General features: G+C 49.8%; 2 protein-coding genes and 1 pseudogene across 2 annotated transcripts; 2 read left to right on the top strand and 1 right to left on the bottom strand.

The window, feature by feature from the left end:
* Nucleotides 1-15607: 15607 nt before the first annotated feature.
* On the bottom strand, nt 15608-15912 carry LOC148774755 (guanine nucleotide-binding protein G(I)/G(S)/G(O) subunit gamma-5 pseudogene; annotated as a pseudogene).
* Nucleotides 15913-22152: 6240 nt separating this feature from the next.
* On the top strand, nt 22153-22861 carry PYY (peptide YY). The gene is made up of 3 exons (XM_055397587.2): nt 22153-22340; nt 22426-22506; nt 22646-22861. Exons 1-3 carry the CDS (start codon nt 22153-22155, stop codon nt 22668-22670), a joined length of 294 nt encoding a protein of 97 aa, XP_055253562.1. The 3' UTR covers nt 22671-22861.
* A 7742-nt stretch (nt 22862-30603) lies between these two features.
* Nucleotides 30604-31213, top strand: PPY (pancreatic polypeptide). The gene is made up of 3 exons (XM_055397573.2): nt 30604-30794; nt 30972-31043; nt 31189-31213. Exons 1-3 carry the CDS (start codon nt 30604-30606, stop codon nt 31211-31213), a joined length of 288 nt encoding a protein of 95 aa, XP_055253548.1.
* Nucleotides 31214-50815: the final 19602 nt, after the last annotated feature.

Below are 50815 nucleotides of genomic sequence, written 5' to 3'. Positions count from 1 at the left end.
CTTAACATATGCACCCTATAATCCAGCAGTTCTACTCCTAAGGATATACACTCAACAGAAATGTGTACACACAGGACTTCCCTGGTGGTCCAGCGGTTAAGAATCTGCCTGTCAATGCAGAGGACACAGGTTTGATCCCTGTTCTGGGAAGATTCCACATGCCACAGAACAACTAAGCCCATGTACCACAACCACTGAGCCTGTGCTCTAGAGCCTGTGTGCCACAACGGTTGGATCCTGCCCACCCTAGTTCACTTGTTTCTCAGCTAGAGAGTAGCCCCACTCACTGCAACTACAGAAAGCCTGTGTGCAATAATGAAGACCCAGCACAGCCAAAAATAAATTAAAAAAAAAGAAATGTGTGTACACAGTCACCCAAAGACACTTCCAAGGATGTGTTCATAACCTGTTTTCATAATGTCCTCAAACTCAAAACTACTCAAATACCCATCAGCAGTAGAATGAAGAAATAAATTATGACATATTCACACAATATTCACAGAATATTATATAAAGATGAGAAAGAACAAACTAATTACACACAAGAATGAATGTCACAAGCATAACGTTTAGTGAAAGAAGCTGGACATGAAAGAATACCTATGTATTCCATTGCTATGTAAGAAGTAAAGTGACTAGGCAGGGACGTGATGGGAGGGGGCGCTAGTAGGACTTCTGGGGGAGGGCAATGGTAATGTGCTCTGTTTCTTGTGCTGGGTGCAAGTTACCCTGGTGCGTTTCATTTTTGAAAACCCACTGAGGAACTTCCCTAGTGGTCCAGTGGCTGAGACTCTGAGGTCCCAGTGCAGGGGCCCCAGCTTCAATCTCTGTTCAGGGAACTAGATTCCACATGAGATCCCACATGCTGAAATTAAGACCTGGCACAGGCAAATAAATTAAAAAAAAAAAAAAACACACATTGAAGCGAACATTTACAATTTGTGCATGTTAATGTGTGGGTACTATTCTCAAATAAAAAGTGGATTTTTTTTCAACATTTTTGGAGCTCCTGTTTGGATGAATTTCAGCTCTATACCACTGATTCAACTCTCTCTGCTCTGTCCCCACCCCCATCCTCTGCCCTCTTCTACTCTTGGACCTCATCTAGATGCCCACATTCTCATTTCCTCCAGGGCCAGCCTGCTTCTGGTTGCTCAGGTCATATAATTATATCCAAATATATTAATTGTTTTTGTTAGAGAAAGGAAGGTTTTAAATTTGTTTTTCACAATGATGCTGTATAGGCAAGTGCAGTCCTTGCCTGGAAGTCTTGTTTCCCATTTGATGTTTTATCAGATGGAATTAGGTTCACTCTGAGTGACAATAAACTCAAATCAACAATGCCTTAAACCAGTGGTCCTTAAACTAGAGCATGCATCAGCATCACATGGAGGATTTGTTAAAACACAGATTACCTATTGTAAATCAACTATATCTCTTTTTTTTTAAGTCAAAACAATAAAATAAACAGTGTGAGATTTAAAAAAAAAATAATATTTCTGGACCCCATCCCAAGAGTCTGATTCAGTAGGTCTAGGATGGGCCCTGAAACTGTAGTTTTAACAAGTTGCCAGGTGATAATGTTGCTATTATCTGGAAACCGCACTTTGAAAATGACTGCCATAAATATACAAGGTTTTATTCTCTCATATAAAAAGCCCAGAGGTTGGCAACCCAAGTGGTGTGGCAGTGAGTTGTCAGGGACCCAGGGTACTTTAAACTTTTCTTTCTGGCTGCCTCATGTGTCACTTGCCTCATGGTTCATCATGGCTGCTTGAGCTCCAACCATTAGTTCTTCCTCCAGCAGACAGGAAAGAGGAAGAAGCAGGAAAAAAACAAAAATCAAAAAAACCCTAAAACCCATGTCATTACAGTGCCTTAAAATGTCTTTAAAGAAACTTCCTGGAAATTATAATTATAATGAGTACTTCCATTTGCAATTGATTGCCCAGAACTAGGTTACATATGCAAAACTAACTGCAAATGAGGCTGAGACTGTTCTTTTCTGGATGACCAGGTGACAGCTAAGTCAGGAGTTCTCTGACTCATGAGGAAGAGAACTGGGGGTCACCAAGAAGAGTCAAAGAGCACACCCCACCCTATCTGTAAAGGAAGAGGGAGCCCAGGGTCAGTAGTTAAGATTAGGTGACCTCAGGTGACGCAAGTCAGCTAACTTCCATGTGTCTCATATCCTTGTGAAATGGGGACTCATTCATGTCTTCATCTGACACACATTTACTGAGGCTTTTCCCTGACCTGGCTCTGGGCTGTGGCCAGGATGGAGAGGAATAAGTCAAAGGCACCTCCATGTAAGGTGCCCACAGTCAAGGGTCCAGATGGACAGATACCTCTGTCCTCCTGATGCGGGGTGTGGAGGGCTATGCTGTGAGGATCACAGCGGGGGGGCCCTGAGCAGCTAATGAATGGGTGTATACACATTTACATGTGTGGTTTCGTGGAAACTGTGCTGCCACTGAAAGTAAGGATGCGAATTCATTCATTCAAGTATTGCTAGACCCCCACTATGTGGCAGACCCTACTCTAGATACACCTGTGTCTCTGAAGAAAACAGACAAACCTCTTGCCTCACGGAACCAACATTCTAGTAGCATCTTAGTTTGTTTAGCCTACTGTAACAAATTACTGCAAACTTAGTGGCTTGAAAAGCAAAATGTAGGGACTTCTCTGGTGGTCCAGTGGTTCAGACTCTGTGCTTCTACTGCAGGGGGTACAGGTTTGATCCCTGGTGGGGGAACAAGACTTCACATGCTATACGTTCCGTTCCATTCCATCGCTCAGTCGTGTCTGACTCTATGAGACCCCGTGGACTGTAGCCTACCAGGCTTCTCCGTCCATGGGATTCTCCAGGCAAGAATACTGGAATGGGTTGCCATTTTCTTCAGATCTTCCCGACCCAGGGATCGAACCCAGGTCTCCTGCACCGCAGGCAGACTCTTTCCGTTCCGTTCCGTAGCTCAGTCGTGTCCGACTCTATGCGACCCCGTGGACTGTAGCCTACCAGGCTTGTCCGTCCATGGGATTCTCCAGGCAAGAATACTGGAGTGGGTTACCGTTTCCTTCTCCAGGGGATCTTCCCGACCCAGGGATCAAACCCGGGTCTCCCGCATTGGAGGCAGACGCTTTAACCTCTGAGCCACCAGGGAAGCCCCCACATGCTATACAATACAGCCAAAAAATAAATTTTTAAAAACAATTTCTCATGGTTCTAGAGACTGAAAAGTCCAAGATCAAGGCACTTACAAATTCAGTCTTTGATGAGGGCCCCCTTCCTAGTTCAAAGAAGGCTATCTTCTCATTGAGTCCTCACATGGCAGAGAGGGGAAGGAGCTCTTTGGAGTTGCTTTTATAAGGGTACTGATCCCATTTATAAGAGCTCCACCGTCATGACTCATGACCTCATCGCCCACCAAAGGCCCCCAACTCCTAATGTGGTCACAAAACTCCCTAAATGATGGGGTTTGGAGAGGTTCCGAGTTGATGACAGCATCCATGAGCCAGGAGGGTGGCACACCCCAACTCCATAGAACAAAATCTCTTTCACTTGGGACATGCCAGACCTCACCCTGTGTACCTCTTTATCTGTATTCTTTATAACGTCCTTTATAATAAATCAGTATGTAGAAGTAAAGTGTGTTCCCGAGCTCTTTGAGCTCTTTTACCAAATTATCAAACCTGAGGAGGGGATGAGGGAATTCTCAATTTACAACCAGTTGGCCAGAAGTACAGGAGGCCCAAGACTCGTGATGCTTCTCGAGGGGTATGGGGAGGACAGTCTTGTGGGATGGAGCTCGTAAGTTCTGGGTCTGTGTTAACTTCAGGTAGTTACTGTCAGGATTGAATCGAACTGTTGAACGTCCAGTGAGTGTCAGGAGAATCAGAGAATTGGTTGTTGGTACTGAAAACATCCCAGAGGTGGTTAAAACCATAGGAGTAGATGATATCCTCATGGTGGGAACTATACACCCTAGTCTCCCTCCCAACTTAGGGTGGATGCAACCAAGTTCTGACCACTGGGGTAGGGGCAGAAGGAAGGTGTGCAGCTTTCCCATCAAATTTTTAAATGCTTGCCTCCTACTTCCTCTTTTCCCATTTCCATGAGCTAGAATGGGGATGTGGGGGGATGAATGTTCTTCAACCATGCAGATGGGTGCAACAGTCTTGGGGTATCAAGACAGAAGGAGTCTGGGCTCCTTGTGGATCAGAGGCATCCACCCTTTGGACTGTCTACCAGCGTGGACCCTTATGTGAGAGAAAATTAAACTTCAGTGGTATTTAAGCTACTGCTGTTTGATCTCTATTAAGGCAGCTATATCTTAATTAATGTGTTCACTGTTGATTGATTCAATGACCATTTCCTAGTGCCAACGATATACCAGCCCATGTGAAACATCGCTAATCACAGATACAAGGCCTGAAAATGCTGGGCGATCAGGCAGCTGACTGTCCTTCAGTTCAGACCGTTTCCAGGACGTGAGTTTCTGCACCAGCAGCACAAGTTTCCTGTGACTGTTGGCCCCTGAGGAGTTTCAGACTCAGATGGGAGGCTCATTCCTAAGAACGGGAGTGCTTACCTGGTAGGGATGCGCACAGGGACCTGGGGGCGGGGCGGGGCTGGAGCCCGGGGCTCCTTACAGTATCTGTTCCAGGATTCATGTCACAGGCCAGCATTTGAAAAGTTTTTTAGTTAAAAAAAAAAACTGTGATTTAAATTATTAAAGTAATATATATACACCCTATAAGAACATTAAAAGCTATAGATCAGTCAGTTCAGTCACTCAGTCGTGTCCGACCCTTTGTGACCCCATGGACTGCAGCACAACAGTCTTCCCTGTCCATCACCAACTCCCAGAGCTTGCTCAAACTCATGTCCATTGAGTCGGTAATGCCATCCAACCATCTCACCCTCTGTTGTCCCTTTCTCTTCCTGTCTTCAATCCTTCCCAGCATCAGAATCTTTTCCAGTGAGTCAGTTCTTTGCATCAGGTGGCCAAAGTGTTGGGAATTTCAGCTTTAGCGTAAGTCCTTCCAACGAATATTCAGGACTGATTTCCTTTAGGATGGGCTGGTTGGATCTCCTTGCAGTCCAAGGAACTCTTAAGAGTCTTCACCAACACCACAGTTCAAAAGCATCAATCCTTTGGTGCTCAGCTTTCTTTATAGTCCAATTCTCACATCCACACATGACTACTGGAAAAACCGTCGCTTTGACTAGATGGACCTTTGTTGGCAAACTATAGATAGAAAGTGGATAACATACTGGAGAAGTTCTTGTTTGAAGATAAGCAAGACTGGGGCATTGGGTTTGAAAAACTGAGTTAAAGTTGGGCAATCAGAAAAAGATGCAAACATGCCTTATTCATTTCCTTTGGACTTCAAACATATCACACACATTCAGGTACCCTCTGGATCTCCTGACTCGAGCTCCCCTTGTCTTTCCTGCATAGATCACACTGACAGTCCCACAATCCATTGCTTACTAATTCCTGTTTCACTAAATGGGCTGAGAATTTAAAGACACACGTGAAATTCTCCCACACAGAATTGCCTTGATTTGTTAGGATTTTCCCTGACTATCTTACAGTCATCTTTCACACCTAATCTCACACTTCAGTCATTCCCTTTGTTGAGTCTTTCCAAAGCATTCAACTTAGTTTTCTAGGAACTGATTATTTATGCACTCGCATTTCATCGGTGTGTGTAGTAATAGATTATACTGTTATATGATATCAGTGAAAGGATACCTGGTACAAACAGCAAGAGAACACACCCAGCCTGCTTTTGGTAAACAGACAACTCAATACAGAGAGAGTCCTGTTTTTCAACTGAGGGTCAGCAAACTATAGTCTGTGGGCATGTTTTGGTATATCCTGTAGGTCAGGAAAGACTTTAAATTTTTTTTTTTTTAAATTCAGGTAGAGTTGATTTACAATGATGTGTTAGTTTTGGGTGTACAGCTTGGATTCTTATGAAAGAGAAAAATAAACCTTGGTGGTATTTAAGCTACTGTTATTTGGTCTCTATTAAGGCAAGGCTTCCCTGGTAGCTCAGCTGGTAAAGAATCCACCTGTAACCCTGGTTCAATTCCTGGGTTGGGAAGATCCTCTGGGGAAGGGATAGGCTACCCACTCCAGTATTCTGGCCTGGAGAACTCCATGGACTGTATGGTCCATGGGGTCACAAAGGGTTGGACACGACTGAGCGACTTTCACTTTGGTTCATTTCATAGTTGATTTGCAATGATATGTTAGTGTCAGGTGTACAGCTTGGATTCTTATGTCAGAGAAAAATAAACCTTGGTGGTATTTAAGCTACAGTTATTTGGTCTCTATAAGGCAACTCTATCTTAACTAATGGGCTTCCCTGGGGGTTCAGCAGTAAAGAATCTGCCGGCAATGCAGAAGCCGCAGGAGACGTTGGTTCAATCCCTGGGTCAGGAAGATCCCCTGGAGGAGGGCATGGCAACCCACTCCAGTATTCTTGCCTGGGGAATCCTATTGACAGAGGAGACTGGCAGGCTACAGTCCATAGGTCGCAAAGAATCAGACATGAGTGAAGCGACTGAGCACACATGCATCTTAACTAATTGAATCATTGATTGATTTAATGACCATTTCCTAGATGCCCATGATGTGCCAGTTCCACGTGAAACTTCAGGAATCACAGATACAAGGTCTGAAATGGCCTCCCTAGCTCAGCTCCTTCTGACTCTTCTCACTGCTCATTCTACTCCAGCCCTACAGGTCTCCTCACCATTCCTCAAACTGTCGACCTGACTTCAACCTCAGGGCCTTTGCACTTGCTCTTTCCCCGACCTGGGAACATTCCTCCTAAGGTGGACTCATGGTTTGCTTCCTTACATCCTTCAAATGCCATCTTATGGTGAGGTCTTCCCTGACCATCCAACATAAAACAAGTCCCCTGCACCCAGCACTCTATCCTTCTTACCTGGTTTTTTTGTTTTTTTTCCTATAGCACTTATTTTCTCTTTCTCTTTCTAAAATTTATTTTAATTGGAGGCTAATTACTTTACAGCACTTATTGAAATCAGACATACTATTAATACATGATTTCTTGTTTATTCATTTCCTGGGCTAACTTTTAAAAAAAATGCACAACATGAGATTTGCAAGTTACCTTACACTGGGGCAAAATGAAGACTATAGCTTCAGAGGCAACATTTCAGGTAGCTCTTAGAAACTGCTCCAAAGAAGTAGGAGGGGAAGTTCAGTAAGTATGTGATTTTGGTAAAAGGGGAGTACATATGATCAAGCACATATTTTTCTGCAGAAGGTTTCTGTTAGTCACAAGACACAGTTGTCACCATGAAGGATTTTTCATACTTTTCTAGATATAAGGAGATTATGAGAACTGGGCTCATAAAATCAGCTCCTGAAAATATCTAACTATCTGAAGATCTGTTCTGCCAGATTTTCCCAGAGTACAGAGTGCCTCATTTCTGCTCAACCTGAATTCCTTTCCGGGGGGTGTTGAAGGTCAGCAGCTGCAACAGTACATGATTTAAATCCTTGTAAAGGTAAATGTCAAGTGCAGATGGCAAGTGCCATATAGGTGATACCTGCCACTAGAATGTAAACTCCAAGAGGGTATGGATTTGCCTGTTCATTCACTGTTCAGTCCTGGGTGCTTAGAAGAGTGTCTGGCACAGAGTAGGGGCCCAATATGTGCTCATTGGAGTGAGGACTGGTCACTCTTGCTGCATGGCCATTTGCTGTGTTTAGATCTTTGGGCATGAGGCCCTGCCTGAGGGTGGAAGCTGGTGGACTAGTGCTGCTCAATGGGTGGGATATCAGAGAGTGGGGGAGATAGGGGAGGGTGGGCAGGTGGTGGGATATACAAAATTAAGACCTAGGGCAGGGATGGCATGGACTATTCTCTCCTGATGAGTAGCCCTTGAGTCCACTGGGCAAGAGCAATGGTCAACTGGGGTCTAAGACCATGGCCTCCTTGACCCCTAAGGTGGCCTTGCTAGGGATTCTAAAAATGGGGATCAAGAGAACCCTGGTGATTCTGTTCCTACTTCCCTTTGAGGACAAGTTGGAGGCGGGTGCTGGATACAAGTCTATAATAACAACCATTTAGAAGTTTCTCCACTCACAGATGTCAGTCCCCCATCCTCCAGACATATCTCATAGTGACTGAATCATGGGTCAATGATGCCGTTGAGTGTGTGTGTGGGGTAGCTGAGCCCATTGATCAAAGGCTAGGACATCCTCTCCTCTAATCGGCAAGTTAATACTCTTCAATGAGGCAGTGGTGATTAATGAATCAATAGATTGATCCTGTAATTGTGGAGTGGCAGTCTGGCTCTTTTGCTCTCTTTTAGTGGTATGGGCAGGTGGGTCGGCTGGGGTTGGTAGACCCCATACTTACTTAGCTTCCTTAATTCTGCTCCCATACCTGATTCCTAAGCCCCATGATTATACAAGATAGTAAGCCTTTCTGTCCATCGTGATTGAGTGGGCCTTTCCCTGGGGTCAGCCTCAGCCCTTTTTTCTGGTTTGTATCCTTGGTGACCTTGGCTGTTGCTTCCTTACCTCTCAGAGCATTAGTTTCCTCATCTGTAAAATGGGGAGAAACTCAGCTCATTGTGTTGTTGTGCCCAAAATCATGTACTACCCAGTACACAGTAGGTGCTTAACAAACAGGAGTCTTTCCCTTGGTGGGGATCTTTGACCCTGAGCCCCGTGGAGATTGTAATGGGCTAAGGGTGGTAGCATGTTGTTGGGCACTCCTGGCACCACTCAGTCCTGTAAGACACCAGTGCCCAAGTGACCCCTGGATGGAAATGGGGGCACATTGCCTTGCAAGGAGTCTGTATACCAGGCCTGCTGGACCTGAATGTGTATGTGTCAGGCTGGGTGTACAGGTGGCTGACTCAGCTGCTTCTGGGGAGGGGACTGACCTTTGTCTCCTCCTACCCCTCTCCCAACTCTTGAACAGAGGGAGACATAGTGGAGTGTCCAGAGGGGTACCTCCTCCAAGACTTCACAGACAGCAGGTCAAGAGCCAAGGTTATAGCTCCCATCCTGCCTCCAGTAGCAAGAGGTTTTTCCCCTACAGGTCTTGTCACTCCTCAGTTCTCTTCCCACATATTATGCAGCAGGGGCTGAAAAGACTGGCTTTTGGAAGATGCAGCTACAGGTCCCACAGACTGGAAAAAATATTCTGGCCTCCTGCTTGCATCTCCTCTCCCTCACCATGGACAGGCTAGAAAAGACAGAATGTCAACCCTGGTCCTAGGGGTTTTCCCAGGAATCTAGACCAAATAGTTCACTTTCTTAGGAAGCTACACCTGCTGTGTGTGTGGGGGGGGCTGTAGGGTGAAGATGGGGTTCTGACTAGGCATCCTGTCCAGAGGTACTCTGAATCCAAGTGTGGGCGCTCCCTCCTCGGCTCCTTGGAGGTGGAGATATCATGTATTGTCTGAGTGTAATCTCAGCGATCTGCTGTGGGGTGGGGTAGGAAGGAGGAAGAGCCCCCTCCCTTCAACTCCCTTCCCCTTTCAGACCAGGATATAAGCCCCACACGGAAAGCACTGAGCTGAGGAGGCCACAGCCCCACCTGCAGAAGTCCAGCCCTTCGGACTCCTCTGGCCTTCCATCTCCTGACCACTCTGCCTCTGGAGCTGTTGCTGTGAGTGGCCTGGGATCCAGGAATGGTCTGGTCGGGGGATCCCAGGCTATTCTGTAGGGAAACTGAGGTTAGCATGGTGGAAACTAGCCCTGAGTGGTGAGAAGCTGGTTTGGAAGGGGATCAGCGGAAGTGGGAAGCAGAGAAGCCGGGGAGTCCCTGCTGCCAGCAGAGTCTGGTTCCACCATCTGCCCTTCTGGGTAAACATGGTGGAGGCAGGCAGGGCTTATGCCCTTTTAACAGATGAGGAAACTAAGGCCAGAGATGGTGCAGTGCCTGAGAACACACAGCCAGCAGGTGGCTAAGCCTTGGTCGGGAACCAGCCCGACCAGACAGGTCGTTGAAGCTTGGACCAGATGGCAGCCTCAGACTCCCGCCTCTGGAGTAGTTGCTCTAGTTGAATCTAGTGCCCCTCTCCAGATGGTGGTGGGTCGCAGATCGTGGCCCGCCATGGCCACAGTGCTGCTGGCCCTGCTTGTCTGCCTCGGGGAGCTGGTCGACGCCGACTCCAAATCCCAGCCTTCAGCTGAAAAAGCCTCACGGGATAAGCAGAACCACCACCACGCCTCGTTGCGCCACTATTTCAAGCTGGCCAATCGGTAGCGGTGAGCGAGTGCGCGGGGTGGGCGGGGCGGGGTCTATGATAGGGGCGTGATCAATCATGACCCCGCCCGTCTCTGGCCCCGCCCCACAGAGTTGTGCCTCCTAATCTCCTAGAATCTCTCCTCTCCAAATGGTTCAAAGATCGCGAGAGTCGCCCAGTCAAGTAGCGGTAAAAGTGCCCCGCCTCATGGCTGTCCCCTGGAGCGCGGCCTGATCCTTCTGCCACCCTAGCCCCGCCACCTACTAAGTATTTTACCCCAGTCTCATCTACCCAGATCCGACGCCGAGCTTAGTTCCTTTCCTTTCCCTGCTGCAGGCCAGGTGAGCCTAACTGGTGAAGACCGCCACGGCTTCCAGAAAGAGATATGCTAAGGCACCGACCCCATTTCCATGTTTGCTCCTGAACTTGGAACTTGGATTCCTTTCCAGGCTTGCTGTGTCTGAGGAGTGTTCGGGGTGGGGTCCTCAATCCTTTTCTCAGTGTCCCTTCCCTTGGGCTGGAGGGCTGTGAATGGTCCTTCCTTGTTCCCTAAATAAAGTGCAACTTTCTTTGAAATGAAAAGTGTGCTTATCTATTTCCTTTACCTAATCCTTCGTGGAGGTGGCATCCAGGTGGGAGTTGTAGGGTGGAGGGGAGGATAGAGCTGAGAGGGTAGAAGATGACTCCTAAGACAAAAGGAGCTGGAGGTCAGGGCTGGGGCAGAGTTCAGGCCGGGTCTCTCTCTGCTCTGAGCTAAGAGAAAACGCTACCGCCCTGCAAGGAGAGTGGATGGCACCCAGACAAGGGTCCTCTGGCACTCTAGTCGGGTGGGGTGGGGGCAGGTTGAAAGTTTTTCCAAAGGCTTAGGGAGGAGCAGGAAGAATTGCTGCTGGAGGGTGAAGGGTGTGGAAAGGAGCAGGCTAGGCAGCCCAGGAGAGTAGCTGGGGACAGAGATGCGCCATCCCCCAAAGAAGGAAGTGTCTGGAGAATGGGCTTGGCACCAACACCCCAGGTTACCCCGAGGAGGTGTATCACTAACCCCGGGGGCTGTAGTGGCTGGGAGTGGAGATGGGACCCCAGCTGGGGCTGTGGAGGGAGAGTCATTTGTGGAGTGAGATGGGTGTGTGTGCTGGGGGAAGGGGGTCACTTCCAACACCCCCATTGCCTGGGCAGGAGCAGTGGGAGTGTGGAGGCTGCCCTTTCTCTCAGCTGCCGCCCTCCCCTTTCTGAATTCACACTCAGGAGATAAGTCACCAAGCACGGTGTCCTGGGGACAAGGTCATGAGAGGGATGCCCTCCTGAGGTGGCTCTGGGAGAGGAGCCTCAAGCTGGCTCTGCCATCGCTGGAGGAGAGGCCCCTGCTCAGACACCACCTGCCCTGGGGTCCCTGGGGCTCTACTACCTTCCCTTCCCTGCACTGCCCTTTAGTCTCCCAGAAGATAGGGTGGAAGGGGAAGACAGAAGCAGGTCGAGGGCCTGGTCATGTCACAGGCCGTATAGACTCCATGGCTCTAAGCCTTTGGCCTGGCCACTCCCCCTGCTGTAGATCCCTTTGTCATTTCATTCTGGAGATCAGCTTCAGGGTAGTGGCTACCTCCTCCTAGAAGCCTGCCCTGATTGCTTTGAAAAGTAGAGTTAGTTCTTTTCTCTGGTTTCCTCTTCCTAAAGCATTCCACTATCTGAGACCCATTTCCTGCCACTATTCCTCTTTCCTCTAACCAACCCCTAAAACTACTCCATGCCATGGCTGCCTCAAGTTTTGGCTCATTTTGTGGTTGGAGGTGTGGGACGATGTGAATCTATGTTGGTGTCCGTGGTTTTCTGTCTGTTGGTCTGCATGGAAGAGCTGTGGTCAGTTTGAGGCTTGTAGATGAGAACCCTGGTATAAATTATATAACCACGGACAATTTCTGCCCAGCTTGACATGGGTTTGCTTGCCTCAAGTCCACTTTGGGGAGTGTTGAGAGGTGGTTAATCCATTGCTGATCAGATTCAACCAATATTAAGGGTCAGAGGGAAGCTTAGATGTAATATTGATGATGATAATATCAATAGCTACCTTTTTTTTTTTTTTTAAAGCACTTGCTGGGAATTCACTGGTGGTCCAGTTGTTAGCACTTGGCATTTTCACTGCAGGGGTCTAGGTTTGATCACTGGTCAGGAAACTAACATCCTACAAGCTGTGCAGCTCATCCAAAAAAAGAAACAAAAAGCACTTACTTATGTGCTAGACACTAGCTATTTGTTTTACATACATTATATTGCTAGGGTATTGATCTCATTTTAATAATTGAGACAGAATTAAGAATGACTTAAACAAGAAAGTATTTTATTTCTCTTACATAAAATGCGAGTCGTATCCAGGGAGTTGGCAGCTCTTCTCCACTGGGAATGTCCAACAGTCCAGTTTCCTATTCTGTGGCTTCCAGACGCCCTCATCTACATGAATGAAGATGGCTCACCTGGTCCACAATCACTGTATCTGTATTTTAGCCACCAGAGAGGGAGGAAAGGAGAAAGGGTAGGTATGCTGCTTACTATGCTATGTAACAAGTAAACCTAAAACATAGTGACTTAACCATTGTAATTCACTCATGATTTTGTGGGTCAGGATTGAGAAGGACCTGACTAGACCATTGTGACTGGGAGTGTCTCATGCAGTAACTGTCAGAAGCTGTCTGGGTCTGATACCCAAGAAGGCTCATTCACATGTCTGGTGGGTTCTGCTGGGTGTTGGCTGGGTGCTCAGACTGACACTTACATGTGTCATCTCCAGCCTGATGTCTTGGGGTGGTTGGACTTACACAACAGTGGCTCCTAGAGCTAGTGGTCCAAGAGAACCAGGAGGTTGACTGCCTTGCTCTATTAGTTTGCTGGGGCTGCCATTACAAAGTCCCACAAACTGGGTGGTTTCACAACAGTTCTGGAGGCTGGAAGTCTGAAATCAAGGTGTTGGCAGGGTTTGTTCCTTCGGAGGTCTGTGAGGGAAGGTTGTGTGCCAGGCTTCTCTCTGTGGCTTCTAGATGGGGGTCTTTACCCTATGTCTCTTCACATCGTCTTCCCTGTATGCCTGTCTGCTTCTGTGTCCAAATTTCTCTTTTTGAAATGACAATAGCCATGTTGGATTAGGAGCTCACTGTACTCCAGTATAACCTCACCTTAATGAATGACATCTGCAGTGACGTTATTTCCAAGTAATGGCACATTTCTGAAGTACTGAGGGTTAGGATTCCAACACATGAATTGGAAAGCGAGGAGAGCAGAACACACTTTAATTCATAATAATTACCTTTTGTGACCTGGCCTCAGAAGTCACATAGCATATATTTTTCTTTAATTATTTAATTTATTTATTTATTTGGCTGGGCTGGGTCTTAGTTGCGGCAAGCAGGATCTTTGATGTTCACTGCAGCATGCTGGGGGCTTCCCAGGTGGTACAGTCGTTAAGAATCCGACTGTCAATGCAAGAGCTATAGGAGATGTGATTTCTATCCTAGGGTTGGGAAATCCCCTAGAGAAGGAAATGGCAACCCACTCCAGTATTCTTGCCAGGATAATTCCATGGACAGAGAAGACTGGAGGGCTACAGTTCATAACGTTGCAAACTGATCATGCATGCAGCAGGCAGAACTTTTTTCTAGTTGTGGCATGTGGGATCTTTAGTTGGAATGTTTTAGTTGGGGCACGTGTGTTCTTTAGTTGGGGCATGTGAAGACTTAGTTGGAGCATGTGGGATCTAGTTCCCTGACCAGAAATCCAACTGCAATCCCTTGCATTGAGAGTGCTGAGTCTTAGCCACTGGACCACAAGGAAGTCTCTGGCCAGTTGTCTTCTGTATATTTCAGAATTTATACAAGTTCTTAATTTTCTTAAATCCAACTAGGTAGAGCTCACTGACAAATTAACCTCAGCAATGTTCTCCAAAGACACATAATGATCCAGGCAGACACAAGGAGAGATCTCACAGATCCATTTTCTAAACTTAGTCGTGAAGCAGTTATCACAATATGACTCACTAGTTGTAAATAATAATTGGAAGAAGTTAAATTTAAAATAATTTTTTCTCCCCTCTTTTAATTTTTTTCCTCAGTCTCAGAAATCAGAGAGTATCTAGACAAGATACTTTATCCTGAGAGCTCTGGTCTCAATGTACAGGGAGAGAAAATCAGGGTCTTTTTAGTAGGACTTACTCCCTCAGGGTCAGAATTCTAGAGAGATATATTTTCCCCCTTCAATCTGGCTTTCTCTGATGGTTGGGAATTAAGCAGGGGTAGGTTAAAGTTCAGCTAGCATTATGTACTTGATTGGCATCATTGAAGGTTCATAATTTTCATAGATAGCCCCTTTACTTTCTTTTTAATGGTTTTGTAAAGTTGGTCAGCCTGTGTAACAAGAGTGTGTGTAACTCAGACTAACCTAAGTTGTGCCTTTTGCCTAGAGTAGCCATATCCTCATCTAAGTCATCTAAAAATGTGAAGTCAAGCAAAGGCTCATTATGGTGGTTAGAGAATGATTCAGGTGTCAAATCAGAATGCTAGTTAAAGGTTTTTTCACATCTTTCATAACGGTCCAAAGTGGATTCGTATGATCTTTGCTTGAACTGCTGAATCTCTGTACAGTCTACAATTTTGGGGAAAAGCTCTGGGGTAAGTTTGAGCAATTTCTGGCTAATTCCTTGCATTCAGTGTGAGTTTGTGGTTCAAAATTCATTAAGGGGTGTTTCCATCCTGCTTTCTTTCTTTATTTCCTCGCTTTCTGATGGCTTCTCTGATGGCTAAGCGGGTAAAGGATCTGCTTGGAGCATAGGAGACACAGGAGATATGGATTCAATCTCTGGGTTGGGAAGATCCCCTGGAGGAGGCAATGGCAACCCACTCCAGTATTCTTGCCTGGAAAATCCCATGGACAGAGGAACCAAAGGCGGTCCATGGGGTCACAAAGAGTCAGACATGACTGAGCAACTAACACTTTGCTTTCAGAAAATAACAGATGTATTAACTGATACAGATCTGAAAACCTAGGCTCGTAGGTCAGGATGGTTAACTGAATTCCTTATTATATATATTAAATATAAATTCCTTAGCAAATCTCAGTGGATCCTGACTTGGATTGGGAAATTCCTTAACTAAGGTTCTAAGTTCTGCTTGGTCCAGAGTGTGTACATAAGCACTGAGGATGGTTTATCTCTTGCTATAATAGGTTTCTTCTTCTTTTTTTAATATTGAGTATTTTATTGTATGCTGCCATCAGTATACATAAAATAATTACCCTTGTGAAACAGAAAATTATGAATATTCAGAAAGGTAGACATTAAGGACTGACAAAAGTGGAAGTTTGATAGTATGGCATGTTACAGAGAGGCTTTTGTACAGGCTTCAAATTTAGCTTTCCTTTGAATATTCACTGGTGTATGAAAAGTGGTTTGGAAAACCTTGTCAAGATTTGTCTTACTACAAAAAGGAACAGACTTTCCAGGGCCTGAAGGGATTTGTACTTGAAGATACTCCAGTCAGCAGAGGGTCATGTTGAGCGTTCTGCAGACAGAATTGTTTCAAATCTTCAGCTGCCTGGGAAACCTTCACCCGATTGAGCCCAGCCTCCAGCCGGAGCTGATGAACCACTTTTTTCATAGCCGTGATGCTGGATGAACCAGACATGGCACACTAGAAAAGGATGGCAGATCCGCGGGCCTTCGGCAGATCTGCGGTGGGTCAGCTGGGCCAGTCGGCGGGGCTGGGGGTGAGACTCGGAACTTTTCAATAGGTTTCTTCTTAAAGGGAGCTACAATCAGTTCTGATTTTTTTTAAAATCCTCCTTTACTAGAAAAGGGAACAGCAAGAGGCGAAAGAATTGGAAGAGAAAAAGAGATAGTGTCTGGGTCAGGCAATTCAGATAGAAGAGCATATGTGGGAGGAGCAGAGGGAGAGGCAGAGTCCGAGTGCTAGCAACCTTTTCAAGTTCTGATATAGTTTCAAGCAGTTAATTGTTGATTTCCTGCAAAGAAGTTACTCTATCATTTCTCTTTTAGAATCTTCTAGGTACCAATCAAAGTAAGCATTCCATTCCATCTGTTTGATCCTAGGCCTTTTCTAACTGTGTGCACAAAAAACAGAAATGTTAGAATATCTGAAAACTCCAATTTGGCCATTTTAGGTTGAGATATCCTTTAGTATAATTTTCCAGTTAATTACATACTTGTGACTGTGAGTTTTGCACATACATAACTCTGGCTGGTGTGTTAGAGGCTGGCTTTCTGATGCCCCTTGTTTCTGTGTCTGAGAGGCTCTACTTCCCATTTGAAAAATTGAATTTGTCAGGGACAATTTTTGCCAGTGAAATTGTGTGATGGGCCAGTGTGCTGCTTGTGAGCATAACTCCTGCATGTGTCACCCTAGTGTTGTCTGAGTCCCCTTGCATGTCTTAGTTTCTCCTTTTGGTGGTCTAAAACCAACATGGGTGCTCGGATCACTGAATGTCCAATTCTTGTTTGTGACCCCCAATGAGCAAATATTTTAATTAATGAATGAAGTTTCCCTATGGGACTACTGCATGGTATGAGGACTGCCTCCACCACTCCTGTAAATTTCTTAGTCTCTTGAGAAAGCCATAACTGGCTGGAAGGAGTCTTATCCCTTTTCTTTGGAGCTTTCATGTAATATCTTCACTTTTATTCCAACAAATTCTATTAAGACAGTCGAATGGAGGAAAAGCATCAGATCAGGCTCTTACCTCACCACTCAGCACAGACCACTTAGTTTCTTACAACTGAGCAAACCCTGGCATCCCTTCCACCCCACCTCACCAGTATCCTTCACTGGAGTGGGACAGGTACCTGTCACTCAGTCGTGTCTGATTCTTTGCAACCCCATGGACTGTATAGTCCATGGAATTCTCTAGGCCAGAATACTAGATTGAGTAGTCTTTTCCTTCTCTAAGGAAAGGCTGGGATCAAACCCAGGTCTCCCGAATTGCAGGCAGATTCTTTACCAGCTGAGCCACAAGGGAAGCCCAGGAATACTGGAGAGGGTAGCCTATCCCTTTTCCAGCGGATCTTCCTGACCCGGAAATTGAACCAGGGTCTCCTGCATTGCAGAAGCATTCTTTACTAACTGAGTTATCAGGGAAGTCCTAGGTACCTGCTATGCACTGCTAAATAAAACTCAGGATCATCAACCAATATGGCAGATCTGAGAACCAGGAGCTGCTGCTGCAGCTGCTAAGTCGCTTCAGTCGTGTACAACTCTGTGCGACCCCATAGACGGAAGCCCACCAGGCTCCCCCATCCCTGGGATTCTCCAGGCAAGAACACTGGAGTGGGTTGCCATTTCCTTCTCCAATGTGTGAAAGTGAAAAGTGAAAGTGAAGTCCTCAGTCCGACTCTTCGTGACCCCATGGACTGCAGCCTACCAGGCTCCTTCTTCCATGGGATTTTCCAGGCAAGAGTAGTGGAGTGAGGTGCCAGGAGAGACTTACCCAAATTAGTCTGAACTCTCCAAGGAGGCAGATGGGCACAAGGGACCTCTGCTGGTATGAGAGCTCTGGCTCCTCACAGAGTTCAAGCAACAGACAGAAATCCACTCTGGGTCCCTTCCTCATGGTCCCCATAACAGCTGACTTATTGGAAAATGCAAATGTGAGTTTCGTGAGTTAAGTTTTATTTGAGGCAGCATTTCAGACAGCTCTGAAAAACTGCTCCAAAGAAGTGTGTGTGTGTGTGTGTGTGTGTGTGTGTGTGTGTGTGTGTGAAGGTCCGTATACATGTGAATTTGGTGAAGGGGGGTACAGACAGTCAAGCATGTATTTTTTGACAGAAAGTCTCTGCTAGTCACAAAGGGCAGATGTTACCACAAAGGACTTTAGTGCTTTTCTATATATGAGGAATTGGTCTCATAAAATCGGCTCCTGAAAATATCTATCTGAAGAACTGTTCTGTCAGTTTTTCCCTGAGCACAGAGTGCCTCACTTCTGCTCTCCACCCTGAGCTCCTTTCAGGGGGTGTTGAAGATCAGCAGCTGCAGCAGCACATGATAACCCTTGTAGTGGTAGACAGCAAGTGCCAATTTGTAATTGACATCTGCTACTAGAATGTAAACTCCACGAGGGTATGGATTTTGCCTGTTTGTTCACTGCTCGGTCCCTGGTGCTTAGAAGAGTGTCTGGTTCATAGCAGGGACCTAAGAAGTGATTGTTGAGTGAGGACCGATCACTCTCACTACATGGCCATGTGCTGTGTGTAGACCCTTGGATATGAGGCCCCACCTGAGGGTGGAAGGTAATGGACTAGTGCTGCCCAGTGGATGGGATATCAGAGAGAGGCCTTGTGTGGGGGAGGGTGGGCAGGTGGTGGGATATATGAAATTAAGACTCTAGGGATGAATGGCATGGGCTACCCTCTCCTGATGAGTAGCCCTTGAGCCCACTGGGCAAGAGCAGTGGTCAACAGGGGTCCAAGTCCATAAGCCTTCTTGATCCCTAGGGTGGCCTTGCTAGGTATTCCGAGAATGGGGATCAAGTGAACCTCAGTGTTTCTGTCCCCATTTCCCTTTGAGGACAAGTTAGAGGCAGGTGCTGCTCCTAAGTCTACAATAACAGCTATTTGGAAGTTTCTCCTCTCTCAGATGTCAGTTCGCCACCATCTGGACAGGTCTCATAACAACTGAATCAAGTGTCAATGATGGTGGGTGTGTGAGTTGGGGGATAGCTGAGCCCACTGATTGGTGGCTGAGACATCCTCTATACCAATCAACAAGTTAATATACTCTTCAATGAGGGAGTGGTGATTAATGAATCAGTTGGCTGGCCCTGTAATTGTACAGTGGGAGTTTGGCTTCTGGCCCACCCTGAGGGACCTCTTCTGGTCTCTTTTGCTTTTGCTCTAATAGTAGAAGGGAAAGTGATTTATTGAGAGGTTGAACCTGAATCTGGGCCTTTGCCCATGCCTTCTTAACCTCTGCCATCTACCCTCAGACTCCACCCTCCCCAAGATATCAGGGGGTTCCAGGGATGCCACAAATTCCCTGTGGGCATCTCACAGCTCATGTCATCACTCTCTGCCTTGGTCAGAATGCTAGAAACACCCTGTCACCACCCTAGCTGGTGCTGCGGTATTAGCAGAGCACACAGCCCCTGGCTCAGATATCCCTGACCCCTTCAGCCTTCAGGCTCCTTGTCTAGACCTTGACCCCTGGGACGGTAGCTGTCCTCACCAGCTCTGTGGCCACCCTCTCCATCACTACGGTGAGCACCTGTCTTTGTCTAACCAAGGCCTCTGGAAGAGTGGAGTTCTTTTATTTCTGCTGTTTCCCCTCCAAACTGGACACAGGCTTGTTCCCATGTTTTTGTCTGTCCCTGTGTTGTGTGTTGTCGGAGAAGGCAATGGCAAGCCACTCCAGTACTCTTGCCTAGAAAATCCCATGGATGGAGGAGCCTGGTAGGCTGCAGTCCGTGGGGTCGCTAAAGGTCGGACACGACTGAGCGACTTCACTTTCACACGTTGGAGAAGGAAATGGCAACCCACTCCAGTGTTCTTGCCTGGAGAATCCCAGGGACGGGGGAGCCTGGTGGGCTTCCGTCTATGGGGTCACACAGAGTCGGACACGACTGAAGTGACTTAGCAGTAGCAGCAGCAGTGTTGTGGGAACTACTCCAGCTGGGGCTGCACAAGGATGACGGAGTATCTCTGCCCTCAGATGGGGGCTCCCCAGTGAAACTGCTGCTCCTCTCACCATAGACAGGGAATCCCCAAGCATGTGACCTGGGATTTCTGGAGAACAGGGTTGGGCCTCACCCTTTAGACACGACCTCCTAAGAAAAAAGATTTTTCTTCCCACACTGAGGATGGGGTTCATGTCCCCTCATCCTTAGGGCATCTTCCACATCCATGTTCAGTGTGCCCACCTGGCCTTTCTTGGGACGTGTGGGGCCCAGAGGGCCCAACTAACTGATAAGCAGCCATTTCCGGAGAGTACAGGTGACTGAACCCATAAAAAGGTGATTCAGAGAGTCGTGGGCTCCACTTCCAGAGAGAGCTCTAAAAATAACACCCATGGCCATCTGTCCTGAGGGTGGAAGGGCTGGCCCAGAACTAGGGGCCTGAACAAGAGGGTCCCTCCTGCTCTCATGGGCTGATGGGAAGTCTGGAAGCACTGGAGGATCCAGCCAGGGCAGAGAAAGGGAGCTGGAAATGTTCACTGAAGACTTCCTTGTAGTGCTCTTTTTTTCTGTTGGAGGCAGATGGGTCTGATGGGGTTGGTAGACCCCATACTTAGCTTCCCTTCCCCTCCTTTCATGCCCGACTCCTAAGCCTCACGGTTATCTGAGATAGTAAGCCTTGCTTTCCATCATGATTGAGTGGGCCTCTCCCTGGGATCAGCCTCAGCCCTTTTCTCTGGTTTGAATCCCGGGTGACCTTGGCTATTGTTTCCTTACCTCTCAGAGCATTAGTTTCCTCATCTGTAAAATGGGGAGAAACTCAGCTCATTGTGTTGTTGTGCCTGAAATCATGTACTGCCCAGTACACAGCAGGTGCTTAGCAAACAAGAGACCTTTCCTTGGTGAGGATCTTTGACCCTGAGCCCCGTGGAGATTGTAATGGGCTAGGGATGGTGGCATGTTGTTGGGCATTCCTGGCATCACTCAATCCTGCAAGACACCTGTGCCCAAGTGACCCCTGGATGGAAATGGGGGCACATTGCCTTGCAAGGGGTCTGTATGCCAGGCCTGCTGGACCTGAATGTGTATGTGTCAGGCTGGGTGTACAGGTGGCTGACTCAGCTGCTTCTGGGGAGGGGACTGACTCCTGCCTCCTCCTACCCCTCTCCCAACTCTTGAACAGAGGGAGACATAGTGGAGTGTCCAGAGGGGTCCCTCCTCCAAGACTTCACAGACAGCAGGTCAAGAGCCAAGGTTATAGCTCCCATCCTGCCTCCAGAAGCAAAAGGTTTTCCCCACAGGTCCTGTCAACGTATTATGGAGAAGAGGCTAAAAATGTTGGCTTTTGGAAGGCGTGGTCATAGGTCCCACAGGCTGGAAAATATGGATCTGGACTCCTGCCTGCACCTCCCTCCCCGACCATGGACTGGCTAGGAAAGAAGGAATGTCAACCCTCATCCTAGGGATCTTCCCAGGAATCTAGACCAAATGGTTCACTTCCTCAGGAGGCTACACCTGCTGTTGGGGTGCTGAAGGGTGATGATGGGGTTCTGACTAGGCATCCTGTCCAGAGGTACTCTGAATCCAAGTGTTGGGGGCTCTACCTTGGCTCCTTGGAGGTGTAGACATCACTTACTGTCTGAATGTAAGCTCAGGGATCTGCCCCTGGGTGGAGTGAGGAAGGAGAGCCCTCCCCCCTCCAGTTCCCCTCCCCTTTCAGACCAGGATATAAGCCCCACACGGAAAGCACTGAGCTGAGGAGGCCACAGCCCCACCTGCAGAAGTCCAGCCCTTCGGACTCCTCTGGCCTTCCATCTCCTGACCACTCTGCCTCTGGAGCTGTTGCTGTGAGTGGCCTGGGACCCAGGAATGGTCTGGTCGGGGGATCCCAGGCTAGTTTGTGGGGAAACTGAGGCTAGCAAAGTGGAAACGGACTGAGTGGTGAGAAGCTGGTTTAGGAGGGGGTCAGCAGAAGTGGGAAGGAGAAAAGCCAGGAAGTCCCTGCTGCCAGCATAGTCTGGTTCCTCCATCTGCCCTTCTGGTGGAGGCAGGCAGGGCTTATGCCCTTTTAACAGATGAGGAAACTGAGGCCAGAGATGGTGCAGTGCCTGAGAACACGCAGCCAGCAGGTGGCTAAGCCTTGGTCGGGAACCAGCCCCAGACCGGTCGCTGAGGCTTCGGCTAGATGGCAGCCTCAGCTTCCCGCTTCCGAGTAGATGCTCGGACTGACTAGTGCCCCTCTCCAGATGATGTCGGGGCGCAGATCGTGGCCCGCCATGGCCACAGTGCTGCTGGCCCTGCTCGTCTGCCTGGGGGAGCTGGTCGACGCCTACCCCGCCAAACCCCAGGCTCCGGGAGAACACGCCTCGCCAGAGGAGCTGAACCGCTACTACACCTCGCTGCGCCGCTACCTCAACCTGGTCACTCGGCAGCGGTGAGAGCGCGCGCGGGTGGGCGGGGCCGGGCGCCCCAGGGGCGTGGCCAGACACGACCCCACCCACTCCGGCTCCGCCCCGCAGGTTTGGGAAACGCGACTTCTCAGAAGCTCTTCTCTCCGTACTGCTCTTTCCAGATCGCGAGGACCGGCCGGTCATGTCGCGGTAAAAGCGCCCCGCCAGACGCCTGTCCCCTGGGAGGCGGCCTGGTCCTCCTGCCACCGAGTACTTTCCCCCAATCTCGCCTACCCGGATCCGATGCGGAGCTTGGCTCCGTATGACTCCTTTCCTTTCCCTCCTACAGGCCAGAAGGAGCCTACCTGTGGTGAAGACCCCGACGGCCTCCAGAGAGAGATGTGCTAAGACACCAACCCCATTTCCGCGTTTGCTCCTGACCCCGGAGCCTGGATTCCTCTCAGTCTTGCTGGGTCTGAAGTCCTTATTTGGGGTCCTTTTTTCCTTTTCTCCGTGTCCCCACCCCTGGACTGGAGGGCCGGATGTGGTCCTTCCTTGACCTCTAAATAAAGTGCAAATTTCACTGAACTGGGAATGGTGCGTTTCTACATCTTGTCTCCTGTCCTTTGTGGAGGTGGCATCCAGGTGGGCGTGGAGGGTGGAGGGGAGAGAGCTGAGAGGGTAGGAGATGATGCCTGAGACGAACGGAACCCGAGGCCAGGGCTGGGGTGGAGTGAGGGGCCTTCTCTGCTCTGAACTATGAGAAAACGCCACCCCCCAGCGTGAGGAGTGGATGGCACCCAGACAAGTGTCCTCTGGCACTCTAGTCGGGTGGGGTGGGGGCAGGCTGAAAGTTTTTCCAAAGGGTTAGGGAGGAGCAGGAAGAATTGCTGCTGGAGGGTGAAAGGTGTGGAAAGGAGCAGGCTAGGCAGCCCAGGAGAGTAGCTGGGAACAGAGCTGCGCCATCCCCCAAAGAGGGAAGTGTCTGGAGAATGGGCTTGGCACCAACACCCCAGGTTACCCCGAGGAGGTGTATCACTAACCCCGGGGGCTGTAGTGGCTGGGAGTGGAGATGGGACCCCAGCTGGGGCTGTGGAGGGAGAGTCATTTGTGGAGTGAGATGGGTGTGTGTGCTGGGGGAAGGGGGTCACTTCCAACACCCCCATTGCCTGGGCAGGAGCAGTGGGAGTGTGGAGGCTGCCCTTTCTCTCAGCTGCCGCCCTCCCCTTTCTGAATTCACACGCAGGAGATAAGTCACCAAGAACGGTGTCCTGGGGACAAGGTCATGAGAGGGATGCCCTCCTGAGGTGGCTCTGGGAGAGGAGCCTCAAGCTGGCTCTGCCATCGCTGGAGGAGAGGCCCATGCTCAGACACTACCTGCCCTGGGGTCCCTGGGGCTCTACCACCTTCCTTCCCTGCACTGCCCTCTAGTCTCCCAGAAGGTAGGGTGGAAGTGGGAGAGGGAAGCAGGTCGAGGGCCTGGTCAGGTCACAGGCCATGTAGACTCCAATGCTCTAAGCCTTTGGCCTGGCCACCCCCCTGCTGTAGATCCCTTTCCCTCTCTTCAGTCTGGAGATCAGCTTCAGGGTAGTGGCTACCTCCTTCCAGAAGTCTGCCCTGACTGCTTGGGGGTATAGTTAGTTCTCTCTGGTTTCCTCTTCCTACAACAGTCTACCTTCTGAGACCCACTTTCTATCACAGTTCTTCCTGTCTTCCCTCCTCTACTCTAACCATTCTAACCAGTTGATCAAGTCCCCAGCCCAACCCCAGGAGAGGTAGGATGGGACCATGCAATGGCTGCTACAAACTTTGGTTCGTTTTGTGGTTGGAGGTGTGGGAGGATGTGAATCTGTGTTTGTGCCCATGGTCTCCTATCTGTTGGTCTGCTGGGAGAGCTGTGTGTCAGTTTGAAGCTAATAGAAGAGACCCCTGGTATAAATTATATGGCCACAGACAATTTCTGCCCAGCTTGACATGTCTGGTTCACCATAGATGACATGGGTTTGCTTCAAGTCCAGTGGGGGAAGTGTTGAGAGATGATTAATCCACTGCTGATCAGACTCAACCAATGTTGGAGCTGGAGGGAACCTTAGATGTAACATTAATGATACCAATATCAATAGTTACTTTAAAAAAAAAAGGCACTTACTGAGAATTCACTTGTGGTGCAGTGGTTAGGACTCAGCACCTTCACTGCAGGGACTTGGGTTTGATCCCTAGTCAGGAAACTAAGATCCTGCAAGCTGCACAACATGGCCAAAAAAAGCACTTACTTATGTGTTAGACAATAAGCTAATTGTTTTACATACATTATATGGCCACGGTATTGATCTGGCTTTTAAACTTGAGATGTAATTAAAAGTTACTTAAGAAAGAAATTTATTTCTCTCTTACATAAAATGAGAGTTTCATCTGGGGCAATGGCAGCTCTGCCCCATGGGGGTGTTAACAGCCCAGTTGCCTATTCTGTGGTCTCCCCAAGCCCTCATCTAAATGACTGAAGATAACCCATCTGGCTCATAGTTGCATCCCTGTTCTAGCCACTGTCAAGGGAGGGAAGGAGAAAGGGTAGTTGTGCTGGTTATTGCGCTGTATAGCAAGTTGTCCTAAAAGCAGCTCTATCTTACACCATGAGTCTTTCAAGGGCAGGAACCCCACAGTTGCTGCAGAAGCCTCAGAGACAAAAGATCTGGATTTGAGTCCCATGTCTGTCATTCACTGGCTGTGTGACTGGCCTAGTCATTTCACGTCACTGCATTTATTTCTTCACTGATGAAATAGGGATCCCCAGACCTTATATTGGATTGGCCAAAAAATTCATTTGGGTTTTCCCATAAGTTTAGGGAAAAATTCTAACAAACTTTTTGGCCAATTCAATAATAATAGTTCACCATTTTAAGGATCAGAGAGATGTAAGCTGCCAAAAGTCGCGCGGCTAATGAATATCAGAACTAGTGAGTAGGAGGGCTGAGTCTACAGGTCAGCTTGACACAGCCTGGCACATGCTTATGAATAGCCCCCTTCTTTTCCTTTCTTCTCCTACTCACTCCGAAAAGTGAAAGTGTTAATCACTCGGTCATGTCCGACTCTTTGTGACCCCATGGATTGTAGCCTGCCAGACTCCTCTGTCCATGGGATTCTCCAGGCAAGAATACTGGAGTGGGTTACCATTTCCTTCTCCAAGAATACTGGAGTGGGTTACCATGCCCTCCTCCGGGAGATCTCCCCAACCCAGGGATGGAACCCAGGTCTCCCGCACTGCAGGTGGATTCTTTACCATCTGAGCTACCAGGGAAACCCAAGAACACTGGAATGGGTAGTCTGTCCCTTCTCAAGGGGAACTTCCCGACCCAGGAATTGAACTGGCGTCCCCTGCATTGCAGGCAGATTCTTCTTTTTTTTTTTTTCCTTTTAAATTAATTTCTTTATTTTAATTGGAGACAAATTACTTTATAATATTGTGGTGGTTTCTGCCATACATTGACACGAATCAGCCACAGGTGTACATGTGTCCCCCTATCCTGAACCCCCTGCCACCTCCCTCCTCACCCCATCCCTCTGGGTTGTCCCAGAGCACTAGCTTTGAGTGCCCTGTTTCATGCATGGAACTAGCCCTGGTCATCTATTCTACATATGGTAATATACATGTTTCAATGCTGTTCTCTCAAATCATCCCACCCTTGCCTTCTCCTACAGAGTTCAAAAGTCTATTCCTTACATCTGTGTCTCTTTTGCTGTCTTGCTTATAGGGTCGCCATTAACATCTTCCTGAATTTCATATATATGCTTTAATATACTGTATTAGTGTTTCTCTTTCTGACTTACTTCACTTTGTATAACAGGCTTCAGTTTCATCCACCTCATTAGAACTGACTCAAATGCATTCTTTTTTATTGCTTAGTAATATTCCATTGTGTATAAGTACCACAACTTCTTTATCCATTCTTCTGCCAGTGTACATCTAGGTTGCTTCCATGTCCTAGCTTTTGTAGCCAGTGCTGCAATGAACACTGGGGCCAATGTGTCTCTCAATTCTGGTTTCCTCTGTGTGTATGTCCAGCAGTGGGGTTGCTGGGTTGTATGACAGTTCTGTTTCCAGTTTTTTAAAGAGTCTCCACACTGTTCTCCATAGTGGCTGTACTAGTTTGCATTCCCATCAAGAGTGTAAGAGGGTTCCCTTTTCTCCACACCCTCTTCAGCATTTATTGTTTGTCGACTTTTTGACGGCAGCCATTCTAACCAGCATGAGATGGTACCTCATTGTGGTTTTGGTTTTCATTTCTCTGTAATGAGTGACGCTGAGCATTTTTTCATGTGTTTGTTAGTACAGGTGGATACTTTACCAGCTGAACCACCAAGGAAGAACTCACTTCTAACCCATCTCAAAATGACTCTGACACTGTTTCCTTCCAGCCACCCCAAGGGAAAAACTCCCCTCCTTCCACATCCAGCCCGTATGTGATCCAGAGCCCCTACCTGACCCACACCCAGTTTTTCTTTCCTCCCCATTCAACCATTCCTCTCCTGCAGTAATTTATTATATGGATTGGTTTAGCCTGTCTCTTAGAAAGAGAAAAGACTTCCTCTTCAGGAACAAATTGAGCTGACAATGACAGGATTTGCTTTTGCAGGCACTGTGGGCAGGGAGGACTTCTGAGCACTCCTAAGCCTTCAGGGGACCCTGGAGGCAGATGGAATCCACATGGTAGACAGAAGTGGGGACAGAACCCAGGTTTCAGATTAATGACCTGAGCCCTTAGTTGGGCCTGAGTTGGTCTGGAGTGGGTGGGACAAGGACCCCAGGTGTGTGTGTGTGTGTGTGTGTGTGTGAGAGAGAGAGAGAGAGATAAACCTCAACCCAAGGGTTTCCCTAGGGAATGGGGGACCCCCTGAGTTCCTGGTCTCTGGGGCTGGCCATCATTTCCTTTTCCTTCTCCCTCATTACTGCCAACCCAGTGTGAGAATAAGACAGTGGCCTAAGAGTTGGCCCAGGCTGTTTTGGAGGAATTCTTGGAGGGTGTATGTAACACTAATCGCATTCCTGCCTTTGCAGTCTCGTATGTGGGGACCACCTTCGCCCTGTGATCTCAGGTGTTTCTGGGGTCTTCCTTTCCTGGTCTTACTGCAGCCTTCACTCCATCCTAACATGCCCAGTGGCCACTGTCCCTGTCCCAGAGAGCGTGGGGTTGGGCAAGGGAGGGGGACCATTTTCACTTAGTCTGTCTGCAGGTACGTCCTTGGTGCTTCTCGAAGCAGAGCTCCGTGGCAAGCCCTGGGAACAGATGAAGGTGAGTGGGAAGCATCGCCCCTTCTGGACGTGACCATACAGTTGAGAAAGCGCGTCCACTGCCCTCTCCTCCTCAGTTGTCACAGCGTCCCTGAGAGGATCCAGAAGAAGAATCTCTTGATCGCAAAAGAGAAAAATGCAAGTTGTAGGTTCTGCTGACCTTGTAGAGTAACTGTGATTTTTGTAGGCACTGACAAAGCTGTTTACCTCTGTGACAGGACACAACTATAGATGGCCTCAGCTTTGAGCCAATCCCCAGATCTACCATCTGTCCGCAGGGGCTGGGACCTGACCTGGGTAATGGCCATAACCGGTCCCACAGCAGCTGGAGTCCTGCGGGAGCCCAGGCCCTTTGAACCATGGTTGGAGCCTGGCGCCCCCTGGTGGCAGCCTGCAGCCCCTGCCGGCCTCACTGGAGGCCCGCCTATTGATTGGGGTGTGTGTGTGCTCAGTCGCTTGAGTTGTGTCCAACTCTTCGCGACCCTATGGACTGTAACCCGCCAGGCTCCTCTGTCCGTGGGATTCTCCAGGCAAGAATACTGAAGTGGGTAGCTATGCTCTCCTCCAGGGAATCTCCATGACCCAGTGACCGAAGCCATATCTCTTATGTTTGCTGCATTGGCAGGTGCGTTCTTTACCACTAGTGCCACCTGGGCAGCCCCAGCCCGCCTAGGAGACCAGCCACTAATTCACCAGCCTCATTTTATCAAGTTGGACCCGGAGGCCCAGAGGAGGGCCAGCAGGGCTTTTGGAGATAGAACGATCTCCATTCTGCTTTGTGGAATTGGTTGGAGCGTTATTGTACTTGTTGTCAGAAATCATAATTGAGAGGAGGAAGGTAGAACTCTGGCAACTCCTGAGCCTTCCTTTATCCTCATTGCCGAGGAAAATCAAAGCTTAGATCTGGGCAGCATCACCTCCAGTCCTCATCCCCACCCCACCCTTGCCCCTGGTCCTCTCCCAACACACTCTTTCGGTGTTGTGGTCTGAGATGGCAGAACCTCAGGGGTGGGAAGTCCCTTGCCCACTGCTAGGGCTTCATTGAGTCCTTCAGACACAGTTAGCTGTGCTCCTACCCCTGAGCTGGGGAGGGAGCCAGGGGTGGGGGAAAGGACGCTGAGCAGGGAAGACTCAGAGGCTCCTGGGACCAGGGCCGGGAGGCGGGGGTGGTTTGCTGGCACTAGTGGGGTTGGAAATCTAAGTCAGAACTTGAGTCTTAGACAGCTGTGTGACCTTGGGCTAGTATACTCGCCTCTCTGAGCCTCACATTTCTTAGTCAAAAAGTGGGAAATTATAGCAATACTTTAACAGCCTTACTTCGAAAAAAAAAAAGAGCACAGATTTTGGAGTTAGACTTTGTTTCAAACTCTGGATCTCCACTGAGTAGTTATGTGGCTTGAGGCTAATTACTGAGACTCAGTTTCTGAATCTGTAAAACGGGTTGTTGTAGGAATTCACTGAGGTGATTGAGCTGAGAGCACTTTAGAAAATTCAAGGCTGTACAAGTGATTCTGGTTTTTATCTTTATCTTGGAATGGAGGTACTGGGAAATGGCTATCAGATACTGGCCTTCCTTTGCTCCTGAACCCAGGAATGAGAACAGGCACACCAGTTCTCATTCCGCATCTATCTGCTACCCAGGGAGAGGCTTCTCCCTACCTGGGTCCCCACTCCTTTCCACATTTCCCAGTTCACTGCGGCATCTCCCCCCTTCCATCTTGTTCTAATCACAGATGCACAGGAAGTCCTGAGTCTCGAGCCTTCATCCCTGGAGTCTCAGAGCCATAGCCTCAATCTTCTGCCCAGAGGGAATCTGCTTGACTATTTGGGTTAATCCTGGGGAGACAGGCAGGGCTGTTCCGAGCTCAGCAATCAGAACCTTTCAGTTATCCTGCATTCCCAGGACCCCGTCCTTCTTGAACTAAGCCTGCTCTGGCTCCCGAAGGCAGACGGGGGCCTGCAGGAAACTGATTGTGGCCCACTTTTACCCATTATGCTGCCTGTGTGACACCCACAACACTGCCCTGTCCCCCTCCTGTCCCTGGTCCTGGTGGTGGCGTAGAAGCCACCAGGGAGATGGTGGGAGGAGAGGATGAGGGCTGGGGAGGGAGAGAGGCTGACAGGAGGCGGGGCCTCGGGGGGCTGAGGACTATAAAAAGGCCATGGTCAAGGACAGGGTGGGGTCCATCTATCCTGACGCAGGCACTGATTTGGTCCAGTGCCCACTCGCTCAGGACTCAGGGTAAGTGGGCTCAGCCTGCTCCTAGCTCTGGGGCCAGGGGGCTCAGAGGGGCCAGGGGTGGGTTGTGTGGAAGGATGGTGGTGCTTTGTAGGGCTGGGGGCCTCCAGAGGCCTGAGGTCCTGCTTGGGTCTGGCTCTACACCGACAAATCCATCACCTTGGGAGAGCAGCCTGCTGTCTAGAAGCCTGCAAGTGTGCGCCAGGCAGGAGGTGGTGGCTGTGAACACAAGTCCGTGTGTGTGGCCATACCTCCTGGTGACACGGGCTGCGGTGTCCTCTCCAGGACCTGCGTCTGCATGTCTACCCCTGGCAGAGTGGCTGGGGGAAAGTGGGGAGGAAGGACAGCACACCCGCAGGCTGTGGCTTTCGGCCCCTTGGTTCACAAGTTCCTTCTGTGTGCCCCCACCCCATAGGGGAGCTGGGGCACCCCTACTTCCCACAGCCCCTCCCCTCCAACTCTCACCCGTGGCTGCCTCTTCAGAGCCATCAGGCCCTGGGTGTCTGGAGTCCTGGGTCTCCTACCCAAGTCCCAACCCCCCGCTTCTCTGCTATACTTTTCTGCTTTGCCTAGGCCCTAGCTGAGCTCCAGCTGCTGTGCTGCTCTGAAGAGGGGGCTGGTGAGCTCTCCAGGGCAGGGTCTAGGAGGTGGGTGATCAGCTCCCAGTAGCCCTTTGCTCTGCCCCTTGGTCTCCAGGCTTGGAGAAATGGGTGATGGGCTAGGGGTAGGGGGGCGGGGTGGGCTCTCTTCTCCCTCTATCTCCCTGATCCTGGCTCCTCAGATGGCCGCCGCGCACCGCTGCCTCTTCCTGCTCCTCCTGTCCACGTGCGTGGCTCTGTTGCTGCAGCCACCCCTGGGTGCCCTGGGGGCCCTGCTGGAGCCAGAGTATCCGGGGGACAATGCCACGCCAGAGCAGATGGCCCAGTATGCGGCTGAGCTCCGCAGATACATCAACATGCTGACCAGGCCCAGGTGAGTGTGAGACCGGGAGAGAGGCCCCAGCCAAGACCCCAGGCCCAGCCCCTTCCATGTTCTTCGGGAGCAGAGCATCTCTACAGTCTGGCCCGGGCCCCTGTGCCCTGGGCAGGATGGTGCCCAGGGGTAGGCACCTGGGCATAGTGCTGGTCCCAGCTGTCTCTCCCTTCCCAGGTATGGGAAAAGAGACAAAGAAGGCACGCTGGACTTCTTGGAGTGTGGGTCTCCCCACTCAGCGGTCCCCAGGTGGGTTTTGTTCTTTGTCCTGTGTGCCCAGATGCCTGGGGCAGGAAATGGGGGTGTGTAGGATGAGGGAGAAAAGGCGCCTGAGATTTCCAGAGAGCACAAGGACTACTCACTCACACTGTCATGTTTTGCCCTCTTCTTGCAGGGAGATCAGTACAATGGACTCATAGTGCCACCTCCTGCTCCTCTGACTCCAGGGCGAGATTGGCCCAGCTCTCCCATCTGCACCCTTGGCTCTGGCTGTAGCTTGCTCCCTGGTCCCATACTGGCTAAATAAAGCAAATCAAAGTTCTTAGCCTCACTCTTTCTGTGTCTCTGTGGACCCCTGGTTGGGACAGGAGCAGGCCAAATGCACAGGAAGAAAGGGGCAGGCAGAGAGGAGAAGGGAACCGAGGGTGTTATGACTGATCCAGAATGTCTGGAGGGTCATCAGAGCCATTTAATTCATCCCGTCCACTTCACAGAGGGGCAAGCTGTGGCCCAGGGGGAGATGGGGACTCCCCTAAGGTCATTCAGAAAGTCAGTGAAACTTCAATCGTCGCATTTCACACCTCTAGACCCTCCCGATCATTGGCTTGATGGCAGCCCTGCCCCCAAATGGATCCCCACCAATGCTTTCTTATAGCCTAGGCAGTAGGTGATGGAGAAGGCAATGGCAAGCCACTCCAGTACTATCGCCTAGAAAATCCCATGGTCGGAGGAGCCTGGTAGGCTGCAGTCCATAGGGTCGCTATGAGTCAGACATGACTGAGCGACTTCACTTTCCCTTTTCACTTTCACACATTGGAGAAGGAAATGGCAACCCACTCCAGTGTTCTTGCCTGGAGAATCCCAGGGATGGGGGAGCCTGGTGGGCTGCCGTCTATGGGGTCACACAGAGTCGGACACGACTGAAGTGACTTAGCAGCAGCAGGCAGTAGGTGAAGTGCTAGTTTGTACTAGAGGCGAGAGCCCAGCCCAGAGGAACAACTGGGGTGAAGACAATCACGGTTATAATCGGTGGTATTGGAGTTGCCCTCCTTGGGGCGGTGAGAGGTGGGTCACTGTGCATGGTGGGCTGAAGTGTGGCCCCTCATAGGCACAGCACACAGCAGAAGCATGGCCAGAGAGGGGGACAGAGATGGAGAGGGGTCTGGAGATAGTGTAACGTGAAATTGTTGGGAAAATGAGCTTCTGTGTGCCAGGGGCATTTAACCCTCTCAACAACTCTGTGAGGAGATACTGTTATTCTCACTCTACAGAGGAGGAAACCGAGGCTCAGAGAGGTCCAGCATTTTGTCCAAGGCCCGGCAGCAGATGGTAATCCAATACAGGGACACAGCTTCGACTTTAGAGTCAGATGAACCTGGGTTTGAATCCCGGATTGGCCATATTCCCTTGTATGATTTTGGGCAGATCCATAACCTCTCTGAGCCTCAGGTTCCTCATCTGTAAAATGGAAAGAATGATAGGGTTGTAGTGAGCAGGACATGAAATGATGCATGTGAAGTTTTTAGCATGGCCCTTAACCCAGGAAAGCGCTCAGCAGTCCAGAGCTTCTGAGGTGCAGACTTGCAGCCAAGCAGCTATTTCCATGAAGCACGGCGGAAAGACATGAGCAGAGGGATGACTGGTCTTCAAAACACAGCTTCAGCTTACGGAAGAGGGTTAGGGTTAACTCCATGTGCCTCCAGAAAAGGGCTCCAGAAGGTAGACTTTCCTTGACTGTAAGGAAGCATCACTGAAGAACCAGTAAGCTGGGAAGAACTTGCTCTGAGAGGCAGTGAACACCGGGGCGTTTAAGGGTTACTCAAGCCAAGTCACAGAAGGGGAGGATGCAGGAGGAAGCTGACCTTACAGGGAGGAGGTTGGATTAGCTGAGCGATGGCCACCTCCAGGAGACCAATCTGTGGTCTGCACGCTCCAGCTCAGGAAGGGAGAGAAGCTGGACCCTGCCTGGGGAGGCCTGGGCTGGGGAGGGGTCTTAGTGCTAGCCCTCCCTCTTCTCAGGCGTCTTGAAAAAGGGAGGGGGTGGGATGTGTGTCTGTGTGTGGCTGAGAGGGAGTGACCTCATCTCGCTCCTCTTTTCCTGGCCCGGGAGCACCTGTGGATAAGGGACAGTCACGGTGGGGCTGGCAGGGAGAAGTGAGAGAATGCAAACCTTTTTGGTTCCTGGAATGCCTCCCTCACATGCTGTGCCAGAAGGGATGAGGCCAGTGGGTTTGGGGAATGAGGGGATCCACTTTCCTGGGCTTAGCACCTCATACTGAACACATGGCAATGACACCAGAGCTATGGTTCCCCTCAAGTTCTGGCTGTGCAAACGACTCAAAAGTGGACCTAGGCCCTAAAAGTCAAAGGGCTGGCAAGGATGCCACAGTGGGCAAGCGCACGGCTCAGGCAAGGGGGTTCTGGCAGGGAGGCTGGTTTCAGCAGAAGAACAGTTTGGATGATGGAGCCGGAAGTCCCAGAATTTTCTCTGGCAGCTAAGGGGATGGGTTCTGAGTGGAGAGAGGTGAGATACTCCCCAGAGGCAGGAATCCGGACTCTACTCAGAACATCCCCGTGTGAGAGTTGGATGAGAATGGGGCCTCTGCCCCCAGCCCAGGCCTCTATGATGGCCCCCAGCCCCCAGAGGAGACAGCTTCTTAGGGACGGGCCTAGGTAAGCTCCTGCCCTCCCCTTGCTCTGCTCACAGCCAGAGGGGCCAAGATGATCCCCGGAGCCAAGGCAGGACTTCTGCTCTGCACACTGTGGGGGGTGGGTGGACAGGTGCTGTTGTTTGCAGGCTGGCATCGCAGCTACACCGCTCGGTGTAGAAACCTGGGGGGGCGGGTGTTAAATCTGGCTGGAGCCCCTCCTCCGAGGTTGCTGGGATCCCCTTCTCTCACCTATGTTCTCCCTCACCGTTGCTCTCAGTCGTCTCCAGTTCTTTGCGACCCCATGGACTGCAGCACTGCCAGGCTCCCGTGTCCTTCACTGTCTCCTGGAGTTTGCTCAAACTCATGTCCATTGAATTGGTGATGCCATCCACACGTCTCATCCTCTGTTGTCTCCTACTCCTCCTGCCCGCGATCTTTCCCAGCATCAGATACCCCATGTCCAAAAGCAAAGAAGAAGCCGCGGCAAGACGGTAGGAGCAGCGCAATCGCGTTTCAAATCAAACCCTCTAGGCCAGGGCCTCCACAGCCGCCTCCCCCACCCCCAAGTAGTGTAAGTGCCTGGGGTGGGGGAAGGTGGATGGGTGGCAGGAAGGAGGCAGGGAAGATCCCTAAACCCAGGTCTTTCCTTCCTATGGTAGGAGCTCCAGGAACGCCTCTTTCCCCTCCAAGGACAGGTCCCTTCCCGCCCAGGGCTCACAGAAGTCAAGGAAGCAACAGAGATTCCGTTTCTCTTTATTGTTCTCACTGAGGGCGGGCTGGGTAGGAGTTAGGGCCCGTCTCATAATGTAAAGAGGGTCGGTGGGCGGGGAGACTCGAGTTGGGCTTCGGAAGTCAAAGCCCAGCCTGGAGAAGGAAGTCCCCGGGAATCCCCTGGGTGCCCCCAGCCTCCAGGGCTTCCTTTCGCTCCTGCCCAACCTGCCCCCACTTCCGAGGACCCCGACTGGGGCCAGCCGGGCCCAGGTTCTCCTACCTGGGGCCCTGGGAGGAGACTGGTGGTTGGGGTTTCGCGGCGTTCCGCGGCTGGGGGTTTGTGGTTTTCCGTCCGGGGAGTTCCGTCGCGTTCGCTGGTAGAGGTTTCGTCGCGTTCGCTGATAGGGGTTTCGTACTATTCCCGGGGTTGTTCGCATCACTAGAGTTCTTGGAGTTCTTGGACTTCATGCTGAGGAACACGTCTTCTCAGAGGCCATGGGGCTGCTCTGCGAGCCCAGTTCCCGGCTGCGATGAGCAGGGAGCTGGGTGGGGTGGGGTGAGGCAGGGGGCAGGTGGCGTCTGTTTCCTCCCATCTCCTTCCCTTCCCCCTTGCCCACCTGCTATTGAAGAGCTTCTCCAGGTACTTGTTGAACTGGCCTAAGTTGGACAGCCAACGGGCGGCCCGGGGCAGCAGATGCTGCTGTCCTTGCAGCTCCTCCCCCACGGCGCCGTCGGGTCGCAGAAGCGCCGCTAGGCACACCAGGGCGAGTGCGCACGCGCAGCGCAGAGCCGTGGGCTAGAGGGGGCGGGGCAGACAGAGGAGGGGCGGTCACGTGACGTCCAGACCCGAGATCGTAGACAGGTACAGGAGCGCCCTAAGGGACTTCCAGGTACCCAGGCCGAATGGTGCACACCTGGCCACGCATAGTGATGGACACAAAGCACCAGGTACCCGGGGACCCTGGCTATGGACTGGGAGGTACACCCTGAGATGGACACACCGGGATGGTATAGAACCATGGACCAGCTCCGTGACCTCACTGACTTCTTCTGCAACTCCTTTTCGCCTTACTCTTGGCTCTCCGGCCTTCTTGCTGTTCCTCCAAAGTGTCCGACATGCCATTCACTCTGCCTGGAGCCTTCCTCCAGGTATCCATATGACCAACTTCCTCCCCTCCTTCATCTCAAAATTCAAAAATCATCTCAAAATTCGCCTTCTAAATGGACCCTCCTGGGATGCCCCTATTTAACACTGCAACTCATCTCTTCATCCTGTTCTATTCTCCCTCTCTTGCAACTTCTAACTTACTGTATTCTATGCTTTTTTTTTTTTTTTAATGAGTAAATCCCCAGTGGTAACCCCTCCACCAGTGTAAGCACCTGGCAGCTAAGGGGATGGGCAGCTGGGCCCTTTGCCTGTTTTGTTTACTGATGTATCACAAGCACCTAGAACAGTGCCTGACGCTTAGTAGGTGTCCCATGGGATTCTCCAGGCAAGAGTACTGTTGTGGGTTGCCTTTTCCTACCCCAGGGGATCTTCCCCACCCAAGGATTGAACCTGGGTCTCCTGCATTGCCAGCGTATTCTTTACCATCTGAGCCACCAGGGAATCCCGGATGCTCAATAGTACATGTTAAATGAAAGACTTAACACAGTTGCATACAGGAATCATAGTCCAAGAGCCCCCATGCACACCTGTCACACACACAGAATTTTTTGCTGGAAACACTCAGGCACATCCAATGATTGACACACTGTGATGCCATATACATGCTGCTTATGGCTGGAGCCTGTGAGACCGCTAACCCTCTCTTGACCAGGAACTCCCCTTCTCCCCACCACCCAAAGCAGAGACAGGCAACCCTGGCAGCTGTCCTGGCAGAGGGAGCTGCCCTGGCCTCACTCCTTCATGCACTCAATGGCTTGAGGAGGGCCCCTGGGTGCCAGTCTCCATCCCAAGCTCCAGGAGAGCACAGCTGACAGGGACCACCAGACATTACCATGATGCTTGGCAGGTGCAGAGCGGCACGGCAAAAGGATTTCTGCCCAGGACCTCCCTGACTCTTTATATTCCTCGGCATCCATGCCCTCTTTCCCTCTAAGGCTCCACCCCTCCTCCTGCCCTGTGTCATAACCTTTGAGTTGGGAACAAGGAAAGGGTGGGGGTGGAAGCACATGGACTGCCAGCTGTCCTGAGCAGGGCACAGTCCCTGCCAGAGGCCCAGAGGTGTGGGTGGCAGAGGCAGAGGCACTGGGGTGTAAGGTAATTTTGCTCCAAGCCTATAGATCCCAGGAAAGAACTGTCTCTGGGGTTGAAATGGGGCAGTACTTTTCCCAGAGGCTATTTCCAGGGATAGGAGGGCTTCCCTGGTGGCTCAGATGGTAAAGAATCAGCCTGCAATGCGGGAGACCTCGGTTCGATCCCTGGGTTGGGAAGATCCCATGGAGGAGGGCATGGCAACCCACTCCAGTATTCTTGCCTGGAGAATCCCCAAGGACAGAGGAGCCTGGTGGGCTACAGTCCATAGGGTCGCAAACAGTCGAACACGACTGAGTGCCTAAGCACAGGAGGGAAGCTATGTTGAGAGGCCAGGTGCCCCTTACCTTCTAGCAGCCTCCAGGGTGCCTACCTTCCCCGCAGGGCTACTGTGAGGCCTTAGCGGCCCTGTTCCTGGCTTCTGGGCCTCTGGCCTGGGGAGGGTGGGTGGCAGTGATGCCAAGGTTTCTGCCTTCAGGATCGCAGACCACTCTTCTCATCCTGGAGGATTATCTGCCCTGCTCAGCCACATTGGAGCCCCTGCTGTATGATCCACAGAGCCTTCTGAAAGGTGGTGGGTCTTGGCTGTCTGCCTAAAGGAGGAACTCAGGCCTTGGGTTGCCTCGGGTCACAGAGTTTTGGCTGTCTGGACCTGTCAGGGCCTCTCCAACTGCTCAGCATTGCCGCTTTTCTGGGGTAAGGTTGTGAAATATAGGCTGATGCTTTTTCATGCCCACCCTATCCCCAGAAGGGGCACAGTAGGAAGAACAGGGGCTTCTGGGTAGGAATCCTGACTTTACTACTTCCTGGCCATGTGACTGTGATCGAAGGACATTATTTCCCCTGAACTTCCGCAGCCTTGTCTGTGCGATGGAGCTTGCTACACCTACGGCACAGAGCTGTTGTGAGAACTGAGTCCGATGATGCAGCTGAAGCCCTTGGACATCTCCTGGCACAAATAAGCGACTAGCCAGTATGAGGCCCCCCACTCCGAGATATGCTTCCCTCCTCCCCCCACCTCCATCTGCCTTTCTCCTTCAGGGGAAGTGGTGAGAAACAGTGTCAACATAATAGAAATTTATGGGGTGGCTCAGTAGCCAAGTGAGACCAGGACTACATTTCCATGGAGCTAAGGATCTCCAGGAGAAGAAATGAGATTCCTGTGATAAAATTCCACAGTACAGGTGAGAGGAGAGATCTAGGGACCAGTGTACCTCAAATCCCAACAAATAGGCTATTATTTATTCCATTTAGACACAAGCCCAGGGTTTCCCAGGTGGCCCTAGTGGTAAAGATGCAGGAGACATAAGAGGTACAGTTTCAATCCCTGGGTTGGGAAGATGCCCTGGAGGAGGGCATTATCACCCACTCCAATATTCTTGCCTGAAGAATCCCATGGACAGAGGGGCTTGGCGGGCTGCAGTCCATGGGGTCACAAAGAGTTGGGCACGACTGAAGTGACTTAGCATGCATGCACAAGCCCAGCTCTGATACCCCGTCTCCAAAAGAGCTCCAATATGTGTCTTCTTGTGGCGTTGGCTGTGAGAACCCAGGCTGCCCTTACAAATCCCTGGGCTCCTCCTTGGGCACCCAGGGCCTTCAGTCCCTCACTCTTCTGGGTTCAGTTCATTCCAGGAACCCTCAAGTTCTGAAGGCTGGTGCTCGTCTCCCTTCCTTCCTGAGCCAGGATAAAAGAAAATGCTCGATGGGGTGAGCAGGTTGGGGGAGGAGGCCTAAAGAACTCTGTATTATTATCAGTAACAGTAGCCCTGTGAATATAGAGTTAAATACTGATAACTGATAATCATTGCAGCTGCTCAGTGCCGGGTACCAGGAAGAGCATTCTGGTATAGCGGCTATAATTTTGATGATCCATGCAGGTGTTGTTAACTGCTTTCGCATTTGAGGAAACAGAGAAGTTCTGAGACCTACCTAATTGGATCTGGAGGAGCAGTCCCATCTTCTTGGAAAGCTGCCCCTAGCCAGGTACATGCCTATCTTTCCCTCAGGCCTCCAACCATCTGCTGTCCTGAGTCCCGCTCCATTGCCTCCCAGTTCCTTCACCCATCTACTGCTCCTAACAGTAGGAGGTGCTGGTCACATTCTGTGCCCCTCCCCTTCCCAGTCTCCTTCCATCTGCTTGGCTGTTTCTCCCAGGGGCCTTTTCAAGTGATTGCTTCCCTGTTTCTCCAGGCAAGACACAGGCATCAGCATCAGACTGACCTGGGCTCCAAGTTTGCTGTGCTGCCTGCTGACTGTGTGTTCCTGGATAAGTCACTTTGCTTCTCTGAGCATGATGTCCCCAGCTATGGCTGGTACACACAGCTAGGTCACGGGATTATTGGGAGGCAAAGCTAAGAGGAGGCTCCTCAGGTGTTAAGCTGCAAATATGCCTTGAATTCTGTGAGTCTCCCCCAGACCCTTCAGAGAAATTCCCTCTTTCACTTAAACTGGCTTGAGTTGGACTTTTACTTGCAACCAAAGTCTTCCCTGGTGGCTCAGATGGTAAAGAATCTGCCTGCAGTGCTGGAGACCTGGGTTCCATCCCTGGGTTGGGAAGATCTGATTCCCCGGAGAAGGAAATGGCAACCCACTCCAGTATTCTTGCCTGGAGAATTCCATGAACAGAAGAGCTTGGTGGGCTACAGTCTGTGGGGACGCAGAGAGTCGGACATGACTGAGCGACTAATGAACCAAACCAAAGAAAACTGAAAAACTTCCCATTACTTCCTGGATAAAGTCCAATCTTCTTAGCATGATGTCTAAAGTCCTTCACAATTTGAACTCAACCTAGTTTAAAAAAAAAGAAAAAGAAAAACCTGTAAAAACTTTATAGAAGAACTTAAACACAAAAATCTGCCCATTTTAAATATACAATAGAAAAAAATATGTAGTCACCCCCAGAGTCTAGATTCAGAACATTTCCACCACCCCAGCAAGTTCCCTCTTGCTCCTTTTCAGTTCATTTGGCCCCAGGCCAGTGCTGATCTGATCTCCATCGATTAGTTTTGCCTATTTTATTTTAGTTTTGCCATATACTATTGCTGTTCAGTCGCTAAGTCGTATCTGACTTTTTGCAACCCCATGGACTGCAGCACGCCAGGCCTCCTTGTCCCTCACCGTTCATATAAATGGCATCAGACAGTGTGTTCTCTTTGGGTCTGGCTTCTTTCACTCAGTATCATGTTTCTGACATTTCTGTGTAGTGTTAGGCATCCTGGCCATTTGTTCCCTTTTCTTGTTGAGTGGTACTCTTCCTTTGTGAGGTGTATCACAGTTTGTTTATCTTCCCCCTGTTCTCGCCGTTTGCATTTCAGTCCCCTTTCTTCAGCCAAGTTCCCGCTGTTCCTGGCTCACTGCACCTGGCTAGCCCTCTGCCTGCTAGATTCCAGTGGTCTCCTAGACAACCTTGCACTTTACATTCCTCCACCTTTGCTTGTGCCGCTGCTTGTCTGGAATGAGTTGTTTCTGCTCCTCTGCCTGGTAAAACACCCCTGCCCCCCAGCCCCAGGGGCAGTTCCACTTTGGTGAGGCCTCCCTGGTCCCCTCCCTGCCCTGCCCTGGGCTCCTGGGGCTTCTCTTTCCGCTCTGGTGACTGTGATGGTGTTTATGGGGTCTGCTGGCAGGTGATGACCACGTCTGGTTCTTGGGCCAGCCTGAACTCCAGCAGAGGGAACAGTGCCTTAGTCATTCCCCATCCCACGGATAGGGCCCAGTGCCTGGAGAACAGATGCCTGGGGTTAGTTGAGAGAACGCCTGTTAACTACCTTGCCTGAGTAATAGAATATGAAAAATCAGGATGTGAGTTTCACTTCTTTGAATATTCCCAGAGGGATGAGGGAGGGCAGGGCAGGCCACCTCCCAGAAAGGGCCAAAGCCATGCAGGGAAGGATCAGAGAACCTCAGAGAGAAATGGGGGAGCCAGTTCTTGAGTCTGGTTCTTCTTGCCTGAGCTTGGCAGGGACATCCAGTACCGTTTTGCTCAAGCCTGAGACTCCTTCCAAAGCGGGTGGGCCTCGCTCTCTCCTCACAGCCTGTGGAGCTGAGAGCTTCAGACTCAAATCTCTTGCTTTAAGGAATCTCTTTGATGATGTGGGTATCTGGGCTAACTCTTGGGAGGCTGGCAGGGCTGCTTCCATGCCTGGGACTCAGTAGCTCAATCTTCTTGATGTCCTTCCACCCTCTTTGTCTTGCTGCTGCTGCTGCTAAGTCGCTTCAGTCGTGTCTGACTCTGTGCGACCCCATAGATGGCAACCGACCAGGCTCCACCGTCCCTGGGATTCTCCAGGGAAGAACACTGGAGTGGGTTGCCATTTCCTTCTGCAATGTGTAAAAGTGAAAGTGAAGTCGCTCAGTCGTGTCTGACTAATAGCGACCCCATGGACTGCAGCCCACCAGGCTCCTCTGTCCATGCGATTTTCTAGGCAAGAGTACTGGAGTGGCTTGCCATTGCCTTCTCCATCTTTGTCTTGACCTCACTCTTAAGCCACAGGCCTTGACCTGATCTAGCTAAGCCTTTTGACTGGATCCCAAAGCAGAGTGGGGGTGCAGGTGTTCTAAAAACAGTTCTTGTTTATGCAAAGGGGAGTGGTCTGGAAAATCCCAGACGGGGAACCCTCAGGGTCCTGCTTTAGTTCAAGAGGTCACTTAGCATTTTTTTTTTTCCATGTGGCAAAAGTTTTATTACAGTGAAAAAGGGATAGAAAAAGCTTCTGACATAGACATCAGAAGGGGGCAGAGAGTGCTCTTTTACTAGCAGACAAGCTAGTAAAAAATATTTATTTGGTCGTGTCGGGTCTTATTTGTGGAACATGGTATCTAGTTCTCTGACCAGGGATTGAACCTGGGCTACCTGCATTGGAAGCATGGAGTCTTAGCCACTGGACCACTAGGGAAATCCCCACTTGGCATGTTTAGTGCACAGTGTTTATTGAGTACCTGTCTGCCTGCAGGGGTTGTAGGCACTGGGGCACATCATGAAATCAATAAAGTTCCCCTTCTAGGAGCTTCAGTCCCACTCACAATCTTTTATTGGGGGATGGTGGCTCAGACAGTTAAGAATCCACCTGCAATTCAGGAGACTGGGGTTCCATCCCTGGGTAGGGAAGACCCCCTGGAGAAGGGAATTGCTACTCACTCCAGTATTCTTACCTAGAAAATTCCATGGACAGAGGAGCCTGGTGAGATACAGTCCGTGGGGTCACAAAGGGTCAAAGACAACTATCACTTTCACAGGTTTCATTGAGATATAATTCATATATCATAAAATTCACCCATTTACTGAATACAATTCACTGGTTTCTGGTATATTCACAGAACTGGGCAGTTGTCATCACAATCAATTTCAGAATATTTTTTTTATCACCTCCCAAAAGATACTCCATGCCCTTTGGCAGTCACCTTCTATCCTTCCCAGCCCTAGACAGCCAGCAGTCAACTTTGCGAGGTTAAGTTCTTTACAACACATGTTCCTTTTATAGCTGAAAAACATTCCATTTCGTGGCTATACCACGTTTTGTTTATCCATCCATCAACTGAAACATACTTGTGTTGTTCCCACTTTTTGGCTATAATGGATAATACTGCTATATGTGGACCCTAGGTTTTCATTACTTTTGAGTCCACACCTAGGAGTGGAATTGCTGGATCATATGGTAATTCTTTGTGTAGCGTTTTGAGGAACTGCCAGACTGTTTCCCACAGAGCTGCTGCACCATCTGTTCTATGCACTCTCGCTGAGGGAGGCCCCCCTGGGCCAGACCAGAGTGGGAACTAGTGAGCTGACTGTCATCTCTCCTGTAAGACAAAATATCAGTAATTTCCCAACCAGAGTTTGGTTTCCCAGCCTCAATTTAAGATGATATTATTTGCATTCTTATCATTCGAATATTTAGTCTACTACTGAGGGCTCAATATATAACCTACTTGATTTCTTAACCTGATAGCTACATTCTCTCATAAACCACCACAGACCACTGTTTCTTCCAGAACCTTCCATCTTGGGCCTCATTCTCAGTCCCAGGAGATGCCCGGTTCTGGCTTCATTGTCAGCGTGAGCAGTGGTGAGATGCCCATGTGCATGACTCCTGAGGCCTGCGCAGGCAGAGGAGGAGGAGGACTGGGTTTTTAGAAAAATATTTATTATTTATTTTGGTTGTGTTGGGTCTTAGTTGCAGACTGTGGTGCGTGGGTTGGTTGCCCAGCTGCATGTGGGATCTCAGCTACCCCACAAGGGATTTGAACCCGCATCCCCTGCATTGCAAGGCAGATTCTTAACTCTTGGACCACCAGGGAAATCCCTGGGTTATTTTTTCTTTTTTTAATTGTATTTTATTTTTTAAAAAGTTTTTTATTGTGGTAAAAGTCACGTAATGTAAAACATATTATTTTTACCATATTTAACTTTACGGTTCAGTGGCACTAAGTAAGTTCACAGTGTTGTACAACTCTCACCATCATCTATCTCCTAAAATTTTCATCTTCCTAAACTGAAACTCTGTCTCCATTAAACACTAACTCCCCATTCCCACTCCCTTCTCCCTTAACCTGGGCCCAGCCTCCGACTCTATGAATTTGACTATATTCTAGGTACTTTAGTACCTCGTATGTGTGCTGTGCTTAGTCGCTCAGTCATGTCTGACTCTTTGTGATGCCATGGACTATAGCTCACCAGGCTCCTCTGTCCATGGGATTCTCCAGGCAAGAACACTGGAGTGGGTTGCCATGCCCTCGTCCATGGGATCTTCCCAACCCAGGGATCGAATCCAGGTCTTCCACATTGCAGGTGGATTCTTTACTGTCTGGGCCACCAGGGAAGCCCAGTACCTCGTATAAGTGGAATCAAACAGTATTTGTCCACACCCAGTGTGTGTTGGAATGCATTTTTAAGGTTAACTTAATATATGGAGGAATTTGGTCCCTGGGTTGGGAAGATTCCCCTGGAGGAGGGCATGGCAACCCACTCCAGTGTTCTTGCCTGGAGAATTCCATGGACAGAGGAGCCTGGCGGGCTACAGTCCATGGAGTGGCAAAGAGTAGGACTTTCACTTTCAGTTTTGGAAGGAGAGGGACAGTCTTCCTGAGTGAAGGAACGGAGTTGACTCCTCTTGAGGACATCGGCTCTGCCCCTGCTCTCAGGTGCTGTGCCAGGGACAGTGAGGACCAGAGACCCTGCAGCCCCCAGCTGGGTGTGACCAGAGACCAGTCATGGACCTCTCTGGGCTCCTGAGTTCTTAGACACCAACTTCAGCTCCCCTCATGGGTGGGCACTGGAGAGCACAGCGGGAAGCATCAGCTCTTGGTGGCCTCTTCTCTTCTCTTGGTTCTGGGGGTGCATTCATCCCCCTCTCCTGGGTTCCCTCAGTTCTTCCTGCTGTCCCCATTGCCTGCCACATTCACAGCTGCCTTCTCAGGAAAGAGGCTTTGGGGGTCATCTCCGCATCTAGTCACCTGGTAGTCCTCACCTGTCCACACCGTAGCCCCCAGTCTCACACCCAAGGGCCTCAGGCCACATCTCCTGCTGACATTCCCTGCCTTGAACCTATTCTCAGCCTTGGCTGTATGTTGGAATACCCTGGGAACTTTTCAAACTTCTTTTGTGTGACCCCGCCCTCAGAGCCTGCATGCATGTTAGCAGAGCACCCACTTGACGTCAGGCACTTCACTAGGTGCTGGGATTACAGCGGTTAAAAAGATGAAGTCAACATCTTCAAAGAACTTTACAGTAGTAGGAATAGGTACTTATTTAGTGGAATAATTAATATTTCAAAAAATATCTTCAAAGAACTTTACAGTAGTGGGTGGTAGCAGTGGTTATTCACTAAGTCGTGTCTGACCCTTGCAACCCCATGGACTGTAGCCCGCCAGGCGCTTCTGTCCATGGGATTCTCCAGGCAAGAATACTGGAGTGGGTTGCCATTTCCTTCTCCAGGGGATCTTCCCGACCCAGGAATTGAACCCCGGCCTCCTGCATTGCAGGCAGATTCTTTACCGATTGAGCTATAAGGGAATGGGAATAGGTACTTATTTAGTAGAACAATTAATATTTAAAAAAATATCTATCAAAAGGCTACTTTTTGGAAATCCCTGTTGAAAAGAAGATTTTTATCTCCTTTATGAGCAGAGTTGAAGGTGATCTCTTTAGATACATGGATGGAGTCGGAAGGGATTTTAGTTAACTAATCCTCCCATTTTACAGATGAGAAAACCAAGCCCAAATGGCCATGTTTTCTGTACTGGAGGTGGAAGGTGTTCTCCAAAAACTAGAAGACTCTTGCTTGCAGTATGGCATCCCTGCCAGGTGCCCTCGAGAGCTGCTAAGCCTTTCTCAATCTGGTATCTGATGCCAAGTTAATAAAAGATTTAAGGCGCATTAGTATTGTAATCAAGTTTAGATAAATTAAAGATTAGATTAAGCTGTGATGAATAACAGCTAAGGATTAGCAAGGAAGATTACAATTGCTTTTAAGTATTTATTTATTTTAAGGCTGATAATTATATGAGTGATCTTAAACTAAGTCCAATTTAAATGTTATTTAAGTTCAGCCAGCTCTTTTTGTGACTTACCACGTTTTTGGAAATTGAAGAATAATTGGTGAGAAACCAAGAAAATCTCTTTACTAACAAAACCTACTCAGCCTGGCTCTGCCACTTGCTTGCTGGGTGATCTTGGGCAAGTCACTGAACTTCTCTGGCTTTCAGTTTCTTCATTTATAAAAGGAAGCTAATAATAGTAGCTATGAAGTGAGGAGCAGCATGTGTACAGCGGAGCTAAGATGACCTGGGGTCAAATACCAGCTCTACCACTTAGCAGTGTAATGCCTTTGGGCAAATTGCTTAACCTCTCTGTGTGCAATTTCTTCATCTGTAAAATGGGGTGATAGTATTCCCCACCTCGATATGTAATTATGAGGATCAAAGAAATGAACCCATGTGAAGAGACAGGAGTTTTGCCTGGCAGCGTGCTTACAAATAGTGGCTCTGGCGGGGATGATGTTTAGCACAGAGCATCAGCCCACCATTGCAAGATAAAATTTTGAATTATGAGCAAGCTTTCTGAAAATTGAAGCATGCAGATCTAACCAGTGGGGTGAATTGTGAGGAGGCAGGGGCGTCAGACTCAGAGGAAAGAAAAGATCTCCCTCGTTTCTCCTAAACTCGGCCTCCTTTCATTCCCTCATCTTTGACCCTTCCACCTTCCTGCCTTGTCCAGGGTCTGCAGGGGCACTCCAAGGCCCAGTTGGCGTGTGGGAGTCTCCAGCAACGGACACTGGGTTACTGGGGTGGATAGCAGGACTTCCTCCCATGCCCAGAGCCTGCACTGCCTTTCATGAAGTAAAAGGAAGTGAAAGTCACTCAGTCATGTCCGACTCTTTGCGACCCCATGGACTATACAGTCCATGGAATTCTCCAGGGAGAATACTGGAGTGGGTAGCCTTTCCCTTCTTCAAGGGATCTTCCCAACCCAGGGCTCGAACTCAAGTCTCCCATGTTGCAGACGGATGCTTTACCATCTGAGCCACCAGGGAAGCCTTTTGTGAGCTTGTCCCTACTCTATCGATGGACTACTTATGCCTGGTCCCCTTACATGGTGCCTGAAGCAAAGCTCTTGCCACCTCGGTTGGGCGCTGGAAAGAGGATAAGTGTGGTGGGTGGCACAGTTAGGACTAGGCAAGATGCCACTAACAGGTGGGCAGGAAGGAAGAGGACATGCTGTCCGTAGCAGATACCTGGGGCTTCAGAAGCCCTGGGGGGACCACTGTCTTCCCCAGGAGGACCCGAGGTCAGTTATGGGCACATCAGACAGCCAGAGACAGAGACTAACCACCCACTTGCTCAGCTGGCACCTAGTGAGAGCATGCTCAGACCTACTGCCAGGAAGAAACCACAGTTATAGGGCATTTTCTGTGTACCTGGTACTGTGGCATCCACTCTGTGCCCTCTCCCAAGGTGGAGGCTGTTATCCCTATTGTACAGATGAGGAAACTGAGGCTCAGAGAGGTTATGTAACTGACCTAGGTCACATATACTACATGGCAGAGCCAGGATTTCAACTCAGAGCTCTCTAGTTCCAGAACATCCCACCCCATGGGGTTGTGGCACAGTAAAGCAAGGAGGCAGGGCAAAGTGCAAGTGTGGAGCCAGGGGTGGGGTGGGGGGAGGAGGGCAACGCAGTGGCTTCTGGGAGAAGTTTTGGACCTCTAGACCGGTATCTGGTGTGGGGGCAGGGCCGGTTGGTGTGTGGCTGGTGGGTAATGATGACGGTGGAGGGGGTTTCAGGCTCGCTGAGGTTGTGATGGGAGTCAGGGCCCAGAACACTTGGTTCTCCAGGGAGAATTTGGTTTGATCCTGGAGAGGGGCGTACAGCTAGCTGTCCAGATGCCCTGTTGAGGCTTGGGTTATACTCGTACTGAAGCTGGTATCTGACTCAGTATCAGTGAAGCTGGCACCCTATCTGGAACGGAATAAGAGCATCCTTTCTCGTAGAAATTTGGTTTTCCAAGTGGGGAATGCACCTAGGGGTGCATCAGATGATCCTTTAGGGTGTGGTAAAAAAATACTGGAACTTCTATTTATAGTAATAAAGAGAATCTATTTATTCTAATAAAATAATCATTAGAATTTTTGAGTGTGGTTTTTTAATATACATATTAATAGTTTAGTAGCATACATATATGGAGAAGGAAATGGCAACCCACTCCAGTGTTCTTGCCTGGAGAATCCCAGGGACGGGGGAGCCTGGTGGGCTTTCGTCTATGGGGTCGCACAGAGTCGGACGCGACTGAAGCGACTTAGCAGCAGCAGCAGCATACATATATATAATGTATAATATTATATGTAAAATGTATATAATAATGTATAATATAATAATAATATATAAATATAAGTATACTTACAGTAATGGTTCCAAACTTTTTTGTTTTAACTGAGAGATACAGTAGACAATGCTTCTGGAACAAGACTGGTGAATTGCTGCGGTAGTGGGCTAAGGGATCGGAGCGGGTGGGTGTAGAAACAGAGATTCGGGGTAGTTGGCGGCCCCTGCCGGTCATCACCGAAAGTGCAACATCACTCAATATAGCACGGGCTCTTTTAGGGCTTCCCTGATAGCTCAGCCGGTAAAGAATCCGCCTGCAATGCGGGAGACCTGGCTTCGATCCCTGGGTTGGGAAGATCCCCTGGAGACAGGAAAGGTTATCCTCTCCTGTATTCTGGCCTGGAGAATTCCATGGACTAGAGTCGGACACGACGGAGGGACTTATTTCACTTCACTTCTGCTGAAAATTAAGAACAGCCGCTCCGAGTTTTATCTCTTTCTGTGCGTTGAATCCCAAAGCCTTGGAATGTATATCCACCAGAGGAATATCTCGATTTGAGGGTAAGCAGAGACACTGCCTGCACCGTTGTGACCTCTGGGGCGGAGGCAGGGAAGACCAAGCTAAATACAGACCTCAGAGGAAGAGGACTCATTCCTCTCACTTTTCCACCTGCTTTCTCCCCACCGGCACCGCCTCATTTCTCCTTACTGCCCCCGTTCCTCCATCCCACCGGCAGAGGGGGCAGCCTCTAACTGCCATGGAATGCATTGTGGACCCCTCAAACCTACTGCCCCCGCTACCCTATATCCCATCAGTAACACCCTCATTCCTTTGGGGCCCTGCTTAAAACACAGCACGTCTATTATGACATTCAGTTGTACCGCTAGAAAGTGATTTCTATGTCTGACATTACCCCTTCGGACCTCCACCTTCAGGAATCACTGATGCTGGCCCTGTAGCTGGTATCTGACAGTATCAGTGAGGCAGGCACCCTATCTGGACCAGAATAAGAGCATCCTACTCTGGGTGTTCATTGGAAGGACTGATGCTAAAGCTGAAACTCCAATACTTTGGCCACCTCATGCGAAGAGTTGACTTACTGGAAAAGATTCTGATGCTGGGAAGGATTGGGGGCGGGAGGAGAAGGGGACGACAGAGAATGAGATGGCTGGATGGCATCACCGACTCGATGGACATGAGTTTGAGTGACCTCCGGGAGTTGGTGATGGACAGGGAGGCCTGGCGTGCTGTGATTCATGGGGTCGCAAGGAGTCGGACACGACTGAGCGACTGAACTGAACTGAACTCTGTAACAGGAAATGTTTCTCCTCTCTCTGTAACCTCATGGGGCTTTGTGAGAATTAAACAATTTATCAATTGTAAGGTCTTGAACAGATGTGAGGAGCTGGCATTCTATAAGGCCCTTATAAGAGAGATGCTTGCTGACTGATTAACGGTCGGGGGGGGAGGGGTAGTGCGAGGAGGCAGCTGGTAAGAGTAATGAGTTGGGCTCCATCTTCCTAGAGGGCCAAAATCAGGGATCCTTATTCTGGGGATCTTGAATGAAACTAAAAGTTTGCTATGTGTTGCTATGGGGTAATAGTTGCCTGAGTGAGAAGTAATTAATGCTATGAAGAGATTCAAGATGCTTCCACTTCCCCACCAAATAGCCAGGTGGACAGGCTAGAGTGGAGGGTAGCTTTCATGATGGGAAGGGGACTTTTTTTTCTTCTTCTTTATTTTAAATTTATTTGGCTACTCCTGTTCTTTGTTGCATGTGGGATCTGTTTCCCCGACCAGGGATTGAACCCCGGGCCCCCTGCATTGGGGACGCAGTCCTAGCCACTCGACCACCAGGGAACTCCCGGCGACTTCTTCCTAAATTGAATTAGGAAGATCTTTTGGCTTGAAGGCAGAAGAGAGGGCAGAAAGCATTTTGCTCTAGCAAGTTCTTTGGTTGGAGACGGAAACCTGTAATTCCAGTCCCTGCCATATGGGGTCGCTAACTAACTTTCCTCTCCTTGCTCAGTAATAAGGGAGGAGACCACCGAAAAACATCAGGGCTTTCTGTAGAGCTTGGCAGTGGTTTTGTGGCTTGTGTTTGTGTGCTTGTGTTAGTCGCTCAGTCGTGTCCTACCCTTTGTGACCCCCATGGATTGTACCCCGCCAGGCTTCTCTGTCCATGGGATTTCCGAGGCAAGAATACTGGAATGGGTTGCCATTTTCTTCGGATCTTCCCGACCCAGGGATCGAACCCAGGTCTCCTGCACCGCAGGCAGACTCTTTCCGTTCCGTTCCGTAGCTCAGTCGTGTCCGACTCTATGCGACCCCGTGGACTGTAGCCTACCAGGCTTGTCCGTCCATGGGATTCTCCAGGCAAGAATACTGGAGTGGGTTACCGTTTCCTTCTCCAGGGGATTTTCCCGACCCAGGGATCGAACCCGGGTCTCCCGCATTGGAGGCAGACGCTTTAACCTCTAAGCCACCAGGGAAGCTCAACCTGGCTTTTCCCGGTGGCTCAGTGGTAAAGAATCCGCCTGCAATGCAGGAGACGCAGGTTTGATCCCTGGGTTGGGAAGACTTCTTGAAGCAGGAAATAGCAACCCATTCCAGTGTTCTTGCCTGGGAAATCCCATGGACAGAGGAGCCGGGCGGGCTACAGTCCACGGGTTCGCAAAGGAGTCGGACAAGACTTAGTGACTAAACAACAACAATACTCAAACGCATGATCGTCGGAGCTCAGGGCAAGCTGAGTCTCCTGAAACAAGGGGACCACTTCCCCCTCCTTCCAGGATCAATTTCCAAGTCAAACCCATTTCTGAGATTTCCAAGCAAGTTTCCAGAATGCAGTGCATTTCTGATCTTAGGAGACCCGCGTATTCTAGAAAGACGTTGGAGAGGGTGCAGGGTGGGGAATACCGCGGCCAGAGTAGTACCTCGGCTGACCCGAATGCACCGCGCACTTAGCGAAGCGTAGTCTTCCGGCTGAGCTTTCGGAACTGCAAGGCTAGAACTACGTGAAGGTCTACAGTGGAGCCAGAAGCTGGGGTGAAGGCGGGCAACTGGGTTTGTCTTTATTTCTTGAGATGTAACTACGAAGAAGGATGGCGAGTCACCTTGTTCTATATTCCGTAGACTGGGGAATGGACCAGCTCTCCGGTCCAGGCTTGAAATAGGGTCTCAGCGCCCCCCTCCTTTTTTTTTTTGCAAATTCGCCTAGCGAGTCTGGGATCCAGGTATCCACCAATGAATCCTTAAAAGCTGCTCCTGAGTTTGAGGTCCTATGGGGTGGGTCTCCTGCTCCTTGAGGGGTCTCCCTAAACTCCTCCTGCTCCCTTACCCATTTGGGAAGCAGGATAATGAGGA

Source organism: Moschus berezovskii, chromosome 20, assembly GCF_049115385.1.
Source record: "Moschus berezovskii isolate FMDL1 chromosome 20, NW_MosBer_1.0, whole genome shotgun sequence".
In the NCBI taxonomy this organism is placed as follows: Eukaryota; Metazoa; Chordata; class Mammalia; order Artiodactyla; family Moschidae; genus Moschus; species Moschus berezovskii.
Note: the sequence above shows the minus strand (reverse complement) of the source record. Positions and strands in the feature narration are given on the sequence as shown.

Bases quoted from the DNA above. Each gene is read 5' to 3' on its own strand.
- PYY (XM_055397587.2), top strand. From the start codon at position 22,153: ATGATGTCGGGGCGCAGATCGTGGCCCGCCATGGCCACAGTGCTGCTG. The intron at 22,341-22,425 runs GTGAGAGCGCGC...TCCGCCCCGCAG, and splicing joins AACCTGGTCACTCGGCAGCG to GTTTGGGAAACGCGACTTCT. The intron at 22,507-22,645 runs GTAAAAGCGCCC...TCCCTCCTACAG, and splicing joins GACCGGCCGGTCATGTCGCG to GCCAGAAGGAGCCTACCTGT.
- PPY (XM_055397573.2), top strand. From the start codon at position 30,604: ATGGCCGCCGCGCACCGCTGCCTCTTCCTGCTCCTCCTGTCCACGTGC. The intron at 30,795-30,971 runs GTGAGTGTGAGA...CTCCCTTCCCAG, and splicing joins AACATGCTGACCAGGCCCAG to GTATGGGAAAAGAGACAAAG. The intron at 31,044-31,188 runs GTGGGTTTTGTT...CTCTTCTTGCAG, and splicing joins CCCCACTCAGCGGTCCCCAG to GGAGATCAGTACAATGGACT.